General features: G+C 36.5%; 3 protein-coding genes and 1 non-coding gene across 5 annotated transcripts; 3 read left to right on the top strand and 1 right to left on the bottom strand.

The window, feature by feature from the left end:
* The first annotated feature begins 22,024 nt into the window (after positions 1 to 22,024).
* LOC141724759 (uncharacterized) lies at positions 22,025 to 29,980 on the top strand. Its single transcript, XM_074527015.1, has 4 exons — positions 22,025 to 22,885; positions 23,053 to 23,898; positions 26,915 to 27,354; positions 28,222 to 29,980. Exons 1-4 carry the CDS (start codon positions 22,265 to 22,267, stop codon positions 29,702 to 29,704), a joined length of 3,390 nt encoding a protein of 1,129 aa, XP_074383116.1. The 5' UTR covers positions 22,025 to 22,264; the 3' UTR covers positions 29,705 to 29,980.
* A 640-nt stretch (positions 29,981 to 30,620) lies between these two features.
* On the top strand, positions 30,621 to 38,852 carry LOC141724760 (uncharacterized). 2 transcript variants are annotated; one of them, XM_074527016.1, is made up of 10 exons: positions 30,621 to 30,781; positions 31,085 to 31,864; positions 32,640 to 32,881; positions 33,792 to 33,810; positions 34,624 to 34,829; positions 35,013 to 35,122; positions 35,219 to 35,317; positions 35,790 to 36,234; positions 36,356 to 36,486; positions 37,209 to 38,852. In XM_074527016.1, the coding sequence occupies exons 1-9, from the start codon at positions 30,645 to 30,647 to the stop codon at positions 36,442 to 36,444; spliced, it is 2,127 nt and encodes a 708-aa protein (XP_074383117.1). In that variant the 5' UTR covers positions 30,621 to 30,644; the 3' UTR covers positions 36,445 to 36,486; positions 37,209 to 38,852. The 2 variants fall into 2 exon arrangements, with proteins under 2 accessions (XP_074383117.1, XP_074383118.1); XM_074527017.1 differs by lacking the exon at positions 37,209 to 38,852 and adding an exon at positions 36,644 to 37,164.
* LOC141660627 (uncharacterized) lies at positions 37,789 to 38,847 on the top strand. The gene has a single exon (XM_074467616.1). It carries the CDS (start codon positions 37,789 to 37,791, stop codon positions 38,845 to 38,847), a length of 1,059 nt encoding a protein of 352 aa, XP_074323717.1.
* A 6,986-nt stretch (positions 38,853 to 45,838) lies between the features above and the next one.
* LOC141662266 (small nucleolar RNA R71) lies at positions 45,839 to 45,945 on the bottom strand. The gene has a single exon (XR_012550389.1). It is a non-coding gene; the product is annotated as a small nucleolar RNA R71 (small nucleolar RNA).
* Positions 45,946 to 72,089: the final 26,144 nt, after the last annotated feature.

The following is a 72,089-nucleotide window of genomic DNA, read 5'->3' on the forward strand; positions in this document are numbered from 1 at the left end:
TCACTTCACATAGCACATCCTTAAATGCACCTGCACTGAAAGTACAGTCCCTGTGTAATAGAGTAAGCTATGATATCAACTTTATGTCACACAGTTTTCAAAATTTATACTTATGTACTGTGCTGTTTTCTAAAGTAGACACAAAGACAAAGAATTTATACATTCTTTATTCTCTGCTGTAATAGTTTATGCATCTGTGTATATGTGCTGCATTATATCATTCTCTCATATACATCATCCTAGTATCTATTCATAAAGGACTTGGATTTTTGTGTAACACAGCCATGCATGCATTAAATGTTTTTCACTGCTCATGAACAGTAAATAATTTCTAAAAATCTTAATTTTTAAAAATCTTTTCTCTTTACATCTGTGTTAAATGGTTATATATATGCATATCTTGTATGCTGCATTCACACACACACTAGATAATTGCATAAACTTCACTTCACTTGCAACATGAACCCAAATGCTAACCCTTTTTACCCTAAACCCAGACCACTGATTGAAAACCCATATCTTCTTGAAAATATGGAGAAAAATCAGTTTCATCATCACAAAACATCAACCTTAAAAACTGTTCAATCTTCATATCCTAAACACTATCACAAAAGACATTTTCCACCTAAACAACTCAGAAAGGGATACAAAAATCACAACATTCCTTTCTACCAAAGCAAAAAATTTCAAAACCCTCATTCCCCTAACCCTAGACCTCTTAAACCTTTGCATACCAAAGGTTACACCAGAAAGGTCAACCTAAGACAAAATCCAAACACCTCTATGAACACACCAAAACCCCCTCCACCAAAATTGTCAAACCCTTCAAAATCCAAAAAGTTTCTTGAACTTGTCAAAAATGTCCAACCTATCACTTGTGTTGATGTGAAGGGTGAAGTAGAGTTCATAATCAGAAAGGCTGTGTTGGATGGTCTCATATATAACTTAGGTAAGCACTACTGCACACACCTCATGGGAGAGTTCTATTGTAACATGAATATCATAAAAGGGATAGATGGCATACTGCATTTCACTACATTAGTCAACGAAAAGGTCATTTGTGTTGATGACAAAAGCATTAATAGGGCACTGCATTTACCTTTGCATTTATGTGAGTTGCCCTGTGAGGATATCTTCTTTCTGTTTGTTTTTAACAAATCTGAATTTGAACTAATGCTTGGCACTTTTTGTAAATCCGATATTCCTGATGGTCTCTGTGATGTTAATTGTGGTATTCATTTCAAACACTTCACTGACACATATCAGCATCTTGCTTTAATCATTAGGGCAAATGTTATGCCAAAACCAAATCAAAGTAAGTACTTTGATTTCTTTGATATGAAAATTATGTATCTTCTCTTCACTAACAAAATCCACTTCAGTATATCTTATGCTATTCTTCTAAACATGATCAATGCACATCTTGTAGATTATATGCCTTATGGTATGCTAATCTCATCCTTCTTTACACTTTGCAACATTAACATGCCTGAAGCATTTTCTAATCTTGCTGACTCTCAAATCACTAATGAACACATTAGGCCACAAGTGCCCCTGATGCACTGTGAGCCTCAAGAGGCAACTCTCACAGTTATTCCTCAGCTTATAAGAGAGGAAGATGTGTTTCTGTCTAAGTTTGAGTCTGTCAAAACCATGTTTCATGAGTTAAAACTTGAACTTAAGAGGGTTAAGGAAGAGAACAATGAGATTAAGGAAAAAATAGGAGAATTAGAGAGTCTCACTGCCTCTTGCAAATATAGGATTGCATATTTAGAGCATTTGGTTGCATCTACTCTAGGAACTTCTTGCATGACTGATCAAGATGTTGTTAATTCCTTTCAAGTGCCTATGCATGATAACACTGCTATGATTCATGAGTTAGAAGAAGTTAATGTGGGTGCTAGAGGACAACTGATTGATAACTTTCCTAATTTGGTTCATATCTGTGATGATGATGGAAATGTGATTGGTTAAGTTTGCTTGATTCCGCTTTTTGATGAAGTCTGATCTGTGAAGTTGTATTGGTACTCTGTTATGTACCTCTTTTCTGTTTTCTGATATATTTGTACTTTGTAAGGATTCTGTGTTGTCTATTGGTATGTAATATTTAAACCTTGTTGATCTTTAAATTTCATAAGTATATGCACTTCTTTGGTTTGTAATGACTTAAAACAGGTTCAGGATTTTGTTCTAAATAATCAGTGAACCACATTGATTATTGAGAATACTTTTGGTAATATATCATGGCTTGTTTTGTTGCAATTGGGTACATCTGTCTTATCTATCTTATGCAGGAAAAATGTTTACACTATCCTGTTTCTCTATTGTACTCTGTCAAATTCAGTCTAATTGTACTCTGCCTTGTCCAGTATTTTGTGGTACTTAGTAACTTCTGATTTATACTTCATAGAAACATTTACAAAATCAGAAATCAAACTATATGTTTTATGTAGAATTTTCATAGTTAATGAACTTACATTAAATTGATATAAAAACAAAAATTTCTGTTGTATGTACTATGACCAGATATTTTACAAATATATATGTAATTTGTCTCTAACACCATCTGTGTATTACTCAGACTGAAAGATTACCAAAGGGTGGTCCTTGTATTGTATATAACTAACATGCAGGAAACTCAAGTGTCCCTGATGAACTCTAGAAGAACAGAACGACAAATTTGATTCACTTGAATTCCAGCAAGAGTTTTTTCGGTATACATGGAACACAACTTGACTTCCCAAGCAACCTGTCAGAATCCACAAGGTAAAACATGTATAAGTTTTCAACCTCTGCTCATTTTACTTCACATACACACACTAGATTGATGTATTGTGTTCCAGTCTCAAACCAATCCAACTGTACCTTTTGTGCAAATTGAATGTGTAAAAGATATTGAGAATCATTATAGTGGATTTAGATATATTATATTTGGGATAGGTTGTTTAGAAATGTGGAGTTCTTAGAATGTATTAGCTTTCTAAAATGTATAGTCTGGTACTTAGATCTGGAATAGAAATAGAGTGTGTTAGTGTTAGATGTTGTAACATGACAAGAGCCAGCAAAGTCGAATTGACAAAATAGTATGTATTAGATCTCAAACTTTGTAACATGAACATAGACTGTATTAGCAACCATTTTTGTAACTTGTGATTAGAAAAATTATGTATTCTAGATTGTAAAATACTAAGGTCGTATTTTCATGAATCATGTTAAGCTGCAAAAGAACAAAAGTTGCTTTATACACAATCTGTATAAGTTACCTGCATATCAGAAATCTGCAGAAACTGAAATATACATGCTAAAAATAAAATGGTTGATCATTGATATAACAGATGGCTAAATCACACTATCATACATGCAAGTCTACTTATATAAACTGTTTGACTACAATCTTTGAAAAATTGAAAAGGGACTCACTACTAATTGATATAATCAAGAATTGGATCTTAGAACTTACAATCTAATATATCCTTGTCTCAATCAAAGTGCATCTTATAGTCTCAATTCTGAATCCATGTTTATTTCAGACTATGCATGCATAAACATTTCTTCTCTTGATAAATTTCTAAACTAAATACTATGCCTTCAAAGATTAGAGGAATTATTTGCTTAAATCTATATAAATACTCTTTTTGGCATGTCCCAAACAAAAGGGGAAGAGAAATTAGACCCCTAATGTTCAATCTGAACAAGTATAAGAAAATTAGACCCCTCATTTTCAAATTTCTATCTTTTTGATATACAAGGATCTATCTGTGCTTCTATTTTTTATGATACATCTAACAAAGTATTTTGCAGGATCTCAAGAAAGAGATTTAATATCTAAGTAATTAAATATTTTATGTGCAAAATATTTTTTCAAAAGTTCATGCATACAACAAGGGGAAGCACACACTGATAATTTTATGTTTGTTTGGAAAATACCAAAAAGGGGAAGATTGAAAGGATATCTTCGATATATTATTTATTTTCGTATTTGTATGATTAAACATGAAATTAAGAACATGTAGATCCTCTCCATTAGGACATGAATTTAATTGATCCAAATCAAAGTCAAAAAGACAAACTAGCAAAATCATGTCTTTTAAACAGATAAAAGAGATATTCCATTCTTGCAAAATATAAAAACTATATCTTTATGGAATATATCTCTAAGGCAATATGGTCAAAGAAGAAACATCAAGATATGATATTTCTTAGATCTGTGTTGCAACAGGAATATGGCAACAAGCTCGAATAAAGAATATATCAGAAAATTCTTTAGAGGTCTCGTGCCATATCAAAAATATTTAAACTCTTTGCTCCAAAATATATCTCAACATATATCAAAAGAGTTTTTATTCAAATTTTATTAATATCCAGCTCTGCAAATCATTTCTTTGTACTTACAGTAATTTTCCCGGTTCGTAAAATCAGCATTTCTCGGAGAAAATTATTCAAAAATACTAAAACATATTTCCTATCATCCAAATATATTTTATATATTAAGAAATAAATTTTAAGTATTTATTCAAGTCAAAACTTTGGTCAAAAGATCCATCTCCTTCATTTCAAGGCCAATGATATTTTCACTTGGAAGAAAGGCTGACAGAACAGTTTTATTTTTAGATAAAATACTTCCACATGCTAGAATGACTTAAAATCTGGTATGTATCAATTAAATGGTATTTTCTATGTTTGGTAAAAATTTCATAGCATTCGGAGAATTTTTGTCCAAACACAAAAGTCGAGGCAGTTGGTCCCACAGTTGACCACGTTTGACCTAGTTACCATTGACTAAAGTTGACCAAAACTTGCAGGACATCATTTTATATTATTTAAGTATTTGTCATATTTTTTATGGTATTTATTTAGGAGTTTTTAAGGTGGTCATAATTAATGGTGTTTAATCCTTAATTAAAGTGATTAAACAATGATTAAAAGAAAAAGAAAAGAAAAAATATATATATATATATATTCAAATATCTCAGCTGAGATTTTGAATCCATAAAGTTGTTTGTCTTATATGGCTATGTCAAAGAAACACAACCTACTTGCCAAGTCATCAATCCAAGTGACATACACCATCCACCATCCATTTTCCTCAAATCTCCACCATTCAATCCACCCAACTTCTCCTATAAATGAAATCCCCCACCCCAACCCATTTTCTTCAATCTAAAGAGCCACAAAGTTGCTCGTATTTTTTCAAGAAGTGTCTCTCTTCATCTTTTTCAAATTCTATACACACACTTTTTCTCAAAAACCTTCTCTCTCTTTTATATACTTACATATATACAAGGTTTTTGAAACCCAAGCTTAGCTTCACCCAACCAAGATTTATCCCACCAAGTGATCTCATCCACTACCACTTCACGACCTCCCGAAGGGCTGCCCAAGTTCGACCAAAGTGCCAAAATCCAGCCGAACCTCCGACGAATTTTTCCTGCGAACTTTTCCGATCGTTCTTCAAAAGTTGTAACTTTTAGCTTCTTATTTGAGTTCTTTTTATTTGAGCTTTGTACTTAATTTTTCTACTTCATCTTAAGCTCTAATACAAGATCTCTTATAAATAAAGTTCTCAAGAGAACTAAGATTCGAACTCGGAATTCGAATAAATACTTGATCTTCAAATAAATCATCTCAAGAAGAAGATCTATAAACAAACGTACTTCATCTCCTAAAGGGAGATTATATTTGACCCAAGTTCACGAGTTAACCAATTATTTTTATTATTGGACCTTGGCTAACAATTATTCGTGAACATAAAATATTACGAAGTAAAGTTTTAATCCCTTCTAACATCTCTAGTGTTCCGGGGGATTATAACTAGATCTATAAACACTTCGTAATTTGTCAAATATCAAAATGGATTAAGTTCACGAGTTAGCCAATTACTTGCACTTTATTTAATTGGATCTTGGCTAACACATTTCATGCACATAAATTATTACGGAGTATAGTTTTAATCCCTTCTAACATCTTTAGTGTTCCGGGGGATTATAACTCGATCTATAAACACTTCGTAATCATCCGTTAAAATTAAGGAGGAATCGAATCCATGAGTTAGCCAATTAATTTCACGCTATTTAATTAGATCTTGGCTAACACATATCGTGTATATAAATAATTACGAGTCATATCGTATAAGCCCCTTCTAACATCTTTTAGTGTTCCGTGGGGTTATATTACGATATTTATAAAATACTCGTAATTATTCGTCCAAACTTCGAAATCACAATCTTAAGCCAATTACTTGCACTTAACTTATTTAGATCTTGGCTAAGACTCATAAATATTATAAAGGTGCTTGAAGTTAAAAGATTATACTTTGACCTTATAATCGTCAATATACAAGTATACCTTAAAACCTTAAGTTGATATACTTAAAGGTAAAATTACAACTCCGAGGTTGTAATTAAAGTATTCTTCGATCTATAAATATATAATCGAAAGAAGACGAATACTAAAGAAGTCATAAGCCATAAGTGCTTAATATAAAAAGACTTCTCATATTACTCCACCTATCTATTTAATCTATAAAGAAGTAATCATAAAAATACTTGGACTACTATTTATTATCTTAATTCAAGTATTCTTATTTAGTTTTAATATTCTTATTTGAATATTATACTATTTGTGGGCTAGTGCAGTAACATACTAGTTCAAACCATCTTTTCTATACTTGGTTTGTTTCGTGGATTGTTTTATTAGTTTTGTAGTGAGGTGAAGTGATGTGAAGTGATTCTCATTCTAAGACCCAAGTCCTAGACGTACTAACGGGGAGTTAGTAGTCTTCGCATTGTGAAGAAGAGGAAAGACCCAAGACCGACAAAAGCTAAGGAAGCCAAGTCCACACAAAGGCTCTACAACAACTTTAAAGAAATAGCGGGGAGTTATTGTCTAAGATAAGTTGTGTAGGTATTACATTTATTTTGAGGTGGTGACCCTTGTGTTACGCACCAAGACAAATACTTGCAAGGGTGTAAAGGCTTCTCCGCTTACTAAAGGAGCGAGTTTATTATAATGGAAAATCCCAAGTTCTGGGGAGGAGCTCGGGGACTGGAGTAGGGGTGAGCGAATCTATTAGAGGTTGCGCCATCACGAACCAGGATAAAATCACCATATGGTATTTTCTTTCCTTGCACTTTATTTTCCGCACATATAAAGTGCATAACCACTCGAGAATGTTTTAAAAAGGGAAAAATTATTTTAAAATGCCATAACAATTTTAAATTGGTAATTAAGCTATTCAACCCCCCTTCTAGCTTAAAATAGCCCTCATACTGGACCTTACAATCTTGGGAGGACCATTCTTGGCTACAGGTCGAACCTTGATTGATGTGCAGAAGGGTAAGCTCATGATGCGATTACTGGATCAGGATGTGATGTTTAATGTGTTCAATTCCAGGAAATTCCCTACTGATAATAAGGAGTGCTTAAAAGTGGAGTTGGTCAATTTTGTGGTTACCTAAGAACTTGATCAATTGCTAAGGTCTGATGCCTTAGAGAAAGCCTTGTTGAGAAATTCAGATAGTGAAGATGATGAAGGTGATGAGCAGTTGCAATATTTGAATGCTTCTCCTTGGAAGCGAAGGATAGATATGTCTTTTGAATCTCTCGGATTGGAGGAGCTGAACAAATCTCCAAAGCGCCTCAAGCCATCTATTGAGGAAGCTCCTACACTCGAGCTTAAACCATTTCCTGAACACTTGAGGTATGCATTTTTAGGTGATGCATCTACTTTGCCTGTTATTATTGCATCTGATCTTTCAGGTAGTGATGACGAAAAGCTCTTAAGAATTATGAGAGAGTTCAAATCGGCAATTGGTTGGACTATAGCAGATATCAAGGGAATCAGCCCTTCTTATTGCATGCATAAAATTCTGCTAAAGGAAGAAAGTAAGCCAACGGTTGAGCAACAGAGAAGGCTTAATCCGATAATAAAAGAAGTTGTGAAGAAGGAAATTCTCAAGTGGCTAGATGCAGGGATCATTTATCCCATTTCTGACAGTTCTTGGGTGAGTCCAGTTCAGTGTGTGCCGAAGAAAGGAGGTATCACAGTTGTTGCTAATGAGAAGAATGAGTTCATTCCTACTCGAACAGTCACGGAGTGGAGAGTTTGCATGGATTACATGAAGCTGAATAAAGCCACAAGGAAGGATCACTTCCCTCTTCCGTTCATTGATCAGATGTTTGACGGGTTGGCTGGGCATGAGTACTATTATCTTCTGGATGGCTATTCGGGCTATAATCAGATTTGTATCGCTCTAGAGGAATCAGGAAAAGGCTACCTTTATTTGTGTGTTTGGTACTTTTGCTTTCAGAAGAGTTTCTTTTGGGTTGTGTGGAGCACCTGCCACATTTCAGAGATGAATGATGGCTATCTTCTCTGACATGATTGGTCAGAATGTGGAGGTGTTTATGGATGATTTTTCTGTGTTCGGTGATTATTTTGACGAGAGCTTGCAAAATCTTGGCGCCGTCCTTAAAAGGTGTGTTGAGACCAATCTGGTTCTCATCTAGGAGAAATGTCACTTCATGGTGCAACAAAGCATCTTTCTTGGGCACAAGGTCTCTAGTAAGGGTCTCAAGGTGGATAAAGCCAAGGTGGGGGTAATTGAAAATCTTCCTCCACCAAATTCTGTTAAGGGAGTCAACAGCTTTCTTGCTCATGCGGGTTTCTATCAGCGTTTCATCAAGGACTTCTCTAAAATCTCTAAACCCTTGTGCAATCTTCTAGAGAAATATGTCCCTTTCAAGTTTGATGACGAGGGCCTAGCTGCTTTTAAGACTTTAAGAAGAGTTTGATAACGGCACCAATCATAACTGCACCTAATTGGGATGAACTTTTTGAAATGATGTACGATGCAAGTGACTTTGCAGTTGAAGCAGTTCTTGGGCAGAGGAAGAACAATATATTCCATGTGGTCTACTATGGTAGTAAGACCCTCAATGGTGCTCAACTGAACTATACCACTACTGAGAAAGAGTTATTGGCTATTGTCTATGGTTTTGAGAAGTTTCGATCTTATTTGCTTGGGACAAAGGTGACAATTTTCACTGATCATGCGGCGATTCGCTATCTCGTCTCGAAGAAGGAATCGAAGCCTAGATTGATTCGATAGGTTCTTTTACTTCAGGAATTTGAGTTAGAGATCAAGGATATGAAGGGTATTGAGAATCAAGTCGATGATCATCTCTCTCGTTTAGAAGATCCAAGTACTTCACAGGATAAGACATTTATTAATTAGTCTTTTCCCGATGAGCAATTATTTAGGGTGCAAGAGGAAGAACCGTGGTTCGCAGATATTGTGAACTACCTTGTGAGCAACATTGTGCCTCCATAATTGTCTCTTGCTCAAAGGAAGAAGTTTCTTCATGAGGTGAAGTGGTACATGTGGGATGAGCCGTTTTGTTTAGGTAAGGAGCTGACCAAATCATCAGGAGATGTATTCCGTACAGCGAAACAGGGGGGATCTTGCGAGACTATCATTCGACTGTTTATGGAGGCCACTATGGTGGAGAGAATACAGCAGCTCGTATCCTTCAAGCGGGATTCTTCTGGACTACATTGTTTAAGGATGCACATCGGTTTATTTTGAAGTGTGATCGATGCCAGCATGTTGGTAATATGTCCAAGAGGGATGAGATGCCTCTTAATGTGCTTCTCGAGGTTGAGGTCTTCGATGTTTGGGGAATTGACTTCATGAGGCCGTTTGTCTCATCTTGCAATAATCTGTATATCTTGTTGGCGGTTGATTATGTCTTAAAATGGGATGAAGTCAAGGCTTTTTTGAAAAATGATGCTAAGGTAGTGCTAAATTTTCTTTATAAGCAGATATTCACAAGATTTGGGACTCCAAGAGTCATAATCAGTGACGAGAGATCGCATTTCTGCAATCGCAAGTTCACTGCTATGATGCAAAGGTATAATATGAATCATCGCATTGCTATAGCCTACCATCCTCAAACTAATGGTCAAGCTGAGGTATCTAACAGAGATATCAAGCGAATTCTAGAGAAAGTTGTATTTCCATCAAGGAAGGATTGATCTTTGAAGCTTGATGAAGCTGTTTGGGCATATAGAACAGCGTATAAGACTCCGCTAGGCATGTCTCCGTTTTAGTTAGTTTATGGAAAATGATATCATTTTCCTGTGGAGTTAGAGCATAAATCATATTGGGCTTTGAACAAGTTGAACCTTGATATGGATGCAGATGGTAATAAAAGAATGCTTCAATTGAATGAACTCGATGAGTTTCGGCTTCAAGCGTATGAGAACAACAAGATGTATAAGGAGAAAGTCAAGAGGTGGCACGATAGGGGTCTAGTTCTCAAATCATTTGTGCTGGGGCAACAAGTTCTCTTGTTCAACTCTTTTCTCTGACTTTTTCCTGGAAAGTTGAAGTCGAGGTGGTCAGGGCTGTTTATTATCAAAACCGTGTTTTCGCATGGAGCTGTGGAGATTTTTGAGAATGATCCAGGCCAAGCGTTCAAGGTAAATGGACAGAGGTTGAAGCATTACTATAGGAATACGGAAAACCGTGAGGTGGTTAATGCCGTTTTATTGTCAACTTGATCTCGGGATTCTACATCAAGCTAACAACATAAACCAAGCGCTTCTTGGGAGGCAACCCAAGTTTGTTGTACATTAGTAGATAGAGGAAGAAGAAAATAAGGAGAAAACCATAAAAAATCATAAAAAGAAAAAAATTCAGTGCCAACTACAGTAGCATGGCGCGCCCGCGCTGAGAAGCGGGGCGGCCGCGCTGAAACTCCAGCAGCACGGCGCACCCGCGCTGGTATGCGGGGCGGCCGCACTGGTTTTCCAGAAGCACGACACGCTCGTACTGCCAGGCGGGGCGACCGCGCTGGCTCCCTGGACCTGAAAAAAAAGAAGTCATAAAAACGGGAATTTAAACACCAAATCAATTTCCAACCGAATTTTACTCTCCCACTTCTATATTTCCCTCTCCAAACCAATTTCAATCAACCCCATTACTCCCATTATTCCCATAATCAGTTCCCACTTCTGTTCCATAACTAATTATATTTTAAAAAGCCTATATATACACAAACTTCTCCATCACTTCTCAAATTCTCAAACACAAATCTCTCTTATACACATCTCTTTTTCTCTCTTATTCACTTCCAATGGCACGCAAAAGACAGCGAACCCAAGTTAGCAGCATCACCACCGATTCTTCAAGTGTTTGGGGTATGAGGCCTAGGTTTTCAACTTTGGAGGCTGAGGCGGAGTATACAAGGCTGCTTTCGAAGCCCATAGCCTCTGAGCGAGGTTTTCTGCCATCAGGGACAGATGGTAAGTTGATGGAGATGATTATGGAGATGGGTTGGATTGCTTTTTGTGAGGCACCAGCTGCGATACCTATGAGTGTGGTTCACGATTTTTACGCGAATGTGAAGGCGGAAAAGAATGGTTTTACTGTGGTGAGGGGGTTGACGGTGGACTACAGTGCTGAGGCTATTCGTAGGGTGATCGATCAGCCCGAGAGGAGGCCGGAGCAGGAGGATTGGAATGCTAAGACGGGGGATGATTTTAACTTGGATTTGATTGTTACTACATTGTGTGTGCCTGAGACTCACTGGAAGTTCAAGAAGGGCACGAACAAGTATGCCACTTTCCCTGCCTCATGCATGAACAAGTTTGCACGTGCATGGAATTCTTTTATTTGTGCCAACATCATGCCATCTTCTCACGTACATGATGTTACTGTGGAGCGTGCACGGTTATTGTGGGGCATTCTTCAAGGAGATTATGTGGATCTCGGGATGGTGATTTATCAGGGTATTTTGAGGTTTCTGCGAGGCAGTACTACGGGTTCTATTCCCTATGCATCTATTGTGACGAAGCTGTTTGTAGCGGTTGGAGTTCATTGGCCCGCACACGAGCAGCTGTAGCTTCCTAGTGCCCCAATTGACAGTTCTACACTTTTGAGCATGCAGGAGTGGTACGATGGGAAGCCTGATCCGAAGGGGCTTGGTTATTCTTATGACCACTTGCCAGGTGGATGTCCAGCACCTCAGGGATATGTTGGTGGCACGACTCAGGCGAGCAGAGCTGCTTGGAGAGCTGAGTTGGGTGAGGCCGGTCCTTCACGGTCATAGCAGCAGCAGGAGGAGGAAGCACTGGATAGTGCTGGTTTGGGTTCAGTGCAGTAGAGGCGCTTGATAAGGAGGATGGATGCGATGCATGACTTCCATAGTTGGTTTGCACATGACCTCACCCAGGCATTGGGGACTGCATTCAGAGCCACAAGAGTTGATATCCAGTGGCCAATATTTGGTGAGGACTCTGTGTACCCACCGCCTGACACTCCACCCGTTGAGGGTGATGACCCTGATTCTGAGTAGATATGCCTTATTCCTTACTATTACCTTCACTGAGGACAGTGAATAATTTAAGTTTGGGGGTGGTAGTTAAGAATATAGTTGCATATTCATGATAGTTGAGTTTATATAGATATTCATGATAATTTAGTTTATATAGTTGCATATATGCCATGTAGTAGTTTTTTTATTATTTTGCATGATAGTTTGTTGCATATAGTTGCATATGCATTATATCATGATCCCTTAAGTTTGCTTTACTGATTGATTTGTGATATTGATGCTAGTGTGGTGATGTCGTATATAGTGATGTTAAGTCCTGTCGAGTTGATTTGCATGCTAGAAGCAATTAAAAAAATTCGCTAAGTCTTAGAGGTTGCTTAAGTACTAGATCATGGTCATGTTTTGTTGTTTGTCGAAGTTTAATCGCTTGTTTATATTTAGAATTTAGGATATTCTTTTAATGATAAAATAACATAGATATTTGAAAATTGGAGAAAAAAATTGGATTTCGTTGCTAGTTGTTATGGCTAGGTGTCAAATGGCTAGTAGCCGGCTCTTTTATATGAGCAGTCTAGGGTTGAGCGAGATAGAGCGAAACGCACTTGTTCATAAATTGTTAAAAGGAAAAAAGAAGAAAAAAAGTATAAGAAAAAAAAGAAAAGAGATAAAAAAAGAAAAAAAATATATTGTTGCATAATTGATCACGAGTGGGCTATTTAATACTCGAGTTATTAAGTTCTTAGGGGACTTTGTGCCTAGTGACCTAAGACTTCCATAGTCTGGGATCCACTAACCTAACGCTCACTCATGGGTATTATTGTATAAGTCTTTTGTGGACCTCACTCATTGCACGGTCAAATAAGCATATTTGTGTTATATATGTATTAGCAATAAAAGCATGAATCCATGTAATAACTCCGATATAAAAATTGAAGTATTGTCAATCATTTTGAGTTTAGCTTTTATTCTATTTATAACCTCGTGATTGCCTTGATGAGTAGTGAGTCATGATTATTGATCTAGTTGTGATAGTATATCTCTTAAGCATTTGCACACACGCACGTTTCTGGTTTGTAAGTTGAATTATGGGATTTGATTGATCTTTGTGCAAATAACTGTATTTGTTTATATGTTGCTTATTGATTGGTTTAGTTATTCTGAGGGGATTGTTGCATTCATGTAGGTTGCATTCATGTATTTTTATTTCTTATTCTTTGAGTCTGTTTATGCTTGAGGACAAGCATCGGTTCAAGTTTGGGGGTGTGTTAAGTGAAATTTATGTCCACTTAGAATGCTCTATAAAGGCCTGAATTGATGTTTTGTACTCATGTTATTTGTGTTTTTGATGTGTTTTGTAGTGTTTTTGCATTTCAGGCATATAATAGGGATCAAGGTGATTTAACATTGCTTTGATGCTAAAATGGTGTTAGGAAGGTGTCAAGAAGATTGCTCGTGCAAACCCATCTCAAACCAGCCAGAAAAATAAAATTCAGAACTTTTTCTAAAAGGTCAGCACGCCCGCGCCGAAGATGCAGAAGAACAACGCGCCCGCGATGATGAAGCGTGCGACCGCGCCATGTCAAGATAATAAAATCTTGTTTCAATTAGAAGACTACTTTCTGGGCTTCTAATCTGTCTGGGCTACTATATAATGATAACTAATAGATATTTTTCATAACAGTGCTGAAGGAGAAGACATCAAGAAGACCTATAGCACAATTCAACGAAGGCGAAGAAGATCTAGTTTATTCTTGTGATTCTTTGTTTTAAGTTGAAATCTTGGATGCTCGTTTATTGTTTTGTTGAACCTAATACTCTTGATTACGTACTTTGATTATTATTCATTTTATAAAGACCTAGTTTATTATACCATGCTTTCATCGAAACCCACGGTGATGATGAGTTCGGTTATGGGCTAATCGTTTTCGTGGGGTTCTAGCGGATTTACTTATGGATTTTAGTAGTTAATATGTTTTGATACCTTAGTATGTGGTGATTGTATGATATCCTAGTATTGGTTGTGCTTATTCGTCTTATGAGTGTCGTGAACTTATAAGATAGCGTGTTAATCTCTATTGAAGCGAAAGTGAATATAGGGGTTTAGAACTTGCCATGCTGGCATAGGTTCATGTATTTGATATGCATGATTCGTAGGTAATTTTAACCATCTTACTTGCCCTATGTAATCATTGTAGATAACTAGTGCATTAAACCGTTATGTTGTCAAATTCTATATACATATAGGGTCTCAAAATAATTAGTGTCTATTTAGCTTCTATCTCTTTTGTGGATGTCTGGTAGTAGGGTATTCGTACAACGAAAGTTGGCGTTTACTAGTTTCGTGTTATCTGATTAGTGACATCACCATTGCATGCTAAGGTTAAGAACAAAAAGGCTATTGAATGAAGTATTTAATGAAGTTAGAATCCCATGTTTGTGTTATATAAGTTAATCAACCTTAATTCTCTTAGTTAATATTAGTTAGTATAATTTCGTAGTTATAAACAATCTAAACTTGTTATCATCTTAGCATTGAATAATAACCATACCATTGTTGCATAAGTGTAGTGATTGAAATTAACCTAAACCAGTCTCTGTGGGAACGAACTAGAAATAATTTTATATTACTTGCAATCGCGTATACTTGCGTGAATATTAGCGCGAGTTTTTATCCTAACACAGTGAGGAAGAAAGAGAAACACCATATCCCATTCCCTATCCTTAAACATGGTTCTTGATACTTCGGGTCTCGAATTTGTTTATAACTGGAACTTAACTCTTAGGGACCTAACATTTACAGATTGGATTAGAATAGTTAGGTACCTAACAAGTTGGGACATAACAATTGGTAACAATTGGTGATCTCACATTTGGGAGGTATAAGGAGTTGGGAAGATTGGTGAACATAATGATCAACAGTGAAGTCATTCTTACAACATTTAAAGGGACATGGTTGATCAGACTATGACTTGTTATTTCTTTTCCAACCAAGTCAAATATGAGAACTCCTTCAGACAACAGCATACATTCCTTCTCTTAGGGGGAGATAAAAGCTTAAGTAATAGTTTGGAGGATTCCTCAACTAAGGGGGAGAAATAGCAGGCAGGAGGAAAAAGGTAAAGCACATGTACATCACACAACATCAGAAGAAGTGGATAGGTTCATCAATATTCTTTATAAGGCGAGAAGTTATTTTCCAAAAGGGGAGTACCATTGGTTTTTATCCGCGGATCCTATTTTATGGGAAAGGTGGTAAACGAAGGTAATCTCCTTTAAGCAGTTGACTCTCATAGGGAGAGAAGCAAGAGAGGTATGTGTTTCTCAACAGGAAATGTGGTTGTACAAAAGAAGCTGTTGATGATTACTTCAAGACTGAGAAGTATTATCTGGCAGAGATATGAAGAACCAAGTAAATGAAGATGAAACTACTTGAAGATGAGTTAAGTGCTAGAGGAACAAGCATATTTCATTTCAGTTACTCAAGAAATCTGGAAATGCAGAATTTGATCCAGAATACCAGTAGCATTATTTACAAGTCCTGGTACTTTACTTTTTTAAGTTGTTAGTTGAGTTATCATCTTTATTTAATTTGTTTATAAGGTTTAACAATCAAATATGGGGAGATTGTTAGTGAGACTGTGTAGCTGTATGAACAGTTACGTGATAACTCAACACAAGAACAACACTAGAACGTGATAGGTTAATAATACTAAGGCAAATACTAAGAATTAGAAGGTTAAAAGAAGGCTTGAAGTCTGTTTACAGATCACTGAAAGAAGTTCATTAATATGATCATGTCTCAGTGAAGAATAAAGGTTAAAGACTTTCATGGTTTCAGAAATGATGAAGATTCAGTGTATAAGTGATACTAGAAGATTTTAGTGTATTAGCATTGATTGAAGATAGACAGTGTTCGAAGCATAGGAATACAAAGAATTGAAGACATGATATAGACAGAGGTTAAAGAAGACAGCTACAGTCTTGAAGTTATACTCACTAACAGGAGTTCATTTATATGTTCAAACATCAGTGAAGAACATTGATTGAAGTATTCAAGATTATGGTAGTAATGAAGACGTTGTCTAAAGTACCATAAAGGATTCCAGTGGAAGTACAGTTGTTTATTAACAGCCAGTGTTTGAAGCAATAAAGTTGTTGCAAGCTTAATAATGTAATCAAGGCTGTAATACGAAGACCTGAATCGGGGTTAGTCGTCTGTGAACCAGACCAGTTGCACTAGGCGTCAACAGCTCGTGAAAGGAATCTGAGTATTATTTATAGAAGAATTGTAAAGTTGAGGAACGTACTTGGATTGAACGTTTATCTGCTAAAGTACGAGAAGAGGTGCGCGGGGTATACAGCTAAACTGCTCGAGGGAGTGGTCGAGTTCAAAGTTTAATTGGTAAATTAAATACATTTATTTAATGGACTTTAATATAATTTATTTAATAAACTTAAAATGATTTATTTTATAAACTTTAAATAATTTTATTTTATAAATCTAAATTAGTTTATTTATATAAGTTATATTTAAGTTTATTTTATAAATTAATTTAGTTACAATTTGAACTTAAATAAAAAGAAAAATAAAAACAAAATAAAGGAAAAAGAGAAGAAAAAGAAAAAAGAAAAAGAAATAGAAATAGAAAACAAAACAAAAAAGGGAAAAAGAAAATCAAATTAAATCAAAAATAAAACAAAAAGGCAACCAAATGAAATGGTCGCAGGTTATTGCAACTTGTGACATTCATTTCATTACTAGTCGTAGATTGCATTTCAACTGGTCACCAGTTGAGTTTTGTTTAATAATTGTACTAGCAAATTACTAGTCGCGGGTTAGAATTAAGTAGTCGCAGGTTACATTCTCCTTGTGGAAATAAAGTTGTCGCAGGTTAGCAAGCACTCTCTCCTTAGCCACATCTTTGTTGAACAATCAATTAATTTGTGTGGTTCAATTATAGCCACGCATTTTAATTGAATATAAAGTCTCACAAGCAGCATAAAGATTCAACAATCAGAATTGTTTTGTTCATCTTCTCTCCCAAAAGAGGTGAAGAACTGAAGCAAAGAGATATAGAGGAGATTTACACACAAATCCATATCAGTTATTCTTCTCACCGAAGTAACGTTATAATACCCGATTTAACTTTTGTATATTCATAGGGACACGAATATATATTTATTTATTACCGGATTGTTTGTAGCCGGTTAATTTATTTACCGGAGTGTGGCAACACCCCTCGCGGATTTATATACGAATATATATTTCCCCAAATATCTTGTGTTCCTCGTTTTATTGTTCCAAACACTATTCCTCTCAAGAACACGGAACCACTAACCGAGCACTAAATTTTATATCCGCAAAAAAATCGAAAGAATTTTTTAATTTAGTGATTATCGTATTCAACCCCCCTTCTACGATAATTCGGGACCTAACAGGAACATATGGATCCCTATCCAGAATCTCAGGATCGTGCGGAACGTGACTTGATGATCCCATCACATGAACATAAACGGTATCAGCGGGTCATCTAACTGAATCACGTATAAGAGAATCCCGATCATCGCCAAGATCTGTAGCCATAGGATCAGTACGAGCATGAGTAGATGACTCGGGCACTGAGAATCAGTATTTACTGGTGGACGATCATCTCCAAGGTCTGTAGCAATAGGATCATCCTCAACCTGAACTCTAGCCCGTCTACCACCAACAGCTCGTACACCGACACGTTTACCATGACGGGCCGATTGCTGCCTCTCCTCCAACTGCCTAACTCGACGAACCTCCACAGGAATCTCATCAAAACCATATAAGGTGTAGTCTCTGACAAAATCATACACTGGTCAGTAAAATGAGACACGTCAGGAAGAACATCTTGTATCCGCTGAGATATTTGCCTAAACATAAGTCCCTGGAAATCAACAAAAGAAGGGACACACATGTTACAAGATTTATGTATGAAATAAAGAAAATAATAAAGAATTTATAATAAAACTACGCCATCAGGACAACCTATACAATAAACTGATTCAACAAGAAGAAACTTAGAATGCAAAGATTAAATGCACCAACACGTGATATGAATCTAACAGTCCTCCCTAAATACTGAGGATGGTACTCGGGCACTGAACTCTAAAAAATAATCGAGTCTCCCACAAATGTATGATCCAAACGATACGCCCATATAGCTGTACTATCTACATGTTTCTGAATCCATGTGATCTTGTCATTGCCCCTCAAATTTGTATTATGCTCTGCATCCGAGTACATAACATCAACATGAATAGTCTGCACAAGCCCAAATTGTCTAGCAACTCTATCAGGGAAATGAAGCTCCACAATGAAAATACATATCAAAGGCCCGCATTATCGCCAAATATGCTCACCAGACAAGCAACAAGTTGGAAGATCAACAATAACATCAAGAGGATAAGGCTCCCATATGAACTGAGATCGTATAAGCCCATTCAAAAGCGTCCGAGTAACATGAAGGGTACGACCACCTGTAGTGTAGGAATGACCATAAAGCCACCTAAAATCACATTACAATAAACATTATGTTCAAGATTTAAATTAAAGTCCGCTTCCTCAGGTTTAGGCTTCATGGTTTTGGGAGGCCCTAAACCACGAACCCTAAACCCTGACCCGTTTCGTATCATATCAAATTCATTTAAACGCTTCTAAAACCCAATTTGGAGATTAATGAACCCTAAAATTTTAAAAAGTGTTAAATTAAAATCTTACAGGAAAACAAAGTCCGGTTCGTAGGGTTTAGGGCCGTTAGGGCCTAAACCCTATATGAAATTAGGGTTTAGGCTCCATGGTCACGAACCCTAAACCCTAACGCTTTACTTATTTTATCATATTCATTTAAGCGCTTCTAAATCCCAATTTGGGGATTAATGAACACTAAAATATTAAAATATGCTAAATTACCTGAGTCCACGTGAAGCTGTAGGCTGCCCCTCCAAAAAATGAGCATCAAATAAAGGGACAAGGGTGCGAGTGGGAGCAAGAGCGGGAAATTTCTCCCACGCCCATAACTGCAACAATATAAGACAACCAGCTACCTCATCAACATCCTTCCTGCTTACCTTGCATAGCTCCCTATACGATTATGCAAGAACTACAGCCCCCAAGCCTAATCTCCACATATGTCTAGGTCACGAAGAAAATGCAGAAACATGGGATGAAGGAGACCTCCAGAATGATCAGTAAACAATACATCACAACACAGATGAACTAAATAACACAACACTTGAAACCGAATATCATCTGCTGATGCATCCTGTGTAAATGGGGGTGGATTACATGAAGAAATAAAATTCAAACGCACTTTTGCTCCATTCATGTCTTTTTTCGGATCGGGAGTGTTGCCAAATATCTCACCAACATAAGTAGACCAAGTCATACCAGGGCCAGGGTGACATAAAAAATAACAACATCGCCGTCAACAGAATACCCTAAAAGAACAACAACATCCTGTAGAGTAATAGTGCCATCTTCCATAGGCAAGTGAAAGGTATAAGTCTTTGGTCGCCATCTCTTAATGAGAGCTGATATAATATTTCAATCAAGCTGTAAAGATGCCACCTGGGTTATACCATAGAAACCAGTAATCTCAAGCAAAAGAACCATACGAACATCCAACGGAGGAAGGTCATCTTGATTAATAGGATTTTTACGCTGGCACTTCAACATATCACCACCCTTAACCTCCAAATATCTGAAGATCTATGTGAATCCTGAAGATGAAGAGAGATAGTGTTAATAGGGCTCGGATACATGTCCTGCAAACATATAGATGTACAAGTTAAATTCTAATTATTATAACGTACACAAGTATATATATATAAACAAAAATAAAATAGTAAATCTCAAGCCTCGTCCAATTTCAAATTCTAAACAATTGGATTTAAAAATCAAACTAAAACAACTTAAATATTGATTACAACCAAATAAAGTATAACTACAACCAACATTATACAACTAAAACATGAATATGAAGTACTGGCATAATACTAATACAAAACATTTGCTGCAGTTTAACAATTAACAATTTAGTATGTTATTCCGGACGTGAATGAAATGACGACCCTTTTGGAAACCAAATGGTCATCATGTTTAAAGTCAGTAACATCTACCAAATTTCAATGCAAGTAATCAACAAGAACAAAGCTTAATATCTCAACGAACAAAATTATAACTGAAAGTTAGGCCATGTTATGATACTAACAGTATAATCTATATACTCAACAAAATGGACTGATTAACAACCAGAGCATGAATAACAAGTATCCAGGAAAATAGATCCACCTATTTTGATACGCTATGAATTAACAAAAGTTGGAGTAGTATCTTGCATACATAATCTTTTTGACTTTGTCGTATGAGTTAAATAAATTTTGGTTTCATAATATTCATTAACTTTCACGGTTAATTTTTAATATCAGAGATTCTAACGAAAACAACCTCTTTAATCATATAGTAAAGGTAGGGGTAACGTTTGCACAACCATGTTCTGCATGGGTGTTCTATTATAAATGAACTATAAATTTACAGGAATCATGCATCTGCGGAAATAAATTTATGTTATCTAACATATAATTGCTTTTCAAAACTGAGTAGTGATTAAATCTTTTGTGACTAAAGCTGGAGTAATTAATCTATCTTAACCTCAAATAACATCACATTTTCTTTTATATGACATGTTTTAAGCAAACTATGCTATATATTCAAATTATGTTTTAAGGTTTTGAGGAATCATGGCCACTCACAACTCAACATGTTTTAATGTTTATGCAAAAAAACATTCCTGGCCTAACCGCATAAATAATGCCTAATTACAGTACTTCTGTTTGATCATCAACCAAACATTCACTTCGCATTTTTGGCTTATTCATAATTTTATGACTTTTTCCGTTTCGGCGTCTCCATGAACAATATTACCAAATCAGAGTTCTCTAGAGTGCTGCTGAGCGATAATAACAAGTTGATAGTATTACCGCGACATTTGGGAATATGGTCAGGGCAACTAGTGTTGGACAAAAACCAGAATAAGAAAATGAGGTCAAAATATGTTTCTGAAAAGTTTATTTTGGTGTTATGCATCACAAGCTTTCTTGCAGGTTCGTTTTTAACCAAACGGAGTTGGACTCCCCCTTCAAAAATTAAACGTGGAATATCTCACCATGTCGATGAGAATCTCAACTTAGTCGGTGTTGGTTGTGACCACACATATAAGTTTTAGCATAACATGAATAAAGCATGAATAATATTAACCGGAAGAACATAAACACTAATTAAAAAAGAAATTGAAAAAAATATAAAGGAATTATACCTCTAAATTTATGATATGTGAGAATCGATAGCAATATAAGACCTAATTTCTTGTTTCAATTGAAAGTCCTAACACATAAAGATGTATTTTCTCAGAAGATCTCGCTATATATCACCAATTTCAAAAATATTGAAGGTTGAACAATATGATTACTTGAAGTGGGAAGATGTAATTGAACAGCTGTGCTGAATTGGTTGTGAATAGAGACCGGTTTTTGTTGAAAATCGTATATATATTCTTAAAAAAAGAACAAAAAACCCGATACAAAGTAGTGTTTTGGGCATAAACATAATTATACCATCTGGCATGATGAAATAACATTCTAGATCTTATTTTTTTTAAAGTGACATTTTGAATATCTTTTCCTCGCTAGTTACAATTTGGTCCATTTCTTCGAAGTACGTAGATACACAATTTTGTATCTATCACCTTGACACAGCCCGGCCAAAATTCTACTCAATCTCTCATATTTCACTCTTCTTCCAATCCAATTCACATATAAAACACCATCCCTTTACCAAAATCCCAGTAAATGTTGAGAAATACAGCAACCCAATTATAGATACAACACAAATTATACATACATGTCTTCACTCAAACCACTTTCACCCCAAGAATGGGAGTCTCTAATAGACGATTACCAAACCAACTCTACTGAACGTCTCCAGAAATGGGCTACTTTGAACTACACTGGTCTCTCTCTCCTTGACCTTTCTCTCCTCTCTCTCTCCCGTAAAGATTTCTCTCTCTCTCAAAAACTCAATCTCATTGTTTTTATAGAAGAGTACTTACAATCTTGCTTCCAAGAATATCAAGATTCTTCATTGGCACTGACCCGTCTTCTCGATTCGCTTCGTTCGATTGTACAAGCTCCAATTGATGGGGTTTCTGTGACCCTTTTGCTTAAAGAACAGTTCTTGATTTGTGTTACTTCTGTTTTTGTTAGTTGTGTGATTGATGTTGATGGGAAATTAAGTGGGGCTTTTGTTAAACAATTTGAGGGGTTGATTGAGCTTTTGTTTAGTGTGATTAATAGGCCTAATCATGGGGTTGATAGGCAGACAAGAGCTGTGGGTTGTGAGTGTTTGAGGGAGCTGGAGAGAGCTTGTCCTTGTTTGTTGTCTCAAGTTGCTGGCAATTTGTGGAGTTTGTGTCAGAGTGAGAGGACTCATGCCGCGCAAAGTTATGTTCTTTTGCTTGCTCAGGTATTGTTTGGAAAGATTGTTTTTTGAAGTGGGAATGTGATTTAGTGGAATTTCTTGATCTGTACATTTCAACATCTATGTGCTTTTATTTGTGTCTTATCTTATTCCTTATTTGAATTGTGAGTAGTTGCGTTTTTTTTTTAATTTTTGGTATATTATGACTTTAGGTGATCCATGGTGTTGTTCTTTCGGGTGCAAATGTTTCTATTGTTAACAGTTCAATGCCTTTAGTACCATTTAATGTTCCGGAGTTTATAATTAACGACGGTGGGTTGGGTAAAGAATTTTCGGATTCAAATTATAAGGAGTTTAGGAGGGTAATGGCATTTTTGCTGGAATGGCCACAGTATATGACTCCGTTTGGATTGTTGGAGTTTATGACTTTGATAATGACTTTGGCAGCGGCTTTGGAATTGCAAACGTCGTTGTTGAAGGTGCAATTCTCAGGATTGATCTACACATATGATCCCTTGTTATGTCATGCTTTTCTAGGAATGTATTCACGATTTCTAGATGCTTTTGATGGGCAAGAAAATGAGGTTGCTAGTCGTCTTGTGCTGATATCAAGAGAAGCTCAGTGCTCTTTGGTTTTTCGGTTGCTTGCGTTACACTGGTTACAAGGTTTCATTGAGTTAGTGTCCAGTAAAGATGCCGGGAAGAAGAAAACTGTTGTCAAAATGAGTTTAAGCTTTTACCCATCTGTATTTGATCCACTTGCTCTAAAATCCTTGAAGCTTGACTTGCTTGCTTATAGCTCAATTTTACTTGATACCGACAGATCTAGAGTAATGATAAATATGAAAGAGGAACTTGGTTTGGACTCGAGCAATGTGGTGAATTTGTTTAAAGATGGCCTTGTATCAGTTTCTAGTTTCAAATGGTTACCCCCATGGAGCACGGAAACTGCAGTTGCATTTCGTGCTTTCCATAAGTTTTTGATTGGTGCCTCACATTATGATACCGACTCTTCTACCAAAGTCCCTAAAGACTCCACCATCTTCCAAACTGTACAGGTACTTGCTACAGTCCATCTAATGCTTTATCATTTTACATGCGTGTGTATAGTGTATACATGTTATGTTTGTATATGTACTAAACCTGAGTACTATGATATGTATGTAAGCTGTATGCAGGAAATTCGTTTATGGGGAAACTGTTATGCTATTTGTATAAAGTGCAATATGTTTCGCATTGTGACTAATACACTTGATAGAAATTGAGATGGATTGTTGATCTTTAGGTATTAATTGTTGAATCAGTAAATTGCTATTTTTAATCAGTTTAAACCTAAAAGGATAGGATGAATATTTCATTCCCGCGGAGTTTTGAGGTAGTTAGAATATGACAAAGGCTTATCTTATCTGATGTGGAACTAAATTGTTTAGGCCATCTATTATGAGCGTCTGGCTTCATATTTTTGCATTGATAAGAAAGATGTTGGGTCTTTTGAATCAAAATGAAGAATTTGTCTGGAAATAGTAGAATATATAATCTGAAAGGAAAAAACAGCTCCGAGTGATGTGTATGATTTCCAGAGGCATATATCTTATATTGGCATAAGCTTGCATAATTGGATTGATGGAGTAACAGTTAAACAAAGATGACAACTCGTTTGTAACTGGAACAAACAGCTTTGCAAGGGCTGCAATGTTAGGAAACATAATAAATAGAATAAGTATTAAATCAGTTACGAATCTGAATAATTAGTGTGTGCATCAGTTATGGATTTCAAAGGGAGGATTTGGTGGGAATAATAATATTTTAGCTTTAATCTAGGGATTGTGAGTTGAGATTGAGGTTATAAATAGGGAAGCCATTTATATGTTTGAGTCACGAAGAAATAAGATTCACTTATGTGTGTTTGTGGAGAGTGGGTGGTCTCTCGAATACCACCTAGTTGGTGTGTGTTTATCAGTAAACGAATTCTTTTATTGATAAACACACACACAACTAGGTGGTATTCGAGAGACCACCCACTCTCCACAAACACACATAAGTCGATCTTATTTCTTCCTGATGGCTTCCCTATTTATAACCCCAATCTCTACTCACAATCCCTAGATTAAAGCTAAAATATTATTATTCCCACCACTGTTCTTGGGGCAACGACAAGTGCAAAACAAGTTGAAAATTGAATCGACGACTTCGAGGGGGGTTTTTTTGAAAAGATGCAAGCAAAATTTTTGAAGTTGGATATTGAATAGTTTCAAAATGACATTTCTTTCCTCAAAGAAGGTATGGTTGCCATACTTGCAAAAATGGACAACTATAGTCGCAAGACTACTGGACCATTTCCGTCTGCTCGTGAGGATTCTCAAGGCTTGGAACAGGCCAAGAAGTCAGGCCAAGAAGTCGGTCCACGAAACTGAGGAGAAGCTGAAGGGAGTAAAAGCGAATGATAGAGAGCTTAAATCAGATTTTCAAAAAAATGAATTTGGAAAACTTCAAGAAGATGAAAGGTCTCATTAGCAACCACCGGAATTGGAGGTTTTAGGGCAGACTCCATTAAATTCTAATAGTGGCAACAAAAAAGAACAAGATACTTGTTTGTTTGATGTCTCATCGCCTCCAAGCTCATCCATGGACTCTTTAACACAAAGACTTGAAATATTCAAAGGCTTAAAACTTGAAGGTGGGTCGTTGAAGGCTGAAAGTTATTTTGACAGTTATTTTGAATTAGTAAACCTCTCAACGCCAACTAAGAAGGTATGGTCGGCTGTAGTATACTTGAGAAATGATCTTTTGTTCTTGGACTATTGCGGGGAATGTCAACGGCCTTCTTGTAACTGGGAGGAATTTAGAAAATTATTGGTGGAGAGGCAGGGTTTCTGGATTAGAAAGAAAAGGAAAAAGAAAGAATGAAACAATTTTCTCATTTGAACCTTGAGGACAAGGTTCAAGTTTGGGCGGCGGGTAATGTTGGGAAACATAATAAATAGAATAAGTATTAAATCAGTTACGAATCTGAATAATTAGTGTGTGCATCAGTTATGGATTTCGAAGGGAGGATTTGGTGGGAATAATAATATTTTAGCTTTAATCTAGGGATTGTGAGTTGAGATTGTTGGGAAACATAATAAATAGAATAAGTATTAAATCAGTTACGAATCTGAATAATTAGTGTGTGCATCAGTTATGGATTTCGAAGGGAGGATTTGGTGGGAATAATAATATTTTAGCTTTAATCTAGGGATTGTGAGTTGAGATTGGGGTTATAAATAGGGAAGCCATTTATATCTTTGAGTCAGGAAGAAATAAGATTCACTTATGTGTGTTTGTGGAGAGTGGGTGGTCTCTAAAATACCACCTAGTTGTGTGTGTGTGTTTATCAATAAAAGAATTTGTTTCTTTATATATATATACACAAATATAAGGACTGGACAAGTCCTAACATGCACATGCTGGACTATATAAGGGCGTAACTCAAGTGATTATTACTGGTTGATGTATTAACATTTTATTCGTAAACTCTACAAAATAACACTTTTCCTACTAAGGTGCCCCTCAGAAAAGGATTACTAATATGAAACCAGGTGTCTCTGTACTTAGCGGCATGTACATTAGATTAATCTGATGCGAGTCTGGAAAAATAGGATATAGAAATAACAATCAGAATCAGATATGTATCTGTTTGAAACAATATAAATGCAAAAAGGGTGAAAAAGTGAAAGAAAAACTAAGAATACACATTTCATAATACAGCTAAGATCATCTATGAGTGCTATTGTCTCTGCCTTGATGAGCATACCAGTTTTTCGATAGTCATGACTCTTTGAGCAATATACTTTTTAGGCCAAACCAATTTTGTACTCCGCTGATCATCAAGTATACAAGAATATTTGTAAATTTGTTTCAATACTATTTGACAGTAATTAGTTATTAGTTTCCCATGTTACATTTCTTATTATTAATTTGTTATGCTTAAGATGTCGATTGCCCTCACTGTTCAGCGATGTCATCATTTCATGGCCTAGTTCCCTGGTTGGGAATCTGACTTGTTTTTTGCTGCAAATATTTTTTCCTGTGCAGAGTATGCTAGTGGAGATGGCACTGGAGTTTCAGGGATTGGTTCCAGTTATAGTTGCTTTTCTTGACCGGTTTTTAGCCTGTTATAAGCACCAGTGGTTGGGTGAGCGTCTGCTTCAGTCTTTTGACGAGATTTTGGTTCCAAAGCTCAAGATAGAATCTGGATTGGGATCTTATTTTCCATTATTTGACCGAATTGCTGGGAATGATACAGTTCCACCAGGTGGCATACTAGAGCTCTTTGTGAAATTGATGATAATACTTGTTGAGAAACATGGTCCAGACACAGGATTGAAATCTTGGTCTCAGGGGAGTAAAGTTCTTGGCATGTGTCGAACTATGATGTTACACCATCATAGCTCTAGGCTGTTTCTTGGATTATCCCGTCTCTTAGCTTTCACGTGCCTTTATTTTCCTGATTTGGAGGTTCGGGACAGTGCCAGGTAGTTTTTTTTTTTTTTTTAATCTTTTGTTCTTACTCTAATAAGTCACATCTCTCTATTTTAGTTTGCTATTTCTGTATGGTATATTGTTCATATATTATAAAGTTTTTTTCCTTCTTTTGCAAGAGATAAGTAGTTGACTTGATTTTTTGTATAAATTGAGCTAGTTAAAATTTAATCTAATAAAAGCTTTTGTTTATATAATTTTTTTCAAATCAAGGTTTTAAAAAATGCGAATATGGTAGGATTGATTCTGTAATTAATATATACTTTGTATTTTACATACCATACCTGGCTAGTTAAGTTTTGTTGGTGGTTAGGGATTTGTTGAGTTGTTCACAAAGATGATAATCACATATTTAGGAAAAGATATGAAGTAGTAAATGTTAACATATTTCATTATGTTAAGCCAAGGAATAGAAGATGGAGAAGTGCACTAGTGAAACACGAGGGTCAAACTCATTAGCGATTTTCTTCTTCGATTTTTCTGTTCCCTTCAGAAAGATTGTTTTTCTGAAGCTTCAGAAGCCATTGCAGTATCATGTTAATATGTCCAAGCAAACTTACTCTTAGGCATCCTATATATTTTCGTGTTCATCACATCCACTTGCACAGAAAATGTAAATAAGTTTTCCCACTAACAAAGGAAAGAGAACTAATTTTTATTTGTTGAGACTGTGAAAGTTGTAATAGTGCAGAGTTGGATTTTAGAAAGAGTTCTACAGAAGATTTTTTTAAAAAATAAATTGATGTAAAGCTGTCTCACGATCTGGTTGCATGAAAAAAAAAGGTGTAAAAATAGGGTGTAGAAATGCATATGACATTCTCTAATAACCTAATATTTTCATTTTTTATGGCATTCTATAGGATATACCTGCGGTTGCTGGTCTGTGTACCAGGAAAAAGGCTGAGGCACATATTGAACTTTGGGGACCAAGTCCCTGGTATTTCACAATCTTCCCATGCTAGCTCATTCTTCAATGATCAGTCTCCTCAAATTTTGCATGATCCTAAGAAGTCTAAAAACATTTCATCCTACATGCACATTGAACGAGTTTTGCCGTTATTGGTTAAGCAGTCTTGGTCCTTGTCTTTGTCAACTCTAAGCTTTGGTAGTGGCAAACTTACTCATATTGAAAGCATCCAGGACAGTGAACCTCCACTTGAGCAAACAGAAGTTGATTCCCAAAATTTTCCAGAAACTGAAGGTTTATCTCACCCGCAGGAACCCTTACGTGTGATGGATACCAAGGTTTCAGAGATTGTTGGAATACTTAGGCAACACTTCTTGTCTATACCAGATTATAGACACATGGAAGGGCTCAAAATTAGGATATCCTGTACTTTAAGATTTGAATCAGAGCCTTTTGCTCGTACGTGGGGTAGCAATGTGCCTGCTAGTGGTTTTAATGAAGTGGATTCACTTCCTGCGATATATGCAGTTGTTCTCACTTTTTCTTCTTCAGCACCGTATGGGACTGTTCCATCATATCACATACCTTTCCTTCTTGGTGAACCTTCTAGAAGTTATCATCCTGTGGGTCAAACTGTTTCTCTAGAGATAGTCTCTGTTGAAAATAAATCTCGAGAAGAAGATAGGTTTAAAGCTTCTTTAGCTATCAAATTGGAACCACGAGAACCAGTACCTGGGATGATTGATGTTTCCATCGAAACAAATACAGAAAATGGTCAGATCATCCGCGGTCAGCTTCAAAGTATTACTGTAGGTATTGAAGACATGTTCCTTAAAGCTATTATTCCAGAGGACGTCAAGGGACATGCAGTATCTGATTATTACTTTGCCTTGTTTAGTGCTCTTTGGGAAGCTTGTGGTACTTCTGCAAGCACTGGACGAGAGATATTCTCTTTGAAGGGAGGCAAAGGGGTTACAGCAATCAATGGGACTCGATCTGTTAAGCTACTTGAAGTTCCTGCACAGTTTGTAATTGAAGCAGTGGAGCGGCACTTGGCACCTTTTGTTGTGAGTATTATTGGAGGACCCCTTGTAAGTATCGTTAAAGATGGGGGAATCATAAGTGACATTTTCTGGAAAGATGTTGATTCAGATTCTTCTTCTGCTGATGTTACTACCTCAGGTACAAATATCGACAGTGGCCCTCTATATCTCAAGTACACTGAAGACGAAGATGACAGAGGGGGTCATATTAATGTCAATAAGAAGAACATGGGCTGCTTTCTTATTTTGATATTCCTTCCTCCAAGGTTCCATCTCCTTTTTCAGATGGAAGTCACAGATGTTGCTACACTAGTTCGTATAAGAACTGATCACTGGCCATGCTTAGCGTATATAGATGATTACCTGGAAGCACTGTTCTCTGCACAAAGATAGTATGAATTCGAATTTGATCAAAGTTCAGTGTCTCCTATCTTGTACCATCTTGCTATTCTTTGTGCAAAGGGAGTGGCAAATTTTGACACTAATTCATAGATATAGTGTATTACCTTTCGAACAGCGAGACAATCACACTCTATTCTTGGAGTGTATCGGAATAATTTAATATCTTTCTCCGGGCATCTTTTATTCGCTCTGGTGATTGATTAAATGGCTGTAATTTGAAAATGCAATGTATTTCTGTTATAATGAATCCAAAATCTGAATGCTTCATATCATGTTCATTTTAATTTAAACATGAACTTGTCATCATTTTGGATATAATAACCATTCTTGAAAATTTTAATTGTACAATCTCACATTCTCACTACATCTTGTTAACAAATGAGCAACAGACACTCATCTTGAATACTAAATAATCCACATTAGTTCTAAGCTAATTCTACGTCACACCCAAGTAAAGAACTAGTGACTTGGACCTAAATGTCCAGATGTATAATATTTGATGGATGATTTCCAACAACAAAAAACAGGCATGTGATCTTGGCAAAAAAAAAAAAAAAAAAAAACAGGCATGTGATAGAAAAATAAGACTGCACATCTCAAAAGGGAGCACACTTAAAAAAAATCAAATATTTTAGTCATTTCGACTTTTTACGCGTATTTTGAAATGAATAAATTCTATTTTTCTTTTAAAAAATTAATATCCTTACATTTGTTATTGAAAGTTTTATGAGCCGTAAACAAACTTGTAATATCCCATATCAGAATCTTCTTGAAAGTAACATATGCATTTTCATTCGAAATTTCTCATGGTCGACTTAAAAAATCAGATATTTTGAAAATATTACACATCGAAAAAACAAGAATATACTGTACCAACCCAAGGCAGCCAAGTCGGACCCATTGCAAATTAGATTTATCCACGTTGGCCATTATGTGTACAATGACCCCCATTTTTATTTTTAATATAAAGTCTCAATTTTTATTTGCCATTTTCTTGGATTTGAACTTTAAAGACTTTGACATTCATTCATGTAAGCTGTATCACCTGTCTTTTTCTCAACTCTTCAGGTTGTTTCTTGGACACCCTTTAAGCTTTTTTTACTTGTTTGTCTTATATTTAGCACATACATTGAGATTTATTTTGGTGCTGATGAATGGTTTAATGTTGTTTATTGCTACTTTTAAGTTGAATCTTGATGCCCCTTTTTCACAATTTGAATATTGGTTGTGTAAGTTTTGGTATATTATTGTTTAGATGAATTTGCAGTCAACTTCTAGCAGCTGTGATTTTTCACAGAGAATTTGTGTGGCTTCATTAAAATGCCCATGTCAAAAAAGACTTACATTTTCTCAATTACATGGATTTTCTAGTAGGATGAAATTGTATATGACCCATAAGAGAAAAAGATGTGTTCTTGGGGCTTGCATGATTTCTTCTGATGGTGGAAAGGGTAGTTTAGATTTTGGGAATTCAGCTTCTAGGGGTGCTAAAAGTTTTGTGGAAAATAGATTGTCAAATGAATTGGATGAGAGAAGTTTGTCTCGAGATTCCGTTTCGATGAGTACTTCTAATTCAGCTACTAAGGTTGCTAAGAGTTTTGTTGCTAATAGATTGTCAAATGAATTGGATGAGAGAAATTTGTCTGGAGATTCTGTTTCAATGAGTACTTCTAATTTTATTAGCTTTGAAGAGGATCCCATTGTAGATAAACTTAGGACACAATTAGGAGTCCTGCATCCTATCCCGTCGCCTCCGATTAATAAGAACGTTGTTGGGTTGTTTGTGTTCTTTTTCTTTGTTGGGGTTGTTTTTGATAAGTTTTGGGCATCGTGGAAGAGGAACATATTAAGGGATGATGGTAAGGCTGATAATAGGCCACAGGTTCCCACAAGCTTCTCTTCATTTCTTGAAAAGGATTTGCAGAGGAAAGAGTCGGTGGAATGGGTTAACATGGTTTTGGAGAAGTTGTGGAAGGTTTATAAACCGGGGCTTGAGAGTTGGCTCACTGGATTGCTTCAGCCAGTCATTGATGATTTAGAAAAACCTGATTATGTGGAGAGGGTTGAAATAAAGCAGTTATCTTTAGGGGATGAGCCAATATCCGTTAGGAATGTTGAACGAAGAACTTCCAGGCGTCTCAATGATCTGCAGTAAGTATTTTGTTTAGGTTATAATGACGTCATTTGAGAAGCTTTTTTAATCTTCTTTTCTTCTTTTATATCTACTGTTAACATACTAACAAGAGCTAAAAAGTATACAATACAAACAACATTAAACGTTTTTACAGTGTGGGAAGAAAAGAAAGACATTCCTAATGATAATGAGAGATGACTAGTAATTTCTTCCTCGCATACTAGCAATATCATCTTACTTCTCTGTTATGAGCTATAAGGAGTGAATGAGAAAGACACATTTGAACTATTATTTTAAATGAAAGAACCATATTTGTGACGACAATAGCAGCATTTATAAGAATGAAAAATACAAAGGATAAAAGATCTGATGAGATGTACAAATCTCTGGCCCATATGAAGTGATTTCCCTGTATCTTGTACTTTTTATATTTTTGTCACACTAGTACAGTCTCCCAAGACATTCTTGTTAAAGCATATTGCCGGTTATAAAGCTTTGTACTTTATATTATTCCCTAGTCCAAAATCTTTTTTCTTTGATATAGTATTACAAAACTGATTTTGGCATTGTAATGTCCAAAATTGTTGGCTTAAAACGCCAACTGCATGCTTTTTGCTTCTTGTATGATTCTTAACAGAGTTTAAGTCTTTGCGGAGAGCTTTATAGCACCATATATGGCATGCTGTTTTTTATGTACTTTATTTTTTCTCTTTTCTTCTACAACTGGATCTCCTAAGCAGCAATTATATCTTACCATAATTATCTTACAATTGTTTCTCTTGATTAATTAAGGTATCAAATAGGCATACGTTACACTGGCGGTGCCCGCATGTTGCTGATGCTGACTGTCAAATTTGGTATAGTTCCCATTGTTTTGCCAGTGGGTATTCGAGATTTTGATATCGATGGGGAACTTTGGGTCAAACTCAAGTTAATTCCATCAGAGCCTTGGGTGGGAGCTGTTCAATGGGCCTTCGTATCACTTCCAAAGATAAAGTTTGTGTTGTCCCCATTTCGTTTGTTTAATTTAATGGGTACGTCATTGCTTTATATCTATCAGAATTTTATTTTCCTTGTATCAACTGACCAGTTTCCAACAAGCATTAGTACCCAAATTTTATTTCATTTTTGTTAAATCCGACCTTTTAGATATCGACTTATATTAAGTTTAAACCAACTTGACAGCATTGTCACCTTTTTAAGCATGCTTTAGGCACTCTATAATTAGTAGAAAATAACCATGGTTCACCAGGTATTAGAGGGATGAGACAGGATTGAAATTTGGGGCTAAGTAAAAGGGAGTGAAAGCTGAAGAGATGCTTTGCACATGTTCACTTTTGTACTCTCTCTATATAGCTCGTGAGAGCCTTCGTTGGTGAGGATAACACACATTGTACAATTTATCTTGATTAAGCCTGCTCCTCATTACTCATGATTCTAAACTTAATTTCCTACTGAATTTGTATTAAATATCCAAAAACTTATATCCAGATTCATGGAATATATGTAGTCTGCAAGGTCAATGGTATGGTTGAAAGTTCTGCGTTCTACCGACTATTGTAACTAAGAGTCATAATCTTGGTTTATGGTTTTAGGTCCGGTAATGTGTGTGTGTGTGTGTGTACCCTTTAAGGAAGTTTATGCAGTGCTTTGGTCCCCAGTACTTCTGTTGGAGAAGATTGTATACGAAGCACAAAGTCACTATTTAGTAAATAGTTATAGCTCTAATGTTTACTAATATTGGTTACTACTGAATACTGATATACAGAACTGCTTGCATTGGGTGCAATGTTGTTTTTTTTAGGATTATTAGATGCATTAACACTATTTTTATAATAATTTTTGATGTAGTATTGTAATACCTATATTATTTTTTCATGATATATCAGAATCTTGTTAACTTTTACTGATACTTTTTTTTCATGCCTGTTTTTCTTACTTCAGCAATTCCAGTTCTCTCAATGTAAGTAAAATCATCTTTCTTTACCTCTTGAAGAAATATTTCTCTGATCTTGTTGGCACATCTAATATCCATATTAGTCAATCTCAGTGTAAAACAAATACTTCTATGTAATGTAAAAGTTAATAGACCTACTAATTTTCTTTTTTAATAAAATTTAGAAAATGCATCTTGCAAAAAAAAAAAATATTAAAAAACGAAATGAAGGGGTTTGTCTGTGCAAATGACGTTTATAAACATCGTAGGAGTACAAAAAGCTCTTCCTCAAGCTGTCGCATAGTTTGTCAAACAAAATGTAGGGAGTTGCATGATTTTTTTTTCTTTTTAAAAATTATTTCATAGTTGCTTGTGGTTTGTGGTTTGTATAAGGCTCACATGTGATCTTCCTCTCTTCTCTCATCTCTCATGTGGTCATGTACTTGTGAATCCAAAAACAGGCATGGAAAAGTGGCTCTTTATCTTTAATCGATTTCTGCTTGATAATATAAATCAGTCGGTGTTTTAAAGAAAATGAAAATTTGTTTTGAACTGTTAAATTACTTACCTAATTACAGTCTTAACAGAAAAGATCGGACACTAGCAGTTCTTTTCACCAATTTTACTACGTGCATATTAATAATAGGCTATCAGTATAAGCTTTTATGTAAGTATGTCTCTTCAACTGTTTACGATGTACTTCCTCATTTAGATAAATATGACTAGTTTCTTTTTTAGTAATTTGAAATGTGTTAATTACTTTATGGTATTACTAATTCTGATTCCTGTGATGTTTTTCTTGTAATTACTTTATCAAATCGAATTGACCGACACATACAGGTTTCTGACTAAGCTTCTAACTGAGGATTTGCCACGTCTTTTTGTTCGTCCAAAGAAGATTGTTTTAGATTTATTAGAGGGAAAAGCTGTTGGTCCTGTTCCAACTGATTTTAAGTCTGGGGAAATGCAAGACGGCACCAAAGATTTCGTAGGAGAACTCTCCGTGACCCTTGTAGATGCTAGAAAGCTCTCTTATGTTTTTCTCGGTACCATTTGTTTCCCCTATCTATCTTTTCAACTTTCAGAAACTATACAATTTCCTGTTATTTCCTGTTTATTCATCTTCAAAAAGCCAAAATATAATCAAGTTATCTGACATCAAAGGACACTTCAGAAGAAACTTATGTCCTTCATTATTGATATATTAATTGGTATTATTTCTCTATCAGGAAAGACTGATCCATATGTTACTCTGAGATTGGGAGATCAAGCTATGCATAGTAAAAAGAACAGTCAAACAACTGTTACTGGTCCTCCTGGCGAGCCAATCTGGAATCAGGTGAAATTTCTATTAATGTAGATTGTAGCCATAATGCATATTTTAGTACCAGTATTCAGTTTCAGCTTGCATAACTGAACCCATACGTTTTCGCAGGACTTTTCAATGTTGGTTGCCAACGCTAAAAAACAAAAATTGTATATACAAGTGATAGACTCCCTTGGCTTCACAGATTTGACCATTGGTACAGGAGAGGTAAACGTTTACTCTCCCTAATATGAAGCATATTGGCACTCTAAATCAGCTGATTAATGATGTGACAACTTAATTGAAAGATAAATTTTGACCTTAGAAGTTTGTTTCAACAGCCTGCCAGTGGTAATTATTAAAATCAATGAAGTGAGAATTTAATTAGCTAAAATATATTAAGATCTGTATGTCACTCGTGGACTAAGCATGGAGCTGTAACAGTCTAGTCAAACTGGTTTGGCGTGGAGTTTGCTTTTTGAAGGGGGGGACTGTAAATGCTACCAAAGATAGAATTTTTTACTATTGCTGCTTGCTATAATCTATAATGCAACAAGCATGAAGGAACTTGCAGTTCCTTTATAAAAATAATGTTGGATATAGCGATAGCAATATTAATGACACTAAAATTAGACTCACAGCATTCTAACTCTCGTTTCAACTCATAATCTCAGATACATCTTCATAAATACTTTTTCAGGTTGATTTGACATCTCTTGAAGATACAGTTCCAACAGATAGGATTGTGGCATTGCAAGGAGGGTGGGGATTGTTTAGGAATGTATCAGCTGGAGAAATTTTGCTTCGATTGACATATAAAGCATATGTCGAGGATGAAGAAGATGAAATGATTGGGGAAAGATCGACAGATACTGATGTATCAGATGATGAATTTTCTGAATCTGATGAATCTATTGCTAATTATGTGCAGCCAAAAAAGAATTTGCCGGGTGGAACAGAATCATTCATGGATGTGTTGGCAGCATTAATTGTAAGTGAAGAATTTCAAGGGATTGTAGCATCTGACTCGGTAAACACAAACCCTTCAGACAATGTCACGAGCACTATATCAGCACTAGGATCGAATGGTCCTGACGTTGAATCAGTATCATCAAATTCTAGAAGCGACCCTGAAGGTTTTAGAGGTAGCATACTTTGTGCTAGAAACTTTTCGTAAATGAGACGAGAATGTTTGTACTTAGAAAAACATATTAGAAGTCCCTTTCCCTAGTTTACTTGTCTTTGATAAGAAGTTTTCATGTGTAGGCTCTGCTTTATTTTGGCTTTCCGTGATAACAAGTATCGTGGTGCTTATTGCTTTGAGTATGGATGGTTCTAGCTTATTCAATCCTTGATTGTTGCACAGCTTGTGAAGAATTAGATTTATGCTCAAACAAGTAAGTCCAGAAAAACCTCTGTTCATTTCTGATTGAGAATTACTGCATACTTATAATAGTGTCTTTACTGTTATCGTGCATGAACAGTATTCTTAATTCATATTTTTTAACTGCATTTGCTTGCTGAAAATTAATTTTGTTCTTTTTCCTCTTCAAGGTACCCTCTGTTGATTACATAAAACTTTTAAGCGTAGATGCCAATTGCTAGAAATGAATTAGTTTCGGATAAAAGCCTACTTTCTAATAGGTCATCTATTTTGCAGTCCTGTATTTCTTATTGAGAAAATTAGTGAAGATCATCTACTTGTATCTCCCAAGTGATTTTATGTTTTGCTCACAGCTTTTAAGGTTTGGTTCTAAGATTAACTTCATTAGAGCCAGCGGCGCGTTTTACTTTATCAGACACTCTTCCTATTCATAAATATCAGAGAGACAGAAGTTATTGTTGTTCAAAAATCAGAGTAGAATATTTTTCCGAATTCCTGGATTTTAGTGAAACAATTTATAATTATGACCTCTGAACTTGCCTCAAATCTTCGTTCTTTTTCCACATGGAACAATTTAAACTACAATAAAGGTAAATCACCTTTACACTTTATCTTATGGGCATAAATGTGATTACATTGTCATTCCAATTTATGATTCTATTAATTCACCCTCATTTATTATCCTTGGTTAACAACCTTGTATTGTAATGCCAAGTGGATGATGTTTCTTGGCAGGTTCGACACTATTCTTAACATGGTGAGAGGACGGGAGCATCATATAGATACATTTTCTTTTTCAAAAATATTTACAGAGCATTCACTACACAGTAATTGAGGAAAACGAACCCAAAGTGATTCAAAAAGGAGTTTTTTACCCATGAAGCAACACAAGCAAAATTTGAATCATCAAATCAAAATGTTCAAGTCAAATCATCATTGTTGAATCGCCATTGTTGAAGCTTAAATTTGATCAGAATGTTGATGTTCATACTGAGATCAAAAGTTTAGTGTTGAATCATCATATCTGTAAGTATTGCTTCGCATTCTTCCGCATCGTAATCTCTCATTACTCGTGTCAATTAGTAGAATTGATTCAATAGATCTGCAATTCATCAATAGATCTGCTTTCTACAAATAGTTCATATCTGTTATGACTACATCTGCATCATACTCATCTGCCACTCTAGGCTCAACATCTATGAACACAACAATAGACTGTAATCATCCATACTATTTGCATCCTTCTGATAGTCCGGGAATGCAAATAACTACTGTGATATAGAATGAAAGCAATTACAACCAGTGGAATAGATCAATGGAAATTGCTTTATCATCAAAGTTGAAATTAGGTTTTGTGGATGGTTCATATCAGAAACCTGCTGCAAATTCTGGTCTAATGGTGTACTGGTTAAGGTGTAACAATATGGTGACCTCTTGGTTACTCAATTCTGTGAGTCCTGAAATTAGAAACAGTATTGTCTACTTACATTCTGCTAGAGAAATCTGGTTAGATTTAGCAGTCAGATATGCACAAAGTAATGGACCAAAGTTGTTCAATCTGAGGAAGGAGATAGCTCATTTGAGTCAAGGATCTCTCTCAATGTCTGCTTATTTTACTAAATTCAGGACTGTACATGATGAACTAGAGTGTTTAGTCAAGAAACCTAGATGTATGTGTCAAAAATGCACATGTACTGTGAATACCAAGTTGGATGCAATGGATTTGAACATTCAGATTACTCAGTTCTTAATGGGTTTGAATGACACCTTTACAAATGTTAGAGGTCAGATCCTCATGATGAATCCATTACCAACTTTAAGTCAAGCTTATGCTATCTTATTACAAGAAGAAAATCAGAGAGAAATTCAGCATTCTGCTCTCTCAAATGATAATCTTGCCATGGCAGTAAAGAGCAATTACTCAGGAAAGAATCAACAGCCTAAATTTAATAGTCATAAGAAGGTTGATTCTACTGTCATTTGTGATTTTTGCCATATAAGTGGACATTTAAAGGATAAGTGTTACTGTATTCATGATTATCCGAGTTGGCATAAGTTGTTTGGGAAACCTAAACCAAAACCCAAATTTATCACTGCTAGGAATTCAGTTGTAGCTAATGTGCAGACACATGGAAACTCAGAGGATACTTCTGTCATGGTAGGAAAAGAGAGTGTTAGTGCTGGGTTACATAACTCTGGTATGTCTCTAACTGATTCACAGTGTCAGCAAATTATTCAGATGTTACAAAGAAATATGACTACAACTGTTGGATCACCTGGTACTTCACATCTGGTTGATCATGAGCAATCAATTGGAACTATACTCATTCTGCCAATACTGTTAAAATTTTGGAGAATAAAAGTCCTTCAGTAAGTCATGTGTACAATGTCCAGACCTGGTGATCTTCTGCATTGAGCTGTTGCTCCTTGACCTGTACTAGCAGCTGCATTTTCTTCAGTGACATGCTTAACAAAGTGTTTTATTCTTTATGTTTTTTGCGCATGTATTTATCAGTTGTCAGGCATAGTATTATACAGAGGGACTCCATTCTTTATTACTTTAGAGTTCTCAGGCATAGTTTTATACAAAGAGACTCCAACTTTTATTGACAATTTACTTTTAAATATACCTTATTTTGTTTAAATGTGAGAAAATAGAGTAAGAAAAGATAAGATAATAACGTCCCTACTGTATTTCGTTATCTGTCACAATACCCTAATTTAATTGTGGTATGTAAGCTTGGATGCCAAAGAACAACAAATTAGACTACCAACATGAGATGGTTGCTCTCTTGAGAAGATACCGTCTTTGACTATCTTGAGACGGAGGCAGATTGAAACTCCAGAGTTTAGGTATGTTCACCCAGACCACTTGCCAGAAACCGCTAGTAGCAGACTCGTCATTTCAGTTTCTTTCTTCCTAACAAGCACTGAGTTCTTTTTCGACTCACTTTTTATTATGTATAGAACACATCATATTTTAAATTTAGACAATATTTCGTTATGGAACACGGAATATTTTATATTCAGACTCTAGCTACAGACACGTAACTGCTGGACTTTATTTGGCTTCAGAAATTTGTATAGTGGCATCAAATATTCAGGGCTTATATTTTGTCTCTACAAAGATTAAAACCATAAAACCCCCAGAAGGATATGCACACTGGGACTAGACTTGAAAATTTGGTACACGAATATGAAAAAACACGAATATAATTAGTGTCGGGTTTGGGTTTTCAATATAAGTACACGACACAGAACGAAAGTACACGGAATAAATAAATAATTAATTTTTTAAAAATATATAATATTCATATATATATACTAAATACCAAATATGAATTTTACCTATTATAAATAACATATATATAATTGTAAGTACTAAAATATATTTTATTGTTTCTTAAATACGTGAGAGAGTACTTCACCATTTAATTATCTATTGCGTTTTTTAACAATTATTATTTTTTAACAATTAATATTTTTCGTATATAATCTGTGTACCTTAGTGTAATAAAACGGGTAGACACAAATATATTAGTTTTAGGTTAATATCACCAAATTGGTACACGAATGCAAATTTGGGCCGAGTTCGGATTTATAATTTGATACACGAAAGTACACGGAACGTTTATACACACAAACAACATTGCCACCTCTAAGTGGGACTACATTGCTGGGAATGCTGATGCATAGGGGTGAGCAGAAAACCGCATAAATCGCAAAAACCGCCCGCACCGCATCAATCCACACCGCAAAATGCGGTTTTTAATTTTCGTAGTGCGGTTGCGGTTTAAATTTTTAATAAACTGCGCGGTGCGGTGCGGGTTGTGGTTTTAAATTTCTGAAAGGCGGTTCAAACCGCACCGCACCGCAATATTTAATATATTATATATATATATTATACTTTTATTTCATGATTTCATTTATTAAGTCTGATTTCATTTAACATACTGGTAGTGCTTGCTTAGTGATCATCTTATTTCCGCAAGACCAATTGTTGCGTAGTGATCATTCTGTTTGTGTTTTTTCACAAACAATGAGACACAAGGTACGAAGCCAACTATTTAATAGTCATTTAATTGTCGAGCGAAGCTTCTATATTAAACTTTACAGATTGTAATTTCTAATTTGTATTATTGAAGAATATTGCCGACTTTGTTATATTATTCAGAAATTTTATTTAATTTAATTTTTGTATTTATTTAAAATTTTCGAACTTGTAAAGTATAAACCGCAGTGAACCACACCACATTTTCGTGGTGTGGTTTATGCGGTTTTTGAGGGTACGCGGTGCGGGTGCGGTTTGGAAATTCGGTTAGGTTTGCGGTTTGTGGAAAGAACCGCACCGTCCGCACCGCGCTCACCCCTAGTAATGTATATTGTTATATAATGTTCCGTTTGGCCGAAGAGGACGGAACAAAAAATAGAATATCAGATTTTTATTGGAACCGAAAGAATGCAGGAGATAATATCAAAGAATAATATAGTAATGAAATTTTTTGACCGGAGTCGAAAGAAAGCCAAAGAGGAGTAAATTTTCTTTGAAAGTTTTCCAAGATTATCAAAATAGTAAGTAGAAAGGTTGATATTCAGATTAGTGAATTTGTATTTAGGTTTAAATCATTATGAATGTGATGATGCTAATAGATACAAACAACAACAGGTGTTACCGTTATAAAGTTTGCACAAAGTAATACAAATTTCATTGTAGTGTTGTTTTTCACCTAAACTAAACATATGTATATTTGTAGTAGAGCATATGCAGCGGACATGAAAATAAATGAATTTATGGGCGGGATCTATGTTATAGTCCAAAAATAACATGAACCGGCTTGTTTTTCACTCCATGAATAATCAAAGAAATTTTGATTTATGGACCACTCCCTTGATTATTAAGGGAACTGTCCATGTCCATCAATAGCTGAATCCCACAGGTGCAATCACTTTTTTCTACTTTTCTGCTCTTTTATTTGCTTTGCGACGGTCATGTAACAGCATAAAATCAAGCTAGTAGATATAGTGCAAGCGGAACCAATTTGGTAAATGAGGTAAAAAAAGTACATTTTATTTTAATATGATATATTAATTGTGTGATAACTTAATATGCATAATTTATCGTTTTATTTAGATAACTCAAGCGCAAGGATATTATTTTAAGGAGATGAATAAGACATTTGACAAATGGGAATGTTATGAAGCAGTTGCAACACATCCTCAATTTGTAAACGTTCCCGCAAGTTCTCCTCCATTTCAACGAAACTTTCCAACACAAACTGAATCACCAAGTAATTTGAATAGTGATGATTGCGTTGATGAAGAAGCTTTCAGGACTCCGGTATCTAATCGAGATTCAGAAAGTCCGTCTAGTTCGGTTAGGCCAACGGGAGTAAAGGCGTCCAAATATGCAAAAAAGAAAGGAAAACAAGGTATGTCCAAAAAAGAAGAGATGTTTATAGCTATTTTCAATAGTATGCGATGCAACCAAAAACAACTATTAGAGGCCAACATCAAAAGAGATGAGGAAACCCTTCAAATGTCGAAGGAGATCTTAGAACTTGAGAAACGAAAGGAAGTAAGACATGCAAGACTTGATGCATTAGAGGAACGAAAAGAAGTAAGATTGGCAAAACACGAGGCTATTGAAAAATTAATAGAGCAAACAAAGATCATGACAATGGATACTAGCCAAATGACACCTAATACGAAGAAATGGTTTAAAAGAAAGAAGGCTGAGATCATGAAACAAGCGGATGGGACTACTAGTGGTAGTGCTTATGTTCCTCGCTTTGACGATGATTTTTATGATTAGATTTATCTATGTTTTCTATTTTTCAATCATGTAATCTATTTTTAAATTTAACTATGTTCGATGCTTTTAAATTCAATAAAAGAAATTTATTTGAATTGTCGAGTAGTACATTTCGAGAGATAATAATTTGACATCTATAACTATTCATTCCCGTCCATTTCCCAGTTATGCTCTATCAAATCATTTTGGAGCATTGTATGAATATAAGCTGATTCCAAGTTCTCAATACGATCCTGATAACTCCGGTGAGCGGGGCGGCTCCTTCCGACGCCGTTCCTGGACCTTCTGAGTGTGTTTGAGGTGTAGCTGCTGTTGGGAAACTACAAAACAACACCGGAGGGGGGTTTTATCCCCGCGGCGCCTCCGGTGTAAGAATAAGAAGCTGGTTGGGAAAGATCAAGATAGAGGATTAAGGTTGTTATGTGTGTGTATAGGCTGAGTATATGAGTGTGTGTAATGAAAGTGTTTTTCTAACCCCCTAAACCCTTCATCTTTGGGGGTATATATAGCCCCAAGGTAGGGTTTAGGGGTTGGTACCTCTAGATTTGGGCCATTGGTTCTTGGAGGCGGAGGACGCCTGGCTCGTGTGGATTGCATACACGTGTCTAGGGAAGGACCACCTTCAGGGTGTCCTAACGGCATCTGACACGCGTCGTGTTTGTCTGATATGCTGGTTGTTGATAGCTGTCATCGTCACGTGCCCACGTACCCTTCCTTTACGGGTTGCGGAATGTGCATGTGCTTGCTGGGACCACCCTCAGGGTGATCTTGGTCCTGGGCTAGATCCAGATAGGCAGGTGATCCAGGTCATGGGCTGGACCCTGGTAGGCAGGTGATCCAGGTCATGGGCCGGACCCTGGTTAGAAGATGATCCAGGTCCTGGGTTGGATCCGGGTTGGGAGATGACCTAGATTGGCCCCGGGCCTGGTCTCTCCACTTGATTGTTCTAGGAGAGGGGGTCTTGGTCCATCGATTGAGCCTGATACCCCTTAGATCCAGGTTGGATCCTAGCCAAGTTGCTTATACCCTATCATTGGCCCCCCACTCCCTTGTGCAGATTTTCTGGATGAAGGAGTAGAGTATTGTCACATAGCTGTTGCTTTAGGAGAAAAATTTCTGCTCCCTTGTTGCCCCCCCAATCCGGATCTGGTGTAGGAGATGCCAATCAGGATTAAGGTAGAAGAATTTGGCTGCTTTAGAAAAATTTATGCTCCCGGTTGCCCCCAAATCCGGATCTGGTGTTGTTAGTCCCTAACAATGCAGCAAGAATTACAGAAAGGGGGGGGGTTGAATGTAATTCTAGTAAACTTTTTCTTGAACTATAAAATGTTCTAACTCAAACTATATATATAAGTGTTTTGATTTGCAAGGTGCGGAATCACAAGTTAAATAAATCAAAAACACAAAGTAATAAAAACACAGTTTTTTTTAAAACTTTCTGGTGGATTTGAAAGTATCTGATAAGTGGCATTTTATACCACTTAGAACGTCTTATAATAGCTTAAATTGGTGTCTGGAAATCAAGTATTTTGTGTATTTGATGCGTTTTTCAAGTGTTTGTGCATTTCAGGGTATTAGTTGCATTTCGGGGGAGAATTCATCAATAATAGGCCTTGGCATGTGTCTAGCATTACAAGTGGGAAGAGAGGAGCAGATTACAGCGAAGAAACGGAACAAACAGACCATTTTTCCAGAAGGGGTCTGAGCTGAGCGGCCGCGCAGGAAGCTGAGCGCCCGCTCAGCTATGCTGAGCGGCCGCGCAGGGTCGTAATTTCAGATTTAATATTTTAGACTTCTAATTCTGTTCGGCTTCCAACTTCTGAGTAATCTGGGTTTTTTGGGACTCCTATATAAGTAGATTTCAGAGACGTTTCACGTGTGTTGGATCGTTGTATTAATCAAGGAGCGAAGGAGATAAGGAAGAAGACCGTTTTAGCATATCGCAACGAAGAGGAAGCATATTTTCTTGTGATTCTTTATTTTGTTGTAACGTTGGATGCTAGTTTTCTTTGCTTTGAACCTATTTACTCTTGTGACATACTCTGGTTTAATATAATTAGTTTAGTTATTAATCTTTTGTGTTTATTTATCATGTTTTCATATGAACCCATGATGACGATGAGTGCTAACATGGGCTAATCGTGATCATGGGGTCGTAACGGATTTACTATGTATTTCTTTAGTTAGTTGTTTAATACCTTAGTGTGTGATGATTGTATGATATCTAGTATTGGTTGTGCGTATTCGTCTTATGTGTGTCGCGAACATATAAGATAGGGGGTTAATCTCTTGTGAAGCGAAGGTGGATCTCGAGATTTAGAATTTGCCATGTTAGCATAGGTTCATGTACGAGTCTGCATGATTAGTGGGTAATTCTAACTGTTTTATTCGCCCTGTGTAATCAAAAGGAATAACTTGTTCTTAAATCATTATGTTGTCAATTTCTGTAGACATATAGGGACTCTACATAATTGATGCCTATTCAACTTCTATCTTAATTTTGGATGTTTGGTAGAATGATATTAGTACAATGAAAGTTGGCTTTTATCAGTTTCGTGTTATTCGATTAATATAATCGTTGTTGCATGCTAAGGGTAATAACAATGACTACTGAATGAAGTAGTAATGAAGTTGTGATCTCATGAGTGTTTTAATTTGTTAATTCTAAGTGTTAATTAAGTTTTTAATTTTAGTAGTTAATTATAGTTCATAATTAGTTAATCAAATCTAAGTGTTATTGTCTTAACATTGAGAAGTAATCATACATTGGTGAGTGAGTTTAATTGAACATAATTAGTCCGAGTCTCTGTGGGAACGAACTAGAAAGTATTCTATATTACGTGCGAACGCGTATACTTGCGTGAATATTAGCGTGTGTTTTCGCCCTAACAAGTTTTTGGCGCCGCTGCCGGGGACTCGGCGTATTTGTTTAGTTTATGTACTTACCATCATTGGGCGTTAGGACTCAGTGATTAAGACGTGTTACTTATTGTTTCCGGTTGTGTTTCAGGTACTTTAGCGAGCGTTTATGCAAACTCGTTCTCGTACTCGCAAGAGGACTTTAGATACAGCTGAGGAGACCGACGAAGTTCTTGATATTCCGGAGAAGATAGACTTTGAAGATTCGGATTCAGGAAGTGAGCAGAAAGAGCCAGTAATCATGGGTGATTGTATTGTTCCGGCAGATCCAGCTCTTATGGACTTTTCTCGGCCTAAAATTGATGACATTCAGTCAAACATTCTTCATCCGGTTATCCAAGCTAACACCTTTGAAATCAAGCCGGGCACTATTCAGATGGTGCAGAACTCTGTTTCTTTCGGAGGAGCTGCGACTGAAGACCCCAACATGCACATAAGGAATTTTGTCGAGATCTGCAGTACTTTCAAATATAATGGTGTGACTGATGAGGCTATCAAGCAGAGGCTTTTCCCATTCTCACTGAGGGATAAAGCTAAGGACTGGTTACATTCTGAACCAGCCGGGTCCATCACTACTTGGCAAGATCTTGCGTAAAAGTTTCTGGTAAAGTTTTATCCAATGGCCAAGACTGCTGCTATAAGGAGTGCTCTTACTCAGTTTGCGCAGCAACCTACAGAATCTATGTGTGAAGCTTGGGAACGCTACAAGGAAAGGTTGAGAAAATGTCCACATCATGGAATGCCCGATTGGATGGTGATCACTGGTTTCTATAATGGTTTAGGGGCCCAATCTCGGCCCATGCTTGATGCAGCAGCTGGAGGCGCCTTGTGGGCCAAAAGCTATACTGAGGCTTATAATCTTATTGAGACTATGGCTGCAAATGAGCATCAAAACCCAACTCAAAGGATGATGCCTGGGAAGGTAGCAGGTATTCTGGAAGTCGATGCAGCCACCGCTATTGCAGCGCAGCTCCAAGCGTTGTCTATAAAGGTCGATTCTCTAGCTACCTATGGAGTCAATCAAATAGCTATGATTTGTGAGCTTTGTGCAGGTTCTCATGCTACGGATCAGTGTTCTCTTGTTAACGAATCTGTTCAGTATGTGAACAATTAACAGTGACAACAGCAGCTTGTGCCAGCTACTTATCATCCTAACAACAGAAATCATCCAAATTTTAGCTGGGGTAATAATCAGAATGCTATTCAGCCACCATATCAACAAGGTGTGAGTAAACAGTTCAATCCACCTGGATTCCAGTAACCATAGCAGTATGCTCAAAGGCAATCATATCCTCAACAGGGAGGTGCAGCTGCACCCACTAGTGCTGATTTTGAGGAACTTAAGCTGTTATGCAAGATTCAGGCGGTGTCGATGAAGACCTTGGAAAATCAAATCGGTCAAATAGCCAATACAGTGCTCAATCGCCAACCTGGCACACTTCCCAGTGACACGGAAGTGCCAGGCAGGAAGGAAGCTAAAGAGCAAGTCAAGGCTATTACCTTAAGGTCTGGGAAAGTTGCTGATGCTAAAAAGGTAAAAGAAGGAGAAGCTGAAGTTGGAGATGAAGAAGTTAAGCAAAAGGAGAAAACAGCGGAACCAAGGAAGACTACTGTTGAACACACTCTGCCTGAAGGTAATACAAGGGAGAAACAGCTCTATCCTCCACCATCTTTCCCTAAGAGATTGCAACAACAAAAGCTGGATAAGCAGTTCGGTAAGTTACTGGAGGTGTTCAAGAAACTTCACATCAATATACCTTTCGCTGAGGCTCTGGAGCAAATGCCTAGTTATGCGAAGTTTATGAAGAGTATTCTTTCAAGGAAGGTGAAACTGGATGACCTTGAGACCGTTGCTCTAACGGAAGAATGCAGTGCTGTGCTGCAGCAAAAGTTACCTCCAAAGCTTAAAGATCCAGGTAGCTTCACCATTCCTTGCACCATTGGCAAGTTGTCTTTTGACAAATGCCTTTGCGATTTGGGAGCAAGCATCAATCTGATGCCGTTGTCGATCTTTAAAAAGTTGGAATTGCCTGATCCAAAGCCCACCTACATGTCTCTACAATTGGCTGATCATTCTATTACTTACCCAAGAGGCATAGTGGAGGATGTGCTAGTCAAGGTGGATAAGCTCTTCTTTCCTGCAGACTTTGTTATTCTGGATTTCGAGGAAGATAAGAAGATTCCCATAATCTTGGGAATACCTTTCTTGGCTACTGGCCGTACCTTGATAGATGTACAGAAAGGTGAACTTACAATGAGGGTGCAGGATCAGGATGTGACCTTCAATGTATTCAAAGCAATGAAATTCCCTACAGAAGATGAGGAGTGCTTAAATGTGGATTTGATTGATTCTGCGGTTACTTCAGAACTCGATCATATGCTAATGTCTGATGCATTAGAAAAGACCTTAGTAGGGGATTTTGACAGTGATGATGAGGATGGAAATGAGTAATTACAATATCTTAATGCTTCTCCCTAGAGGCGAAAGCTGGACATGCCGTTTGAATCTCTTGGTACTTCTGACCTCAAAAATGCTGAAGGAAAGCTCAAACCATCAATTGAGGAAGCACCCACCTGGGAGCTTAAGCCATTGCCTGAACACTTGAGGTATGTTTTTTAGGTGATGCATCTACATTACCTGTTATTATTGCATCTGAGCTTTCAGGTAGTGAGGAGGACAAACTCTTAAGGATTTTGAGAGAATTCAAATCGGCTATTGGATGGACCATAGCAGACATCAAGGGGATCAGCCCTTCATATTGCATGCATAAGATTCTGCTCGAGGAGGGTAGTAAGCCAACTGTTGAGTAATAGCGCAGAATTAATCCTATCATGAAAGAGGTGGTGAAGAAAGAAATTCTGAAGTGGCTGGATGCAGGAATTATTTATCCTATTTCTGACAGTTCTTGGGTGAGCCCCGTGCAATGTGTGCCTAAGAAAGGAGGTATTACTGTGGTAGAAAATGAGAAGAACGAGCTCATCCCTACTCGAACAGTCACAGGATGGAGAGTATGCATGGACTACCGAAAGTTGAACAAGGCCACGAGGAAGGATCACTTCCCTCTTCCGTTTATTGATCAGATGCTTGGCAGGTTGGCTGGTCATGAGTATTATTGTCTTCTGGATGGCTACTCGGGGTATAATCAGATTTGTATTGCACCAGAGGATCAAGAAAAGACTACCTTCACTTGTCCATTTGGCACGTTTGCTTTTCGCAGAGTTTTGTTTGAGTTATGTGGCGCACCAGCCACTTTTCAGAGATGTATGATGGCTATATTCTCTGACATGATTGGCAATAATGTCGAGGTGTTCATGGACGACTTCTCCGTCTTTGGACATTCGTATGATGAATGTTTGAATAATCTTCGTGTCGTGCTCAAAAGGTGTGTGGAAACTAATTTGGTGCTCAATTGGGAAAAATGTCATTTTATGGTGCGTGAAGGCATTATTCTTGGGCATAAGGTCTCTAGCAAGGGTCTTGAGGTGGACAAAGCCAAGGTGGGAGTCATTGAAAATCTTCCTCCACCTATTTCTGTGAAAGGAATCCGTAGTTTTCTTGGTCATGCGGATTTTTATCAGCGTTTCATCAAGGACTTTTCGAAGATATCTAAGCCGCTGTGCAACTTGCTTGAGAAGGATGTGGCTTTCAAATTTGATGATGAATGTTTGACGGCATTCGAGACTCTTAAGAAGAGTTTGATCACTGCACCAGTTATTATAGCACCGGATTGGACAGAGCCTTTTGAGATGATGTGTGATGCGAGTGATTATACGGTAGGCACAGTTCTTGGACAGCGCAAGAATAATCTCTTTCATGTGGTCTACTATACTAGCAAGACCTTAAATGGGGCCCAAATAAACTACACCACTACTGAGAAGGAGCTCTTGGCTATAATCTTTGGTTTCGAAAAATTTCGATCTTATCTGCTTGGAACAAAAGTGACAGTATTCACTGATCATGCGGCCATTCGCTATTTGGTTTCCAAGAAAGATTCAAAGCCGAGACTTATTCGTTGGGTGCTCTTACTACAGGAATTTGAGTTAGAGATCAAGGATCGAAAAGGTACTGAGAATCAAGTAGCTGATCATCTCTCTAGATTGGAGAATTCCGAGTCTACTTCACATGATAAGACATTGATCAACGAATCTTTTCCGGATGAGCAGTTGTTCGCAGTTCAGGAGGAAGAGCCATGGTTTGCAGATATTGTGAATTATCTTGTCAGCAATATAATGCCTCCTAATTTGACCACAACTCAAAAGAAGAAGTTTCTGCATGAGGTGAAGTGGTTTATATGGGATGAACCGTATTTGTTTAGACATGGAGCTGACCAGATCATCAGGAGATGTATCCCATTCTGTGAGATGGAGGGGATATTACGAGACTGCCACTCCACAGTTTATGGAGGACACTATGGTGGTGAGAAGACGGTAGCTCGTATTCTGTAAGCAGGTTTTTTCTGGCCTACCTTGTTTAAGGATGCTCATCAATTTGTTTTAAGGTGTGATCGTTGCCAAAGAGTGGGAAATTTGACGAGAAAGGATGAGATGCCGTTAAATATGATGCTTGAAGTCGAGGTCTTTGATGTGTGGGGAATCGATTTCATGGGGCCTTTTGTCTCGTCCAGCAATAATCAGTACATCTTGCTGGCAGTCGATTATGTCTCAAAATGGGTACAAGTCAAAGCTCTACCGATAAATGATGCAAAGGCAGTGTTGAATTTTCTTCATAAGCAGATTTTCACAAGGTTTGGAACGCCTCGAGTAATCATAAGTGATCAAGGGTCGTATTTCTGCAACCGTAAGTTCACTTCTATGATGCAGCGTTATAACGTGAATCATCGAGTTGCTACTGCCTATCATCCGCAAACAAATGGTCAAGCGGAAGTATCTAACAGAGAGATCAAGCGCATTCTAGAGAAGGTTATTTGTCCGTCAAGGAAGGATTGGTCTTTAAAGCTCGATGAAGATGTTTGGGCTTACAGAACAGCATACAAAACTCCACTTGGTATGTCCCCGTTTCAACTGGTGTATGGTAAGGGATGTCATTTACCTGCGGAGCTTGAGCATAAGGCCTATTGGGCGTTGAAAAAGTTGAACCTGGATCTAGATGCAGCGGGAAAGAAGCGAATGCTTCAGCTTAATGAACTTGATGAATTTCGACTCCAAGCGTACGAGAACAACAAAATGTACAAGAAAAAGGTGAAAAGGTGGCACAATAGGAAGCTACATCCTAAGTTATTCGTGCCGGGGCAACAAGTTCTCTTATTCAACTCTCGTCTCCGACTTTTTCCTGGGAAGTTGAAATTAAGGTGGTCTGGACCTTTTATTGTCAAAACTGTGTTTCCACATGGAGCGGTGGAGATTTTTGAGAATGATCCGGACCAAGCATTCAAGGTTAATGGTCAGCGTTTGAAGCACTACTATGGGGAAACGGCAAACCGAGAAGTGGTTAGTGCCATTTTATTGTCAACTTGAGGAAGGTACGCAATGTCAAGCTAATGACGAAAAAGAAGCGCTTCGTGGGAGGCAACCCATGATTTATTGTTACAGGAACCCTTAGAAGTTAATAACCTATCCAAAACCACAAAAAAAATCAGAAAAACGGGGCCATAATTTTTTTTTTCCAGTAGGCTCCTGAGCGCTCGCTCAGGGGTCGGCTGGGAGAAATTTTTTAGTTCCATAAAAAAAAATTCAGAAAAAAAACAAAATACAACCCATAAACCCATGACCTATTTCCCCATTATCCCATCATTTTAACCCTTAAACCCACTCCTAATCAAATTCTACCCTAATCCATACCCTATATATACATACACCTATTCCATATATCTCCCATACTCTTTCTACACTTCAACTCTCTCCCAACACAAAAACATAAATCTCAAGCACTTTTATTCAGATTCGATGGCACCCAAGAGAGCAAGGACTATTGATAGCAACAGCACTGTCCCTACTGCTGATTCTTCGAGGGGTACTGCTGCGAGGCCTCGTTTGAATGATAGGGCTACTGAGGAGGAGTACACTAGGCTTCCGGGGAAGCCGATTCTGAAGGAGAGGGGCTTTTTACCATCGGGGAGAGATGGTGAGTTGTTGCCAATGATTGCTGAGAAGGGGTGGATAGCTTTTTGTGAGTCGCCTGAAGCAGTGCCGATGAGGGTGGTTCGCGAGTTCTATGTAAATGCGAAGGCTGAGAAGAATGGGTATTCTGTGGTCCGGGGGATGACGGTTGATTATCACCCAGTGGCGATTCACCGTGTGATTGGGCAGAGACAGAGGAAGCCCACGGAGGAGAGCTAGAACGAGAAGACTGCTGAGGATTTTGACTTGGATTTGATTTGTGCTACTCTCTGTAGGTCGGGCACAGTATGGACTTTCAAGACTGGAACTAATGAGTATCGTCACTTTCTGGCGATCGCGATGAACAGGTATGCCCATGCATGGAATGCGTTTATTTGTGCTAATATTCTGCCTTCTTCGCATGCACATGAGGTCACAGTTGAGAGAGCACAGTTGTTGTGGGGAATTTTAAATGAGTACTATGTGGACCTTGGTGAGTTCATCTACCAAGGAATTCTGAAGTTTTTGAGGGGAGCTAAGCACATGAACATCCCTTATGCATCCACGGTTACTAAGCTTTGCCGAGCAGTGGGAGTTCAGTGGCCGTCTCATGAGCAGTTGTAGTTGCCAGCCGCTCCTATTGATTTCGGGACTCTGAATGCGATGCAGGAGTGGACCGGTGGTGAGCCCGAGGAGCATGGGCTGGGTTATCGTCTTCCAGGAGGGCGTCCAGCATGAGGTGCTACTATGGCGAGGCCAAGGCGTGATGAGGCTGGTACTTCTAGAGCTCAGGAGGGTGCTGGGATGGCTGATGCCCAGTATAGGAGGCTGTCACGGAGGATGGATGCTATGTATGAGACACATAGCAGGTTTGCTCAGGAGCTCACCCTTGCGCTAGGGACCGCTTTTCGAGGCCTTGGAGCTGACATCCAGTGGCCAGTTTTTGGTGAGGACTCTGCATATCCGCCTCCTGATACACCACCCACTGAGGGTGATGATGATGATGATCTCTCCGAGTAGGTATACCCTGTGTTCCTTTCTACTACCTTCACTGGGGACAGTGAAGATTTTAAGTTTGGGGGTGGTAGTTAAGGAATATTTTGTGTGTGTGTCATATAGTTGCATATTCATGATAGTTAGTTCATATAATTGCATAATTTTTGCCATATAGAGTTTTTTTATTTATAGCTTTATTTGTTTATCATGTCATGTAGCTCATGCATTTGCCATGATCCCTTTTGCGCTGATTTGCCGACTGATTTATGATGTTGATGCGAGTGTAGTGATAGCATTAAAGTAATGTTGAATCGTGTAGGTTGATATGCATGCTAGAAACACATGTAATTTCACTAAGTCATAGAGAATGCTTAAGGACTAGATTGTTATTATGGTTCGACGGTTTTCGAGTTTAATCTATTTATTATGCTTAGAATTTTATAATAGGTTCTTAGTGATAAAAGGCATGAAAAGAAAAAATATGGAGTAAAAAAATGGAATTCGTTGCTAATTGTGGCTAGGCGTCAAATGGCTAGTAGCCAGCTCGTATGTGTATGCGAGTAGTCTAGGGTTGAGCAGGATGGAGCGAAACGCACTTGCTCAGTAATTTTTGTAAAAAAATATATATAGAAAAAAAAGAGAGAAAAAAAATAATAAAAAGTTAATGCATAATTGATCACGAGTGGGCTCTTTGGTATTCGAGTTATTAAGTTCTTAGGGGACTTGTGCCTAGTGACCTAAGGCTTTTATAGTCTGGGATCCGCTAACCTAACGCTCGCTACATGGATACCATTGTATAAGTCTTTTGTGGACCTCACTCATTGCACGGTCGAATAAGCATTTGTTGTTATAAATAAAAAGCATGATTCCGTAATAAGCTCCAGGATTCTCGAAGTGTTATAAGTCACTTTGTTCCTAGAATTTTTATTCTTTGTATAATCATGCGATTACCTGGATGATAGTTAAGTCATGATAATTAATCTAGTTGCGAAGTATATATGTTAAGCATCTGCACACACCATGTTTCTGGCTGTATGTTAGTTTGTATGATTCGATTGATCTTTATTCGCCTAATTACAGTTGTTGAGATGTCGTGAGTTGGTTGGTTTGGTCGTAGTAAGGGGGATCGCTGCATTTCATATAGATTGCATTCATGTATGTTTTTAGTTTGTTTTTGAGTCTGTGACGCTTGAGGAAAAGCATCGATTAAAGTTTGGGGGTGTGATAAATGACATTTTATACCACTTAGAACGTCTTATAATAGCTTAAATTGTTGTCTTGAAATCAAGTATTTTGTGTATTTGATGCGTTTTTTTAGTGTTTGTGCATTTCAGGGTATTAGTTGCATTTCGGGGGAGAATTCATCAATAATAGCTCTTGGCATGTGTCTAGCAATGCAGTGGGAAGAGAGGAGCAGATTATAGCGAAGAAATGGAGCAAATAGACCATTTTTCCAGAAGGGGTCTGAGCGCCCGCTCAGCTATGCTGAGCGGCCGCGCAGGGTCGTAATTTCAGATTTAATATTTTAGACTTCTAATTCTGTTTGGCTTCCAAATTCTGAGTAATCTGGATTTTTTGGGACTCCTATATAAGTAGATTTCAGAGACGTTTCACGTGTGTTGGATCATTGTATTAATCAAGGAGCGAAGGAGATAAGGAAGAAGACCGTTTTAGCACATCGCAACGAAGAGGAAGCATATTTTCTTGTGATTCTTTATTTCGTTGTAACGTTGGATGCTAGTTTTCTTTGCTTTGAACCTATTTACTCTTGTGACGTACTCTGGTTTAATATAATTAGTTTAGTTATTAATCTTTTGTGTTTATTTATCATGTTTTCATATGAACCCATGATGACGATGAGTGCTAACATGGGCAAATCGTGATCATGGGGTCGTAACGGATTTACTATGTACTTCTTTAGTTAGTTGTTTAATACCTTAGTGTGTGATGATTGTATGATATCTAGTATTAGTTGTGCATATTCGTCTTATGTGCGTCGCGGACATATAAGATAGGGGGTTAATCTCTTGTGAAGCGAAGGTGGATCTCGAGATTTAGAAGTTGTCATGCTAGCATAGGTTCATGTACGAGTCTGCATGATTAGTGGGTAACTCTAACTGTTTTATTCGCCCTGTGTAATCAAAAGGAATAACTTGTTCTTAAATCATTATGTTGTCAATTTTTGTAGACATATAGGGACTCAACATAATTGATGTCTATTCAACTTCTATCTTAATTGTGGATGTTTAGTAGAATGGTATTAGTACAATGAAAGTTGGCTTTTATTAGTTTCGTGTTATTCGATTAATATCATCATTGTTGCATGCTAAGGGTAATAACAATGACTACTCAAGGAAGTAGTAATGAAGTTGTGATCTCATGAGTGTTTTAATATTGTTAATTCTAAGTGTTAATTAAGTGTTTAATTCTAGTAGTTAATTCTAGTTCATAATTAGTTAATCAAATATAAGTGTTATTGTCTTAACATTGAGAAGTAATCATTCATTGGTGAGTGAGTTTAATTGAACATAATTAGTCTGAGTCTCTGTGGGAACGAACTAGAAAGTATTCTATATTACTTGCGAACGCGTATACTTGCGTGGATATTAGCGTGTGTTTTCGCCCTAACAGTATCCACAAGATATATATATATATATATATATCGATTTAAGAACTCTGTGAAGAACAAATTGTCTCACAGCTATTTTACAAGTGAACAAACAAACTACAGAGAAATTCTTAACAGTTGTAGCTTTTTTCTATTTCTCTTCTAAAAGTGTTTGCTCAGTTGTTTATTTCACTAGCTACACTTGGTTTATATATCACCAAGTTTACATGGTAATAAGACAGGATAATAAAAAAAAACTATCAAGTCAAACTCCATGCTGCTTCACTACTCTATTCCAGCATCTTTGAAAATCTTCTTAACTTGCATGGAAATGGTAATGCTTCTTTGTTCTTCATTTCCTGTTAAACAGGCTCCCACATTCCTTTTGTAAACACCCAACACATGTGACTGTCTTGTCACTGTCAACAGATATTTGAATTGATCATCCGTTAGGTACATGCTTGTCATCCGTCGGGTAGCTTTGTTGATCATCCGTCGGGTACATGCTTGTCATCCGTCGGGTAGCTATTTAACACTTGACTTCATTTCACTTATGCAGAATTACAAGACCTCTCATATTTACAATTAATTAGCCTATTATGCATATCTAATAATAGTCAACATGACTCATATGCTACTACAGGATCTATATAAAGTTGTTCACAGAAATATGTTACAATACTTATTGTTACATAATCTACTCACTCGATGGATATCAAATCATCATCCGTCGGGACTATATTAAGTCATCCGTCGGGACTATATTTGATCATCCGTCGAGTGCTACATTTTTCACTAAGTTAAATCTACTAAGGTGTTTTTTTAATGTAATTATCAAGTTCACAACATATTCCCAACAATCTCCCCCAATTTATGCCTACTAGAATTGTAGCCATAAATTAAGAGAAACTTGATGATAACAAAACACCTTAAAAATACAGATTTAAAAGGTAGTAGATAAAACTAAAAAGTGCTGCATTATTTACTGAAAAATTTACAAGATAAAGTGTACAAAGATTTGCTCACAATCATTTTCAAGGTGCTCCTCTAGTCTGAGCAAATTGATCTATTTCCTTGATTGTCTGGATTTCTTCCCAAGCCTCCTATTGTTTTCTTCTATCTGATTTTGGAGCTGTCTGTGGAATTCAAGTTCATCAGATTCTGAGAGGTCTAGCATTCCTTGCATTTCCAGAAGAGTCTCATTGCTAGAAATGCTCAACTGGTCCTTTAATCTGAAGAATTTTCTAACTCCCTTATCATCCATGAATTCCATCAGCCGGTAGGGCCTTGGATGCACTCTACTCCCTGTGTAAGGAATAGTTAAAGTCTTTGGGAGTGCATATTTGGCTCTAATACTCCTTAATTCTTCAATCTTCTTTAGAAACAATCTTCTAGCTGTCACATTGAATCCAAAGTTCTTTTTGAAGGATGAATAAACTTTTATCAGTACAGGCTGGCTCTCTTGAAGAATCCTGTGAAGTGGCCATGTTATCTCTTTTCCTCCCTTGTACTTGAATACTAACCTTTCGGGTAGATTCCTGTAAGCATCAATCCCTCTAACTTCTTCCAGTTCATCTAGATAGAGGTTTAGATCAGAGAATTTCTTGATGCCACAGATGTACATGATATCTCCCTTGTTGACCTTGGTTTGAGCTTTGGTTAGGGACTTGGATATGAGAGTTGAGGGCTTCACTTTCTTGACTGCTCTGGTCTTTGTCTTCTTTGGCTTCATGAAATGAGGTAGATTGAGTTCAGGAATTGGTAGACTATCCCAGTCTATTGGCTTATCCTTTGGAATGATAGGTTCACCATGGAAATTCTTGGATGGATCTATCTTGAATTCTTCATGTGCCACAGAGGGCATGGATGTTTGAGTTCTTGTAGAAGTAGACTCTTTGGGAAAGTATTCTTCCATCTCCTCATCACTGAAATCCAATTTTCTCTTGATTCTTTGCTTGTATCTTGGTTTCTTTGTCTGTGGAGGTTCATCTTGCACTACCTGATCTTGAAATTCAGCAATTACAGGTGGTTGTGCAGAAATTTGTTGTGTGGGTTTCACAGCTTGCAACTTGGCCAAGATAGCAGCTTGCTCCTTCTTTTGTTTGAGCTTTTTAGCATCTAGAGCAGCTTGCTTCTTTTCTTGCTTCAATCTTGCCTTTTCTTCCCTTTATGCTTCAACAAATTGAGGGTGTCCATCCACCACACAAATTTCCTTACCATTTTTAAAAATCTAGGAAATTCTCCTTTTTAGAATTGAATCTACAGGATCTTTGTAGAATACTATAGACCTGGCCAACAGCTTCTTCTCATCAGGCTTTGGTGTCTCATACACTGTGTCCAAAGGGTTCTTTAGTGAAGATTTTGGGTAGTTCACCTTTGGCTTCATGATTAGATCTTCCTTTGGGGATTTGATGCAGGATGTCTGGCCTCTCTCCAGATATTTCATGCTCATATCATTCACAGAAATTTGCCTGACTTGAGAGTGATGAATGACTGATTTTTCTGGCTTCTTTGCTAGACCAAATTTCTTTTGAATATCCTCATCAATTTTCTCCCAATTTATTGGACTAAACTGCTTTTTCTCAGCTGCTCTCAAAGTGGCTGCTGCTTCATTTATTAGATCAATGCTATCTTTAGCTGGTGGCTTTATGAAAGCAATTGTTGGCACAATTGCTTTACTCACTTGAATGTTAAGCACTTTTTGCTCCCCCTCACTCCTAGAACTCTCTCTCTCTCCCCCTTTTTGTTAAGCAAGTTGAATAGAGGAGGAGGTCTGTGCAGCCACCAGTTTCTGAAGCAAGTCTGTTTGTTGTGCTTGGTGGAGATAAATTGCTGTGAGAGAGGCTTCCATTGCTGTCATTCTTGTATCCAAGTCATCTATCTTTGTGGCAAGATCAGAATTCTTCCCGAGTTGTCTCTTAATGTCAAGCATTGTAGCTTCTGGAAGTTTAGAGTCCAACCTTTCAAAAATGTCCCTTTTCATTTGATCAATATCACCTTTGATAGTGGTGACATCCTGAGTATGTTGAAGACCTTGGATTTGTTGTAGTTGCAGAGAAGCAAGGTGTGCTTGAAGGAGCTTCTTGGTGCTGGCATTTTTTGTGGTTTGAAGAGAAGAATGTGTCTGAAAGTTGAATCAGGGTTGTCTTGAAATAGTGTTCATCACACTGCTTTGAAAATATCCAAGATGGCATACCTGATCTGGAACTAGGGCCTACTTCTCCCCTATGTCCAATGGCTCTTCTTCACTATCTCCACCCCCACCTTCAAAGAATTCTTCTAAACCACCAGTCTCATAATCAACATCACTAGATGTTGAAGGCAAAGTTGTGATGGCATCCTTAGCTCTTTGCATGGACTGTGTGGTGTGCACCAAATTTAGCATCCTTTCTGTATTGTCATTGCCCTGTCCAGCTAGAAGTTGGTATGCTGGAACAGGGTGAGTAAATGCATCAACATCCCAGGAGGTGGAATCTACAAAAACTTGACTTTGCTGAAATAGTTCCTCCCTGTTAGCATCCTGGACATTCATTAACTCACTTGCAATGACACCCACCCTTATATCTCCTGTACCTGCATTTCTCTCATTATCTCTCTTTTCTTGAATCAAGGTCTCACCTTGGCTCCCTACCCTCACACCCTCACCTTCACCATCTAAGGTGGGACTCCTCACACTCACTTTTGCCAGTCCTGAAGAAATGGACTGCATTGAATCACTATTTTTCTCTCCTTTTTCCTGGGAGCAACCCAGACTCTCACTCAAGTCACTACCTTCCCTTAATGCTAATAGTGATTGCATAATTACTAAGTCATCTGCACTTGTAACTATAGTTGAACTTTGGAGTTGTGCAGAGACACCCGACGGATGAGAAATATCCATCGGGTTAGTAATTTGACTATCCGACGGATGACTGCTGTTAGGCACATCCGTCGGGATACAATCACTACTCGACGGATGAACAATATCCATCGAGTGAGTAGAAATGAATGAGTTTGGAGTGGAGACTATTGTGGACTCTGTGTAGATTGATTAAAATTTTGGCACAGATGTCGCAACAGTCTTAGAAAGAAATATCAAGTGAGCCAACAAATCATCTAGAAGATGATGCTCACTTGCATGGATTTTTGGCTTCTCCGACAGAGTTAAAGATGGAGAATATGGTTGTGATGTTTGAATCATGTCAACATCCAAAGAGTGTGTGGGAGAATTTGGTGTTTGAGGTGTTTCAATTTGCATAGATTTTGGCTGTGACTCCACATTTGTTGGAGCCACATCAATTTGACTTTGAGATGGTGTAGTGACTGGGTCTTTAGCTCCAATTTGCACTATGTGTGTACCTTGTGCATCCCCAAGGTTTTAGTTTTCTTCTTTCTTGTGTAGGTTTGTGGTGAACTTGTGTCCCTACCCCTTTTGTTTTGTGCTCCTGATTGAGAGCTTGTTTCAATGGTTACATCCTTTTGGGAGGATGAAACTAGAATTGAACTTTTATCCTTATTAACAACCACGGTTTGTTGGGAAACTATGGTGTGGATTGGTTTGGGTACACTATGTTCACCATCCTTATCCTTATGGCTTCTTTGATTTTCACCCTGTCCCTCACCTGTCTTTCCCACCTTCACACTCCCCTCTTTGTGTTTAGTGGATTTTACAACTGGCATCTTTTGAGAGACACCAGAGGGGGCTTTCTTTATCTTTGGTTTTGAAACTTTGGTTTTGGTAGCTTGGATAAGCATCTGTCTAGTCATTGACACAGATGCCACTGTTACACTAGAAGACAAAGAAGTGTTTGAGGTTGGAAGAGTAGGGACAATTGAAATTACCTCACTTACCTGAGGTGCCTCCATTACTGGAAAGTAGAAAAGAGGCACCTCTTTGTGGTGATCTGCTCTATTGAGATCTGCAATAATTCTTCTCTCTTGAACCCAACAGTTTAACTTGTTGGTTTTTCTCAAGCACAATATCCTCAGGGAGGTGGTTAGCAAGCATCATGAAAAATCTAGCATAATAAACACTCTTACCCCTCTTATTGAGATCCCCTAACTTAAACCCCAACTCAATCAGGACTAGATCACTAAAATTGAAGTATTTATCAGTTACTGGCATGTAAACATGTTGAGCATGGAGATATTAACAGAATCAAAATTGCTAATTTTTCCAGAAAAAACTTTAGTAACTACATCATACAGGAAACTCCATTCTTTCCTAAGACCCAATCTCCTAATTTCACTTAATTTAGAGATGGTGAGTGCATAACCCATGGAGTTCAACATGTTAATAATATCAGTGTCTGTGATCTCCTAATTTCACTTAATTTAGAGATGGTGAGTGCATAACCCATGGAGTTCAACATGTTAACAATATCAGTGTTTGTGTGTGAAGTAGAGACGGTATTATCATGAATCCTAAAACATGCTTTAACAATGTCACTATTAACAAAGAATTCCTTACCTTTAATAGTGAAAGTGATGGTCTTGTCAGTTAAGTTGTACACTGCAGTCGTCTATATTTCGTCCACAACCTCACAGTAGATAGTGGGAGACTCTAGCATGGCATATTTGAGCTTACAGCCTTGCACAAAATCCATCATTTTGTGGTAGTCACCAGACTGTTGAATCCCCTTGTTCACTAGAGCCGTGAAATTGTTCTTCTCATAGATAAAGCCAGTTTGAGACATTATTTTGACGATTGGTGCCATTGTTAGAGAGTAAAAATTGCAGAGAGAGAGGGTAATTGCTTTTGAGAAAGAAAGAAGTTAGAGCAGATGAATAAAGAATGATAAAAGAAAAGTAATGAAAATGAATTATGCTTTTATACCTAAAAAATAACTGTCAAAAATAATAAAGTAAAATAAAGTGACCAATAAAAATTGCCCAAAATAGTCGTTAAAAAAATAAACTGTAAAAATTCCATCACTTATCCGTCGTATTATGCTTACAAACTGTAAGTATACTCGATGGATAATGTTTAGAAAATTAACGGCTCGGATTGAGACAATTCGACGGATGAGGATAAATCAGTTATTCGTCGAGTTATAAAAATTTCAGAAAAATAATTGATTTTATTAACAAATTATATTCCGACGGATGATCGAACTCGATGGATAATGATCATCCGTCGGGATGTAAATTTTTACTTAGCCAAAATTTCATCCAAGACTGAAAAATCAATTAAATTTTTGGCTGCATTACAACTTGCAAAATATCTGAAAAGATTCAAGAGTAATTAAGCATACCTAACTCACTTACCAACCTTGAAAAGGTGGATTCATCCAGTGGCTTGGGAAATATATCTGCAAGATGTTTTTCACTTGGAACAAAATGTAGTTCCACAGTACCATTCATTACATGTTCCCTTATGAAGTGGTACTTGATGTCTATGTGCTTTGTTCTTGAATGTTGTACTGGATTCTCAGTGATGGCAATTACACTTGTGTTATACATAAAATAGGAATTCTTTCCACTTGCAGACCATAGTCTAGCAATTGGTTTTTCATCCACAAAATATGTGCACAGCAACTTCCAGCAGCAATATATTCAGCTTTTGTTGTAAAAGTAGAAACTTAATTTTGCTTTTTACTGAACCAGGACACAAGCTTGTTTCCTAGAAATTGACAGGTTCCTGTTGTACTTTTTTTATCAATTCTACAACCTGCATAATCTGCATCTGAATAACCAGTTAGATCAAAACCAGAACCTCTAGGGTACCAAATACCAAGTTTTGGTGTACCTTTGAGATATCTGAAAATTCTCTTAATAGCAATTAAATGAGATTCTCTAGGATCAACCTGAAATCTAGCATAAAGATATGTAGCAAACATTATATCTGGCCTACTAGCTGTTAAGTATAGAAGTGAGCCAACCATGCCTCTATAACTTGAAATATCCACAGACTTTTCAGTAGTGTTTAATTCAAGTTTAGTTGCAGTGGCCATGGGAGTTTTTGCAGATGTGCAATCCATTAGTTCAAACTTCTTTAAAAGATCATAAATGTATTTAGTTTGACTAATGAATATTCCATCACTAACTTGCTTAACTTGCAAACCAAGAAAGTAAGTTAGTTCTCCTATCATGCTCATTTCATAATTACTTTGCATCAATTTGGCAAACTTTTTGCAAAGTTTTTCTACATAATGTCATCTACATAAATTTGAACAAGTATGCTAGAGCCATTAACATTTCTAAAGAATAAAGTTTTGTCTACAGTACTTCTAGTGAAGTGATTCTCTAATTTTTTTTAAAAAAGTGTCATACCAGGCTCTAGGTGCTTGCTTCAATCCATAGAGTGCTTTCAAAAGATAGTATACATGATCAGGTAGATTTGGATCTTCAAAACCAGGAGGCTGACTGACATAGACTTCCTCCTCCAAATCTCCATTTAGAAAAGCACTTCTGACATCCATTTGATAGACCTTGAAATTGGCCTGGGCTGCATAGGCTAAGAAGATTCTGATGGCTTCAAGTCTTGCAACAGGAGCAAAGGTTTCATCAAAATCTATTCATTCTTGTTGACAATAGCCCTTAGCAACCAATCTACCTTTGTTCCTGACTACTATGCCATTTTCATCCATCTTGTTTCTGAATACCCATTTGGTGTCTATTGGATTCTTTCCTTTAGGCTTGGGTACCATTTTCCAAATATTGTTCCTTTCAAATTGGTTTAGCTCCTCCTGCATAGCTAAAATCCAATCAGGATCCAACAAAGCTTCTTCTACCTTCTTTGGTTCTTCCTTAGATAGGAAACTGCTATATAGAAATTCTTCTTGAGTTGCTCTCCTTGTTTGAACTCTAGAAGATACATCACTAATGATGAGCTCAAAGGGGTGATCCTTTGTCCATTTTCTTTATTGAGGTAGATTAGCTCTAGATGAAGAGGCCTCATTGTTGTCTTGATGTGTGATTGAGTTTTGATTATTAGAAACTCCCCCTGAGTTTGTAAATCTATGATTTGAGAAAGAGAAACTTTCTGTAAATGATCTATTCAGACTTTCAACTTCTTTTGATGACCCGACGGATGGTGAATTTTGAGTTCTGACGGATGAAGCTAATTGTCTCACGATGGATGATGCAGATTGTCTGCCGACGGATGAAGCATTTTGTAACTCGATGGATGTTGAGTTGTTAGCTTCATTGGTTGTAGATTTTTATGCACTTTCCTTAGTTATAGTTTCTTGATCACTTTCATCATCACTGTCATCACTAACCATCTCCACATTGTCAAATTTGAGGCTCTCATGGTAATCTCCATCTTGTAGTCCTTCAATCTTTTTATCATCAAACACAACATGTATTGATTCCATAACAATGTTGGTTCTCAGATTGTAGACTCTGTATGCTTTACTAACAGCATATCCAACAAAAATTCCTCTATCTGCTTTAGCATAAAATTTCCCATTTTGATCATTTTGATTTCTCAAGATATAACATTTGCAGCCAAAGACATGAAGAAAATTTAGAGTTAGCTTCTTGTTCTTGAACAATTGGTAAGGAGTCATGCATTTTGCTTGATTAACCAAAGAAATATTCTGAGTGTAGCATGCAGTATTTACAACTTCAGCCCAGAAGTATGTTGGTAACTTTGATTCTTCAAGCATTGTAATATCCCATATTTTCAAATATTATTATTATTATCATTTGGAATTTGTTTATGTAATTTTATGTGAATTTTGGTGAATTGTCTGATAATTGGAATTGATGTTTGGGTGTTTATATGTGATATTATTTGAATATTTGAATTTTTATATGTCCAGAATAAAATATAGATAATTGTGATATTTTTCCGGTAATTTTTGGATTGTTATATGATTTTATAATGATTTATGAATTATTAATTATTTTCTGAGTATTTATAAAATTATTTTATAAAGCCGGGAATCGTCCAACCTCAACTATTTTTGCATTTTTACAACCCAAAACTCTTCCGAAAACTCCTTCCTAACCTAATCTTGGAATTCTGGACATTTTTCGTGTTTTGACTTTTTCGATCGAATTACGGTTTGACCTGTACGAGTCTCGGCGTAAAAGTTTTGATACGCAAATCATTTTATAGATCGATAAAAATCCGAATTCTCGGAGGGTGAGATAATATTACTTTAATTCTGTATAAAGTATTTTATAGAAAACCCAGTTTTGATAATTATCCATATCGGGTATTAAATTGTATCGTTATATAGTTACTTAGCGGCTAAGTAATCTATTTTCGGATCTGATATGTAAATGTAAATTTTGAATTATTAAATGAATAAATTCTGTGCATGGGTTCTGTCAGCTGGATATTATTTTTATTGTATTAATTACGTGAGAGTATTGGCGTTCGAGTATAATTTGTGTAAGTAGTGGTGAAGCTGGGTTGTTTTGTTGTAATATTTAAAGGTAATTTTATTCAAGATTTATTTTCATAAATATGGGGATTATCTCTAAAATCATTTTTATGTGTTCATAATCTTATTAATTATTTTAGAAGTTTATAAAATTTAGAAATCAATATTTTGTTGATTATTTATTATTAAATAATTTTCTGATTTCATTTAATTGTAAAATCAGTAATTAATTCTAGAATTCTTCAAAAATTTTGAAATTTATATTTTATTAAGTTTGGAATATTCCGAGAATTTTTAAAATTATTTTGATAATTTTTGGGATAAATTTCACCCGCGCGTTGTTTCATTTATTCGTTAAAAACAGGTATAAATTGTGTTTCAAAAAAATTATTTTAAAATTTCAAAAATCTTATTTTTATTAACTTTAAATTATTTTTGATATATTATAAAATATTTTATTAATGTTCGAGTTTTAATTACCCGTGAATTGTTCGTTAAGTAATTAATGCGCGGGGTTTATAAATGAAAAAAAAAACAGAGAGGGGGGGTTTTAATCGGGTATAACCCGTTTCTTTTTTTTCAATCCTCAGTCTCTCCTCTCCCTCTCTCGTCTGAATCCCTCCCACTCCGCATCTCTCACCGAAATCTCTCTTCTACATCTCTCTCTTCTCTCTTTCTCTCCCAGGAATTCCTCTCTTCTTGTTTTGTTTTCTCCGGTTTCTTTGTAAGCGTCGCCGATTTTTTTCAGTAAGCACGCCGTCCTCTTTTCCGGCGAACTCGCCGACTTTCATTCCTGTTTTGTTTCTGAAGCTTGGTCTGTTGTTTTGGTTCTTCACTGTGTCCGCGCGTTTTGTGCGAGTTGGTCCGTGTGTAGTGTGTGTGTGCTGCGTAGATGGCGCGTGTGTTGGCGAGTGTATTGGTCGTTGCTTGGTTGTATATGTTGCTTCGATTATTTACTTACTGATTGCAAATTTTTTATATTTTTTGCAGAAATTATATGAATAATATTTGTGAAAAAAATATTTTGTGCGGGAAAGAATTATTTATCGGTAGGATTCGCGTTGGAAACCCGGAATAGACGGGTACCCGCGAAATTTTGCCGCCGTCTGCGATGACTTTTTATGAGCGGACGGAGGACGGTGATGACGTTGTTCTAAGTCCTACAATTTAAAATACAAAATACGATTTAAAAATACAAATGACAAATAAAATTGTAAAATATGAATTAAAACATAAAATATGGATGATAATGATTAATAATTGTATTTAATTGGTATTGGTGAAATTACAAATTAGTGGTGTTAATTGAAGTTGGTGATTGGATTTTGGATTGCGATTGACTGTGTTGTGATTGGTTGACGTCGGGATGTTCGACGGGTAGGCCGATAAACAAAGGAGACGCTGCCCGATTTTCGGGAAATTAATTCCAAAAATACGGGAACGTAACCTACGAATATCAGAGACGTTGAACGAGGATATATAATTAAATTTTACGAAACCTAATTACGTGTTGGGATAAGATATTTTTATAAATAAACCGTTCGTCCGTTTAATACGAAACGAACGCCTCTAGACTCAGAAAAATATTCTGCTTCCATTAAAAATACTTTCGAGACCCAAATTCTTTTGTTTCGAAAGGTCGCTTGTTTTACGAATCCTTCTGAGTCGATTTTGATCAATAAATTATATTTTTGACCCAATTTCCGTTTTAAACACACCGAGTCGAACCTTTTGACGAACCGAGTCATATGTGATATGAATTATGTGATACGTGAGTTATGTGCTTATGTGCTATGTGAATTATGTGTGTATGTGGATCAAGAGTCCTCTGTTTGTCTGTTATATTTATGTGTGGGCTATCGTATGGGTAGACGATAGGCTGTTGAAGCGCAGTTCGTTGAGTGATTATCGATTAGACGATTAAAGTTCTATATTTTAATTATAGATGTGGATCTCTCGAGTTGATCAGGACAAGACGTTGGATAAAGAATGAGATGGAATGAAATTGGATATCTGGCTTCTAGCAATCGCAAGAGCAGCATATCGGTGAAGTGTTGAAAAGAAAGACGGTGATATTTTAAGACAAAATGTCAGAATAGATGCGTCTTTGAAAGTGTGACTAACTGCTAAATCCCAAAGGCAAGTATCTCTATCATCACTTATTGTTCAAGTGATATTTATTTTAAATCTTCTTATGCAAGTATTGCTTTCCCTATTCTCAGTTCGGATTAGATAAATGTTTTATATATCGCTGAATTAAATAATTCTGTTTATGCAAATGCTCATCTGCTATTCTATGTTCAGAATAGTCAAGTGATTTTACTTATCCAATTATCGGATTTATAAATGTTTTGGATTTTGAGAAAAGTGATTTGGTTGCGAATATTCCTACCCAAGTATTGGGGAAATAAAATTATTTCGGGTGTCGATCATTATGACCCCATTTCAAAAAAAGGTTTTAAAATTGGATCATAATTGCGTAAGTGACCGGGACGGACGGTCCAGCGGAGGGCTATTTCTAAGTGCCATATGGAATATTATGACACAATTTTTCCCACAGGCAGGTATATTGCCTTTTCGTTTGAGTACTCGTGTTTTTGGGGTCACGTTTCTACGATTCATGACCTTGTGATATCACACGGGCTAATCAGCATGTGATAGTACGTCCGTCGGAGGATGATCCTAATCTAAATTATCATATTATTTTTTATATTCATAGAATAAATGATTTATCAGCTATTTCTGTATTGAAATAAGGGTAAAATGCGGTTTTGATTTAGATTCTGATTTATGCGGATACTTACGTTGTTGTTAAATATCAAAGGCGTTATTAGTATAGATGATTGATGTTGACTTCACTATGGAATGTTGTGAGAATCAAAGCTCGTATTGATATCTAATTTGATATGACAGCAAAATAAGTATTAATATGAAGAGTTCGGTTTTGAGTAAAGTTTATGATTCATTCCATAATTATTGCTTCTTGTTGTTGTTGTTTACTATATTTCCGTAAATACTGTTTTACGAGTTTTATTCTCGTCAAGATTCAAAGTATTGCTGAAGCATTTCGCTCAAAAATATCAAAATGGTTTTGAATACAATAAAGGAATCAATTCCGGGGTTCCTCAACTAAAATTTTATGATTCAGCAATTATGATTTTAAAGGTTCTGCTGTATTGCAGATGTCGGTTTTATATAAAAAGACCCTATATATGGGTGCCAAAAAAAGACCCTATATATGTCATAATGATCTTGCTGAGCATTTCTTTCGCTCATACTTGCCTGTTTTCAAATTTAACCTCCAGTGAGGATTAGCTTGCGCTGTTGAACTACGTAATTCGAGGAAGCAAAGAAGAAGCTTTTGAAAGGTGGTTGATCTAAGGTTTGCGAATTAGTATAAGTTTTATTGTGTAAAGTTGTTTATATATTATATTATATTATAGTTGGGTATTTTATTTGGGCCTAGTATACTTCATTTCGAAGTTATACTAGTGGATTTAGTTTCGAGATTGAGAATTATTGAAAAGAGTTTTAAAAGAAAGTGAAAATTTATTTGTGGAATTTGGATATCTTGTTTCTAGAACTATAACCTTAAAAGATATTGGATTAGTTTGGGGTCATAGATGATAAATATCGTCCGCTTGCATTTATTTATTAATTTAACAGGTTATTTTGGATTGAGGTTTCATAGTGACGACCAAATCCTCTGACCCCGGATTTGGGGGCGTTTACAGGTTGGTATCAGAGCTGAGGTTATAGTAAACTAGAAACGAGAGTATGTAGGAGTGTGTATAGCTATGTGAGGACGTTTGAGCTCATATCGAGTTCTTGTTGGACTATTGGATATAGTACCAACGATTAAGTTAAGATGAGGCAGATTCGTTTGAAATGATTATGCTAAGCTGGATGGGACTCCGGGAAGCTACAAACTTCTATGGTGGAATCTTTCGAGGCTACCCTGATTTGACGACGATGAAGATTATCAATATCCTTTGAACATGAAGAAGTGTCTAGAAGCAGATGACGAGTCAACATAAGAGTTTAAATAGAAGAAAAGTATTAAGACTTTGGCAATACCTTCTCTTTTTATAATTTCTTTTGACATCTCTAAAAAAAGGTATTTGTTAGAGGATATATTCCCTAACACTCGTTTAATCATTTTGTTCCAAATCTTGTTTTCTGGATTTCATTTTCTCCAGAAATATCAGCTTTGAAATCTTTTCAGTTTTATTCATTTAATTTTGGATTCCTTTGATATTCTTGTATTCTGGCTGAGATGAATAACCTTAACTATAGGGGACATAAGGTATACCTGTCTGTGTGATATGAGTTGGATGGGACACCATCACTTATGTGTGTTGTGACTACAAGAAGGTTAACAACCTTTAGTAGTGTCTTAATTTGGACACGCAATACCAAGTTCAACAATTGATCATATTGATCTCTCAGCTATTCTCTTATTTCAACAACACTTTTTCACAAATTCGGATTTTATCTCTTTCCTTTTTGAAATTCCATGATTTTATCATTCCAAATATTCGAAGGTATGTCAATCAAGTTAAGCTGAGTTATCCTGGTCAAGTCAAAGTAAGGCGGTGTGATGAAATTACCAAGGACGACAGTGGATTGCAATGCGATTAGAATATCAGTAGCATATAACGAAGTCGATCTGTTTCTTTACTTCTTTCTCTATCTTTCTCTTTCTTTTCTTTCTCTCTATTCTTCTTTCTCGCAATCAGTAAAAAAATTGATTGATTCTATTGAAGAATTGGTCAAAGGATGTGAATGGAACAATGGTGCCCAGTGAAGCTCCTGTAAAAGTTTTATTATACAAGGAATACAAGATTCATTTGAGATTATGGAAAATTGAGGTTATTTGGAAATGGAAAGTTGATTAGAAAACCCTTAGTGCTTTCTTTTGCTGATTCCGAGGACGGAATCCTTATAAGGAGGGTAGATTGTAATATCCCATATTTTCAAATATTATTATTATTATTATCATTTGGAATTGTTTATGTGATTTTATGTGAATTTTGGTGAATTGTCTGATAATTGGAATTGATGTTTGGGTGTTTATATGTGATATTATTTGAATATTTGAATTTTTATATGTCCAGAATAAAATATAGATAATTGTGATATTTTTCTGGCAATTTTTGGATTGTTATATGATTTTATAATGATTTATGAATTATTAATTATTTTCTGAGTATTTATAAAATTATTTTATAAAGCCGGGAATCGTCCAACCTCAATTATTTTTGCGTTTTTACAACCCGAAACTTTTCCAAAAACTCCTTTCTAGCCTAATCTGGTAATTCCGGACATTTTCCGTGTTTTGACTTTTTCGATCGGGATTACGGTTTGGCCGTACGAGTCCCAGCGTAAAATTTTTGATACGCAAATTATTTTATAGATCGATAAAAATCCGAATTCTCTGAGGGTGAGATAATATTACTTTAATTCTGTATAAAGTATTTTATAGAAAGCCCAGTTTTGATAATTATCCATATCGGGTATTAAATTGTATCGTTATATAGTTACTTAGCGGCTAAGTAATCTATTTTCGGATCTGATATGTAAATGTAAATTTCAAATTATTAAATGAATAAATTATGTGTATGGGTTCTGTCAGCTGTATATTATTTTTATTGTATTAATTACGTGAGAGTATTGGTGTTCGAGTATAATTTATGTAAGTAGTTGTGAAGCTGGGTTGTTTTGTTGTTATATTTAAAGGTGATTTTATTCAAGATTTATTTTCATAAATATGGGGATTATCTCTAAAATCATTTTTATGGCTTCATAATATTATTAATTATTTTAGGAGTTTATAAAATTTAGAAATCAATATTTTATTGATTATTTATCGTTAAATAATTTTCTGATTTCATTTAATTGTAAAATCAGTAATTAATTCTAGAATTCTTCAAAAATTTCGAAATTCATATTTTATTAAGTTTGGAATATTCCGAAAATTTTTAAAATTATTTTGGTAATTTTTGGGATAAATTTCACCCGCGCATTGTTTCGTTTATTCGTTAAAAACATGTATAAATTGTGTTTCAAAAAAATTATTTTAAAATTTCAAAAATCTTATTTTTATTAACTTTTAATTATTTGTAATATATTATAAAATATTTTATTAATGTTCTAGTTTTAATTACCCGTGAATTGTTCGTTAAATAATTAATATGCGGGTCAGATAATATGTTGTTGCGGGGTTTATAAACGAAAAAAAAACAGAGAGGGGGGGGGGGGTTTAATCGGGTATAACCCGTTTCTTTTTTTTCAATCCTAAATGTCTCCTTTACTTCTCTCGTCTGAATCTCTCCCACTCCGCATCTCTCACCGAAATCTCTCTTCTACATCTCTCTCTTCTCTCCCACGAATTCCTCTCTTCTTGTTCTATTTTCTCCGTTTTCTCTGTAAGCGTCGCCGATTTTTTTTCCGGTAAGCACGCCGTCCTCTTTTCCGGCGAACTCGCCGACTTTCGTTCCTGTTTTGTTTCTGAAGCTTGGTCTGTTGTTTTGGTTCTTCACTGTGTCCGCGCGTTTTGTGCGAGTTGGTCCGTGTGTAATGTGTGTGTGCTGCGTAGATGGCGCGTGTGTTGGCGAGTGTATTGGTCGTTGCTTGGTTGTATCTGTTGCCTCAATTATTTACTTACCGATAGCAAATTTTTTTATATTTTCTGCAGAAATTATATGAATAATATTTGTGATAAAAATATTTTGTACGGGAAAGAATTATTATCGGTAGGATTCGCGTTGGAAACCCGGAATAGAGTACCCGCGAAATTTTGCCGCCGTCCGCGATGACTTTTTACGAGAGGACGGTGATGACGTTGTTCTAAGTCCTACGATTTAAAATATAAAATACGATTTAAAACTACAAATGACAAATAAATTGTAAAATACGGATTAAAACATAAAATACGGATGATAATGATTAATAATTGTATTTAATTGGTATTGGTGAAATTGCAAATTAGCGGTGCTAATTGAAGTTGGTGATTGGATTTTGGATTGCGATTGACTGTGTTGTGATTGGTTGACGTCGGGATGTTCGACGGGTAGGCCGATAAACAAAGGAGACGCTGCTCGATTTTCAGGAAATTAATTCCGAAAATATGGGAACGTAACCTACGAATATCGGAGACGTCGAACGAGGATATATAATTAAATTTTACGAAACCTAATTACGTGTTGGGACAAGATATTTTTATAAATAAACCGTTCGTCCGTTTAATACGAAACGAACGCCTCTAGACTCAGAAAAATATTCCGCTTCCATTAAAAATACGTTCGAGACCCAAATTCTTTTGTTTCGAAAGGTCGCTTGTTTTACGAATCCTTCTGAGTCGATTTTGATGAATAAATTATATTTTTGACCCAATTTCCATTTTAAACACACCGAGTCGAACCTTTTGATGAACCGAGTCATATGTGATATGAATTATGTGATACGTGAGTTACGTGCTTATGTGCTATGTGAATTATGTGTGTATGTGGATCAAGAGTCTTGTGTTTGTCTGTTATATTTATGTGTGGGCTATCGTATGGGTAGACGATAGGCTGTAGAAGCGCAATTCGTTGAGTGATTATCGATTAGACGAATAAAGTTCTATATTTTAATTATAGATGCGGATCTCTCGAGTTGATCGGGACAAGATGTTGGATAAAGATTGAGATGGAAAGATATTGGATATCTGGCTTCTAGCAATCGCAAGAGCAGCGTATCGGTGAAGTGTTGAAAAGAAAGACGGTGATATTTTAAGACAGAATGTCAGAATAGATGCGTCTTTGCGAGTGTGACTAACTGCTAAATCCCAAAGGCAAGTATCTCTATCATCACTTATTGTTCAAGTGATGTTTATTTTAAATCTTCTTATGCAAGTATTGCTTTCC

Source organism: Apium graveolens, chromosome 5 (assembly GCF_009905375.1).
Source record: "Apium graveolens cultivar Ventura chromosome 5, ASM990537v1, whole genome shotgun sequence".
NCBI lineage: Eukaryota > Viridiplantae > Streptophyta > Magnoliopsida > Apiales > Apiaceae > Apium > Apium graveolens.

Excerpts from the sequence above, each read along its gene's own strand:
- LOC141724760 (XM_074527016.1), top strand. The coding sequence starts at position 30,645 with ATGTGTACAATGACCCCCATTTTTATTTTTAATATAAAGTCTCAATTT. Across the intron at positions 31,865-32,639 it reads AGGCGTCTCAATGATCTGCA|GTATCAAATAGGCATACGTT; the intron begins GTAAGTATTTTG and ends TGATTAATTAAG. Across the intron at positions 34,830-35,012 it reads GCTCTCTTATGTTTTTCTCG|GAAAGACTGATCCATATGTT; the intron begins GTACCATTTGTT and ends TTTCTCTATCAG.
- LOC141724759 (XM_074527015.1), top strand. The coding sequence starts at position 22,265 with ATGTCTTCACTCAAACCACTTTCACCCCAAGAATGGGAGTCTCTAATA. Across the intron at positions 22,886-23,052 it reads ATGTTCTTTTGCTTGCTCAG|GTGATCCATGGTGTTGTTCT; the intron begins GTATTGTTTGGA and ends TTATGACTTTAG. Across the intron at positions 23,899-26,914 it reads CCATCTTCCAAACTGTACAG|AGTATGCTAGTGGAGATGGC; the intron begins GTACTTGCTACA and ends TTTCCTGTGCAG.
- LOC141660627 (XM_074467616.1), top strand. The coding sequence starts at position 37,789 with ATGGAAATTGCTTTATCATCAAAGTTGAAATTAGGTTTTGTGGATGGT.